Source organism: Pinus tabuliformis, chromosome 7 (assembly GCF_031772625.1).
Source record: "Pinus tabuliformis cultivar Carrire ecotype Pingquan chromosome 7, CPIR1, whole genome shotgun sequence".
Lineage (NCBI taxonomy): Eukaryota > Viridiplantae > Streptophyta > Pinopsida > Pinales > Pinaceae > Pinus > Pinus tabuliformis.
In genome coordinates this window covers 1,634,854,901-1,634,926,989 of record NC_142293.1, presented here as the reverse complement: position 1 = coordinate 1,634,926,989, position 72,089 = coordinate 1,634,854,901, and the positions used below count along the sequence as shown (strand labels likewise).

Here is a 72,089-nt window from a genome sequence, read left to right as displayed (position 1 = left end):
GGCCTATTCATCGGACTGTGATTGACGAGGGAGCTTCTACGTGTATTATGTCGATTCAATGTTGGAGATCTCTTGGTTCTCCTTCGTTGAACCAATCCCCCACCATCCTTAAGGCCTTTGATGGCCGTGGGTTCCGTCCGTTTGGTATTCTACAAGAATTGCCTATAGGGGTTGAAGGTAAAACCGTTAGTCTGGATGTGGAAGTGGTTGATGCCCCTCTAGACTACAACCTTCTTTTGGGTCGAAGTTGGTCATATGCTATGACAGCGGTCGTTTCATCGGTCTTCAGAGTAATTAAGTTTCCACATAACGGTAAGATCGTGACTATTGATCAGCTGACATACTTTTCATCCGACCCAGCCTCTTCAGAGAGTATCCAGCATGTTGGTAAAACGACAATCCCTTATAGGGACGTTGGTGTAGGTTTAGTTAAGGATTCCGGTTTACTGGGAACTTTTCCTCTCCCTCCTCTCAGCGCAGATCCTTCGTTTGCAACCATTCATATGATTACTTCAGAAAACATTATTTATGATGATCCTTGGTTCGTCCCATCTGATTCTGAGATAGACTCACTCGGTGATGTTATGCCTTTGAGTCCATATGAAATTGCTTATGAAGCTCTCATGTCTTTTACTGACTTTCATTCAACCGAAGTCGACCAAATGAATGTGGTCAGTGAAGAGTCACTTTTCACCTCACCCTTAGAACGGATAACGTTTCCCGAAGTCGTGTCATCTGACGAACAACTTCGCGAAATCCTAAGTGTAGACGATCTACCATGGGAAGATCTCCATCACAGATCTTCGTTTTTACCTAAGGATGATGCATTTGAAAATGATTTTTCATCTATCTTTACCGCTGAATATGTCAAAGACGCTCAGGATCCAACGAAACATTCTGATTCAGAGCTGAATTTAGGGAATATTTCTCGTACTATTCCCATTGATATTTCAGTGAAGCCCGGAATCGAGGAAAACATTCATATAGGTGCCGCATGTACTGAAGAAGAAATCCAAACTTACAAGGCCCTATTCCAAGAATTCCGCGACGTGTTTGCCTGGTCTTACGAGGAAATGCCGGGAATTGATCCTGCCATTGTTATTCATGAAATAAAGACCTACCCGGATGCTAAACCCGTCCGGCAACGGTTGCGTCAAATTCACCCTCGAAAAGCGGCTGCGATTAAAGCAGAAGTCGAAAAGCTGTTGAAAGCAGGTTTCATTTATCCGATCCCGTTAACGGATTGGGTATCGAATATTGTTCCGGTCAACAAGAAACAAGGAACAATAAGAATCTGTATCGACTATAGGGATATAAATCGAGCTTGTCCAAAAGACAACTATCCTACGCCTTATATCGATCAAATTATTGATGATTGTGCCGGAAGTGAAATGTTTTCCTTCATGGATGGTTTTTCGGGCTATAATCAAATCAATATTCTACCTGCCGACCAACCAAAAACGGCATTCATTTGTCCATGGGGGACATTTGCTTATTGCAAGTTACCTTTTGGGCTTAAGAATGCCGGGGCCACTTTTCAACGGGCGATGTCTTATGCATTTCATGATATCAAGCACATTGTGCAACCCTATCTCGATGATTTGCCTGCTCATTCTTTACATCGAGCTGATCACCTTGTCCACCTACGAGCAATCTTTATGAGGTGTAGGCATTATCGAATTCGGTTGAATCCCCACAAGTGTGTTTTCTGTATAGAAACAGGTCGATTGCTGGGATTTGTTGTTTCAAAAGCCGGCATTCGCGTCGATCCCTCGAAAGTCGAGGCTATCATCAAATTGCCTCCTCCTTCGAGTTTGCGCCAACTCCAAAGTTTGCAAGGGAAAGCGAACTTTTTACGCCGATTCATCCCAAACTACGCCGAGGTCACTAAAGGTTTTACACGGTTGTTGAAACAGAATGCACAATTCTTTTGGGACGAGATTGCCCAACAATCTTTTGATGCACTTAAACACGCGTTGACCCATGCACCGTTATTGCATCCTCCCAACTACAACCAAGACTACTTCTTATACCTCGCAGCTTCGCATTCCACCATTGGAATGGTGTTAGTTCAAGAAGATGAATTCGGAGCGGAGCATGTGATATATTATCTTAGTAGGACCTTGAATCCAACTGAGCTAAAATATTCGCATGTGGAGAAATTGGCCCTGGCAGCCGTTCAAGCTGTCCAGCGTTTCCGTCACTACATTCTTCTCCGCAAAACTACAGTTATTTCGGATTGCAACCCTATGATTTATATTTTGACAAAAAAACTGCTAGGGGGCAAGTACTCTAAATGGATTGTTATCCTGCAAGAGTTCGACTTGGAGTTCGAGAAGTCCAAGTCTAAGAAATCCTTAGTTTTTGCGGAATTAATGTGTGATTTCCCGAGTGCTGACACAGAGACTGTGGCAGAGGAGTCCATTGCGGACGAATCTTTGTTTCTTATCAATACTGTAGATCCGTGGTACGGGGATATAATCATTTATCTCCAAACCCAAACCTTTCGGCCTGAAGCTTCCAAAGCGGAACGTCGAAAAATTCGGTTTCAATCCCAGCCATACAAAATTATTGGAGATACACTTTATCGCCGGGGGGCAGACTTAGTTTTTCGACGTTGTTTAACTCACGAAGAGGCTGAGAGGGTTTTGAATGATTGTCACTCTGGAGCATGTGGCGGTCATATGTCTGGGTATGCCACAGCTCAGAAGGTGTTGCGCGCTGGTTATTTCTGGCCGTCTATGTTTAAAGATTGTATCATTGCAGTCAGGAAGTGCCACAACTGTCAAGTGTTTGATCGCAAGATGCGCGCTCCACCTGCTCCTCTCCACCCTATAATTGCCGTTGGTCCATTCGCCAAATGGGGTATCGACTTTATTACTTGTAACCCTCACTCGGCCGGGGGGCATGCGTATATCATCCTTGCGGTTGATTATTTTACTAAGTGGGCCGAGGCGATGCCTACATTCGACGCAAGCGGCAAAACAGCTGCATTTTTCGTATTCAATCATATCATAACTAGGTTTGGTGTCCCACAAGCAATCATTACTGACCATGGGAGCCATTTTCGAAATGTCATGATGACTGAGCTTACAAGCCAGCTTGGTTTGCGCCACGATAGCTCTACTCCTTATTATCCGCAAGCCAACGGTTTGGTTGAGTCTATCAACAAAGTTCTAGTTACCATGATCCGACGAACCATTGGTGTTCATCGGTCGAATTGCCACAACATGTTATTTTCAGCACTATGGGCATACCGAACCTCAGTGAAAAATTCAACAGGGTTCACTCCTTTCCAGCTAGTTTATGGCTTAGAAGCTGTGTTACCCATTGAATGCGAAATCCCATCACTTCAAATGGCTGTCGAATTACTTCCAGCTACTTCCGAAGAGGAGACACGTTTATTGTACTTGGCTAAATTAGATGAGACTCGACGTGACGCTACATTGGCAATCGAGACTCACGCGAAACGAATGAAAGCTCAGTATGATAGAAATGTAACCCCTCGAAGTTTTTCGGAAGGAGACCTAGTACTATTATATGATCAAGCTAACGATAAGCTAGGTGCCGGAAAATTCGTTCCCATGTGGCATGGGCCCTACATTGTAAAGCGAAAGCTAGCAAAAGGGGCTTATGAGCTAGTTGACTTTGATGGGGACTCTTTGGGTAAACCCAGAAATGGACTTTACCTAAAGAGGTATTATGCTTAAATGAGGGGAATGGAGAAATTTTTAGATAGATTAGATTTTCTTTCTAGCTAGCAAGTGTGTTAGTTTAGTCAGTGTGCTTAGCTTAGAGAGTGTGGTTTTTCGTCGTTATTCTGGCTTATCTTGGTTTTACTCTTGATATTGCAGATGTCGACGCCTCTCCAAACATATATTGGATTTGCTGATGGTGCTTGTCGTAGTACACGGAACATCTCTTCCGCAGCTTGGGTTATCTATTCGCCCTCTGACGAGTTAGTTTCTATGCATGGGGTAAGCCTCGGTCAAACAACGAACAACATTGCAGAATACAGTGCAGTGATTGAATTATTATCCGAATCTATTTCATTTGGAATTCGACGTTTGACAGTGAGGTTAGATTCTGAACTTGTTGTATTACAGCTTAATAGAGTTTATGCCATTAGGAATCCTGTGTTATTAAGGTTGTTTTTGAGAGTGCGTCTCTTGGAACGTGAATTTGATTACATTGAATATCAACATATTCCAAGGTCTTTGAATACATTAGCAGATGCAATTGCTTCTCGAATGTTGGACAGACATTTACGATAATCATGCAAGTAAATTTAAAAACATTTCATCACATATGTTAAACAAGATAAGCCGGTAATAGTGATATATATAGATAGAAGTGTGTCAAAAATATATACATCGTCTTCGATCATAGGTTGAAAACACCTTATGATCGGCAAAATGATAGTACAAAAAGTCAAAATGTCACATGTGACTACAAAAGTGACTAGTCAATCACTGGTGGTGCTCTCTGTATGACACCACTGCGCGGGCTACCTTACGCAAAAATCTCCTAAACGGTCCAGGGACCGCGACTACAAAACGCTGAAGCCTGATAGGAATATCGTCCATAGTAGTCTCAGGTATGTCTGCCGTGAGACGCTCTAGATCATGCTCCAACTCAGCTAGTACGTCTGCAGCCGCGTCCTGTGGGGCCGGTACCGGTGCAGCTGGATGTAGTCTATCAAAAGGCCGGAGGTTGGCTGGACGCTGTGGACCAACATCTGCATTTTGAAAAGTTTTACTATTAGTTTTGAGACGATATATATGAAAAATAAAAAAAAAAAATACATAATTAGAAAACTTGTGAAAATAAAAGTACCTCTGTCATCCCATTGTTCTCCCTGTGGAAGAACCATGTCCGGATCACCTCTGAAATCCATTCCGGCATACGGAAAGTCCTGTATCGAAAAAACCTGGTCCTCTAACCAGTGAAAGTAACTATCTGAGAATCGAACCACTGCCGCGCCCTCGTCAGGATGCCGGGCCATCACCGCAACCCATCGTATCAGCTTTGGCTCCCGAGGACCCAAGATATCAACAGTGAGTTGCTGAGGGATCAGCATTGGAACTCTCTCCAAGGCAAAGCTCACGACTATAGGCCCATATCCAAAAGTCTTTAGTCGTCCGTTCTTTGCCTTGGTCAGTTGGCTCTTCATATGAGCCGACACAGCTTCACACCAGTTGAAAATGGTGCTTTGGTAACAGTCAATTGCCATCCGCATTTGGGATCCGGAAGCAATGTGTAAAGCGGCCGCGCCGCAAATTCTGGTAACCGTGAACGCTATGACTTTGAGTTCCGGTAAAGTGATGTGTTTTATCTCTATGCCTTTTGAATGGTGAGCCCCACGTGTGCACCAATCCTCGCGGAGACTATCAAGGGATTGGCCACCCGGCCTAGTCCCCGCAAGACTGAGTTGCTCGCCTCTGTTCAGCAAGCCAGTGAGAAAGTATACATCCGAGGGCTCTATCTCGAGCTGGTGCCCTCCTATGTAAAAGCATTGTTCTTGAACGTTCCATCGCTCAACCAGCCATTCCAAGAATCTTACCTGGCCCCTCATGCCCGGTATGGTCCAATATTTGTATAATCCGCATGCTCTTAGGGCATCCAGAGAAGGTTGGTGATTTATTGCAGCTTCATCTTCCTCTACATGCTCTCTTTCTCTCCAGTCTAACATGATTAATGCCCTGCATATCAAAAATAGCAATTAGAAATTGATTTGGGAATTTTTGGTGGTTTTTTGAGAGAGTTGGGGTTTTGAAATGCGCACTTCTCGGAAGACGCACCCCGGCTTTGTAGCACAGGGCGCCCGGACGCATCTGGCCTGAAGGCGGGCTGCGTCTTCCGACCGTTTTCCCGTATGAGAAAAAGTCGGGGGACGCAGGTCACCCGAAGGGCACCTGCGTCCGCCGAGAGGCGCATTCCAAAACCAAAACCCCCCCAAAAAATGAAACTAAGACCTAAAAATTAATTCTAAACGGATAGAAATGCAGAGTAGGATGTGTAAAATACCTGGATGAGACGGCGTTCGATTCCGACGGTCAGATTTTCCGCAGCGACCACGGGAAGTTTCTTGTCAAAAGCTCCTTTTTCAACCTCCAAAGTCAAACGGTAAAAATGACATGGTAAAAGGTCTTTTTATAGGTTTTTTGGATGAATTAGTTCATTTTTTACCATGAAAAGTTGTTTTTCGATGTATTTTTGCCTATTTTAAACAGGTATGAGTAATGTGTCGCTTTTGTGCAGGACAAAGGGATTTCAAGGGAAATTGTAATTTTTTCACAAATAAAATATCAGAGTCATCTTTTAAGCCCTTTTCTGACTCCTAAAAAATGAAAAGATCGCCGAGCGTTTCTTTTACACTCGTTAAAACGGAATTAAAAGACGGTCCCCTTTTAGCTCTTTTCTGACCGTAAAATCAGGAAAAGATTGCCGGGTTTTTGTCGTTTCGAACTCGATAAGGAAATAAAACGACGTGTCCTTGATCGCTTTTTACTTTTCAGGTCAATGACACTATTATGAAAGTACTCCTTGGTCGCAAGATCAAGCGGTTCCCCCAGGTATTATTTTATACTTTTTCGGGCTTGAGGGACACAAATATACGAAAAAGTTCAACGTGGAGTCTCCTTTTGTTTTTTCAGACTCTCTAAAATTGAAAAACGCCGAGTTTCTCCTATACTGGGCTCGTTAAACTTTTACAGTAAAGGACCTGTTCAATTACAAACAGGAACGAACCACTCCTTCCTAGGGTTCGAATTTAAACTAGGTTGGACTCGTCCGAAGGATGAGCTTATAATCAAGCATATGTTATCCTCCTCAAGCTTGTTAAAAATAAAGAGGTACTTGCCAGAAATGGTGGGGAAAAGAGAGAAGAATGAACCTGTTTGTTACCTTTTGTCTCAAAAGAAACTTTATTACCACTCTTGAACACGACACTTTTCATTCACCTGGGTTGGGAAATCTTTTACCTCACAGTTGACCAAACCACTTTGAAAGTCTTTAACCGGGTTCCGGGGATTAACTTTGAGTTATTCGTCACCAAGCCATCTGTCGTGTCGTTATGTGTTCAAGAGGTCTGCAAGCAAAAACTTTCATCTGCAAAATACTTGTCATCCATTTGACCATCCCTGAGTCAGCCCTTACAGCAACATTTCTTCAACTTGAACAATGATTTCGTGTTGCGGGCTTGCCTGCAACGGGTCGCTTTCTATCGACATCGACACATTATCTAGAAAGATGACTTAGGAATCGACAGCACCTTGAAGTCTGCATGCATCAATGGCAGGTTTCTCGCCTTTGACGTCAGTTTACATCATTGACTTTCGATCAAAGGATTCCGTGAAGTGTTCGACATCAAAACATTTATTCACATTTCACGGGTTGTGCTTGGTACTTTGAGAACCATTGACATTACTGGTGGTTTCTCTCACGCTTGTTAACAGTTTGCATCATCGACTGGTAATCAAGTGGTTTCTAACATGTTCGACATCGAATCATTTAATCACATGGCTAGAATCGTACCAATTCGGGAAGTAGGAATGAAGACCCTGGATCTAGTTTCTACCATCCAGGCTGCGAGGAGTTTTGTATTCATTATCTATGTAGACTAATCATAAACAGATGGCTGCGTCCATACTGTGTCTACAAAAGTCTATAAAAATGATGTACTGCAAGATCATTCCTGTATCAGAATAGTTAGTCCATTAGTTAAAGTTTTGAATCTGAGTATGGGAATGCCTACCTCAGTGATGATATAATCTTATACATGTATTTTGTGTTGAAAATTGCAGGTTCCAACCAGGCCATCCACAAGACAATCCTTGAAATGATAAAGCGCTTCACCCTTCCTAGAATTACAAAACCCTAAATCTATTCCAGGCTTCGCACTTTAGGGGGCAATCTGTTACACTAAAAAATGTCACCATGACCACTTACAGTTAGTATGGCTCAAATCAACAGTCATGCTACCCTCTTAGGCAAGTCTTATGCCTCTGCTATCCATCTCAAACTCAAAGAAGAGAGAAAGTCTTGTCAAAAATATGTTTATCTCTGGGGTCGCAGGTTCTCTCTAGCCTTACCTGCGGGGACGCTGACCATGTTCACAAAAGGTGCGTCCTTGGACGCTCTGTATGTTAAGGGACAGGTGCGTCCTTCTGTAAAAGGCAAAATGCGCGAGTTTCATCTTAAAAAAGTTACTTGTGGTTACTTCTAGAACTTTCTAGAGGTCGGTTTGATGAATTGGATGCGCCTCCAGTTGGTTCATGTATCTCTATTAAGGGGGAACTTATCCCATCAATAAGGGAGCTATCCCACCCAAAGAGGGGGATTATCCCATTGATGGTGGACCTGAATAACCTCTTTACAACACTATAAATAAAGACATTGAGCCAGAGGGAGGGGAGGTTGGAACTATACATTTTCTTTGGGTAAATGCTGCAGGAATTAGGACTCCCATTTAGAACCTTGTGAGGAGAGATTGTCTTTGCTTGATTCTACTTGGAAGTGGGTGAGCTTTGTCAAAGTAGAGGAAAACCCTTGATGGACCCTGGGAGGAACTTGCACAACACCAAGGCCAGGTTGTAAGAGTTTCTTTGTTTCGTTATTAATACAAACTGGTTTATTTTTCTCAATAGCTTGTGTTAATGAGTTATTTCATGTGTTCCTTGGTCTGCATGTTAAATATATGTTTTATTATATGAAATGCAAGTGCTTGGTAATTGTTTGATTGTTTGTGGTTGCAGGAATTGACTTGAAGGAGGAGCTCATCCGGATCGGCAAGGACGGACTACAACAACCGCGTTTTGGAATAAGGTAAGCCTAAACACTTGTAGTTTTCATGTTTTAAAAGGTATATTTAGAGAAAGATCACTCCATTTTGTCTTGTTTGTCACTAGAGAGTTTAGACTCCTAGGGAGGTCAGTTGTGTCCGCACAAACGACTTTTTCCGCCACGACACCACCCAATTTTGGGGAGCTTCAGGTTTCCATGTCATCGCGTGATAGGGAATGACTGCCAAAGTATACCAAACATGGGGCTTTCCATTCCGTGACATGATGGAAACTGCCTAATTATGGGAAACTTGGGTCTTCCATGTCCCGCCATGATAGAAACCGTGACCTCGGTGCAGGGAACTCAGGTTTACATGTCACAGAATGACAGAGAACCACCCAAGTCCGTGGAACCCGAGGGCTTCTATTTCATGGAATGAGGGAAACCGCCTAATTCGAGGAACCTCTAGGTCTCTATCTCCCACCAGGGCAAAAACCGTGGCCTTGGTGTGGGGAACTTTGGTTTCCATGTCGCCACATGACTGAAATTGCCCAAATTTGTGGAACTCATGGTTTCCATGTTACGGCACAATGAAGAACCTCCCAAGTCTTTCAAACTTGGGGTTTTCATTTCATAGTGGGGTGGAAACCGTTTGCTTGGTCTGTCTCTAGAAGTTGGGGTTTCCATGCCTCGTTGTGATGGAAGCCATCCAAGTGCAGGGAAAGCTGGGTTTCCCTACTCCGCAGTGATGATAGCTACCCAAGTACGCAAAATCTAGGGTTTCCATGTCCCATAGCACCGAAAAACTCTACCGCATAGGGGGGGCCTGGGGTGTTAGGTATTCGAGTTGGGAGCACTTGATAGATTTGAAAGACTGAACCTATAATATGGGCGCACCTTGATGTGTGACGGGTGCCTACATTCTGTTACATGCAACTCGAGTGAGCATTCGGTTATATGCGAAGACTTGGCATGACATTCTCTTATGTGCGACGGTGATGGGCGCACTTATAGCAGGCACATCGTGTTGGGTAGGGTGACTACCCCTTGATATGTGCATGATGGGCGAGTCACTGGCGAAAGGTGTGCGGGCGACCTATGTTGGGTGCCCGGATTAAAGAGGTGACCATGTGAAAATGAGTTAGGATGTAGGCAGGTGTGTGACATGCGATGATGGGTGTAATCAGCTAAGTGTTTGAGCCGACCCATGGGTGCGACGATGCACATGAAGGGATGCGACGATTCATTAGAATGGGGTGTGTCGAGTTTATGTGGTAAGTCAGTTGGGCATGCATGTTGATGGAGATGACCCTTGTTATCCCTGAGAGACATGGCCCTTGGGCGAAAGGACTCGTATAAGTAAGGAGGATGGCATTCGACCAAGGTACATCAAACTCAAACTTCCACATTGCAGAACGAGTGTGAAGGAAGAGAATGACGTGGGTAAAAGGGTCGCACAGGCGGGCGGATTATAGTGGATGGGTCAGACTAGGAAGTGTGGAAAGGTAGAGCAGGTCGGATTACTGGTTGGGTAGGTAGGTTGCATTATGTGCAGGCCATGCATCCTCACTAAGGATCGCACTGACGGGCAGATTTTGGGCACCACAGAATGGAAAGTCGGGCAGACAAGTGGCATACTTGGGCGCAGGTGACACCAATCGGAGTTCAGGTGTGGAGATGTGTCGTGTAGGCCATGGGTAGTGCAACATGTACACACATGCATTAATAAGAAGAGAAGAAGAATAACCTAACAAGATAAATTGTAAAAGAGCTTCACAAATTGTTATCATTTGTTAAATTGAGGCTTCTGTGATCCATATCAGGTTTACGAGAGATTTTTCGGCGTAAATCACAAGAAATATCATTTGTTGACGCATTTCAATCCAACTAGTTGGTTCGAAATGCATCGACAAATGATATTTCTTGTGATTTAAGCTGAAAAATATCTCGTAAACCTAAATGGTTATCAAGTCTAGAAGAATCCTAATATATCCCATTTCCCCAGATTCTTCAACACGGTATCAGAGCTAAGGTGACACATCAAGGAAAGGGAATCTCAAGAACATCCACAAGGTTGGAGCATCAAGCCAAGAAGTCTCAATCAGATCAAGGACAAGAAGGTCTACCATCTATCATTCATCATGGAAGACTACAAAGCAAGAAGAAAAGCCTTGTATAAAGGCACCTAGAAGAAGAATAAATCAAAGAGGGACCTACATCAAGCTACACCATCTTCAAAAAGGAAAGACACTAAGAGTCAAGTCATCAAGCAAGTCCATTTGAAGAAAGCAACTTGAAGAACATCAAGATCTAAGGAAGGCAAGCCATCAAGTCATCAAGAAGAAAGCAAGTTCACTACATCTCAAACTCTATAAAGTAAGTATATGTCCCCTTCTGAGTATACCTCAATGTCTTTTTGCAAGGAAAGTAACAAATTGGTTGGGACCACTACATGTCTAAAAGTCCAATGATTTGGATGCCAAGAATATGAATGCTACAAAAGGAATTGTCCTAAACTTAAGAAGGACTAAGTCAACCTCTTTGCTTAAAGTCTTCTTTCAAAGTTCTGAGTAGTATATGAGGATATAAAAATAGAATAGATTGCATGGTTAAAGATATATTCTAGAATATAGGAGCATGGTGTAGATATAGCTCAAGATATTCATATAGAAGGAGCATACCTATTATAGGGCCTCATCCACAATGAAAAAATAATTGATCATGATTAAAATTCTTAGAAGGCCTCCATCATCAAAGGAAGAAAAATTTGCAAGATAAGGATCTTCAAGATCCTTTGATAGAATCTTAAAAATAAGGTTCGTACATAAGGGAATATGTCTCACTGGGAGTCCCATTTATGGGATTCAAGAAAGGATGATATCCAGGTGAGAGAAGATGAAGCAAGAAATACTACAGCGATCGAGGAGAACTATCAAATAAAGCTGAGATGGTAAAAGCGTAATCAAGATGAGGTATGCATGCGTAAAAATTTAAGTCATCTCATCATATATATTGGGTCATGGGAAAAGTTCTAGAATCATGATCAAGAATAAAGGATCTCTTTCGCCAACGATATGCTCGAAGGCATGTACTACAATGGAGTAAAGGTAAGCATGAAGAAGTGCTCTCATAAGGAGTATAAGGTGGTTGACTAATCAATCCAAGAAGAAGCAAATGAAGAAAGAGATCAAGCATGTGAAGAACATCATGGTCACAAAGAATCACTATCTGACAAGATTCCTCAGCATCTCTCGAAAGAAGGCATGGAAACTCTGACAAAGGAAGAAAAATATCAAAGGACCCTTGACACCTACGAAGGCCTTGGAGATAGTAAGGTGCATAATCGATTGAACTCTACAAATATGTCATGATGAAGAAGCCATCCAACAAAAGCACCATTTGATGTTGAAGCAATATCACGATGAAGTCATGAAGGGCCACTAAATCAAAGTATGGCAACAAGCAAGTACAACTAAGCATCCATGTGATAAGTATTATGAAGGATAGACCAGATGACAAATCAATCACTAGATAAAAAAAGGACCTGATATATATCAAGAAGGCCACTTTCCATGAAGGGAGTAATGACATGACGAACCAGGAGGGAAAGTGATCGATGTTCGGTACCCTGCCAAGAAGAAGTTCAAACAAAGACTTCATGACATCAAAGGAAAGAAGTAGATCAAGCAGCAGAATGACCCACGAAGAAGACGTTGTTGATGAATGGACATGTCCCTAGCTAAGAGAGAGTTATAACAAACTCCCAACTACAAATGAGCCTGGGCAAGTTCCTTTTCAGAGGAAACTTGGGCATGTCTTCCTCAATCAAGGGGAAGAGATAGACACAACATTCTTTTCTTCACTTGGCAAGAAAGAATGGGAGGATTGGGTAATCATCTAGCATTTGATGCTCTTTGAGGATGTTTAGGGCATCCAATACAAGAATAGGCAAGAGGACTGATATTCTTTAAGGGCTGGGAACCCAAGACAAGAATTTTCCTAGAAGGTCATACTCAGGGAACACCTGGGTGGGTATGTACCTTTAGAGACAATGACCAAGGTGTTTATGAGCCATTGGTCTCACCAACATTATGATCTGATCTCATGAGAGATAAAGATGTTAGTAAAGGCCTTGTTATGAACAATGTTGGCTACTATGATGCTATAAAATATGGATTGCCAATCTGATTTCTCTTATGTGAATTATTCAAGATTGAAAAATAGCCAAACACCTTGTAATGATCTATGAATACCTCCCTAGTTAAAAGGGGGTGTTGAAGAATGTGTAACTAGGTTCGGCCTTCATAAATGTACTTTTGATATTTGTATTTATTTAAGAAAATAAATATATATATACATATATATATATATACATATACATATATATATATATATATATATATAGATATAATATTTATCATTGAGTTTATTGCTCATTGAAATAGGCCTAGCACATGTTAAAGTGTTATAGGTGAGTCTAAGAGTCAAAAGAAAATGTTGAAGACCTTAAGGGCATGTTACACCAGGTATATTTATGTATTAGAGTCAAAGATATTCGTACCCTCGTGCCTTCATTTAGTTTGTGCACCCATTCAAACCCCAAATTTCGTTCGGGCAGGCCAGGTCGTGTCATGTCATGCCGTGTGTGGGTGCCTAGGCACATGTGGCTGTGCCAAAAATGCTAAGTCATGACCACCCGTGTGTCTTCTACACGTTCATGCATCTCATTTTCCTGACACTCCCTCGTGCCTTCATATGGGTCGTGCACCCATGCAAACCCCAAATAACATTCGGGCGGGACGAGACGTGTTGTGCTATGTGTGGGTGTCCGAGAACATGTGGTCGTGCCACAAATTCTAAGTCATCAAAGCCCATGTGTCTTCTGCACATTTGTGTGGCCCTTTGGCCCGAAGCTTCCTCGTGCATTTTTTTGGGTCATGCACCCATGGAAACCCCAAATTTTGTTCGGGCGGGTCAGGTCGTGTCATGTGTGGGTGCATGTGCAAACGCATTCGAGCGAGTTGGGTTGGCTCGCCGAGGGTGGTTCGGGTCATGTTGTGTTGTGTGTGGGTGCTCAGGAACACATGGTTGTGCCAAAAATGCTAAGACATGACCACCCGTGTGTCTTCTACATGTTCATGAAACCCATTTGGCTGATGCTCCCTCATGCCATCATTCGGGTCATGCACCAATGGAAACCCCAATTTTCTTTTAGGTGGGTTAGGTTGTGTCATGTGCGGGTGCCCGTGAAAATGCTTTCGAGCGAGTCAAGTCATGTGGGTGCTCAGGCACATGTGGCCGTGCCATGTGTGGGTGCTCAGGCACACATGGCTGTGCCATGTGTGGGTGCTCAAGCACACGTGGCCGTGCCAAAAATGCTAAGTCATGACCGCCCGTGTGTTTTTTGCACATTCGTGCGACCTGTTTTCCCAATGCTCCCTTATTCCTTCATTTGGGTCGTGCACCCATGGAAACCCCAAATTTTGTTTGGGCGGTTCAGGTCATATCATGTGTGGATTCCTATGCAAATGCATTCGAGTGGGTTGGGTCGGCTCGCCCAGGGTCGGTTGGGTTGTGTTGTGCCATGTGTGGATGCTCGAGCACATGTGGCCATGCCAAAAATGCTAAGTTGTGACTACCTCTGTGCCTTTTACACTTTCATGCAACCCATTTTGCTGATGCTCCATGGAAACCGCATATTTCGTTCGGGTCATGCTCCCATGGAAACCCCAAATTTCATTCAAGTGGGTCAGGTCGGGTCATGTCGTGTGTGGGTGCTCGTGCAAACGCATTCGAGCTGGTCGGGTTGGGTTGTGTTTTGTGAGGGCGCCTAGGGCACATGTGCCCGTGTAAAAAATGCTAAGTTGTGACTAGGGGTGGGCCTTGTGCATGTTCATGCGGCCCGTTTTCCCGACTCTCCCTTGTGCCTTCATTTTGGTTGTGTGTGGGGACCCATATAAACTCATTTGGATGGGTCATTTCAGGGCGCTCGTGTAAACCAGTTCGGGCGGGTCGTTTGAGGGCGCCCGTGTAAACTCGTTCGAGCATGTCATTTGAGGGGGCCTGTTTAAACTCGTTCGGGTGGGTCATTTGAGGGCACCCATGTAAAATCATTCGAGAGGGTCATTTGCAATGTAAAATCATCCGGTCGGGTCATTTGAGGGTCTTTTCCCATGTAAACTCGTTCGGGCGGGTCATTTTCCATGTAAACTCGTTCGAGAGGGTCGTTTGGGGGTGCCTGTGTAAACTGCTTTGGGCGGGTCATTTGCCATGTAAACTTGTTCACGTAGGTCTTTTGCCATGTAAACTTGTTCAGGCGGGTCATTTGAGGGCACCCATGTAAACTCGTTTGGGTGAGTCATTTGAGGGCGCCCACGTAAACTCGTTCAGGTGGGTCATTTGAGGGCGTTCGTGTAAACTTCTTCGAGTAGGTCATTTGAGGGCATTCGTGTAAAATTATTTAGGCAGGTCATTTGAGGGCATTCATGTAAACTCATTTTGGCAGGTCATTTGAGGGAATTCGTGTAAACTCGTTCGGGCAAGTTGTTTGAGTGCGATCGTGTAAACTCATTCGGGCAGGCCATTTGAGGGTGCTCGTGTAAACTCGTTCGGGCAAGTTGTTTGAAGGCGTTCTTGTAAACACGTCCGGGCAGATCATTTGCCATGTAAACTCATTCGGGCAGGTCATTTGAGGGCCTCTATGTAAACTCGTTTAGGTGGGTCGTTTGAGGGCATTAGTGTAAACTCGTTCGGGCAAGTCATTTGAGCGCACCCGTGTAAACTCGTTCGATCGGGTCATTCAATGTGAGGGCGTGCCCAAGCACATGAGCCCATATCAAAAATGTTAAGTTGTGACCCTAGGTAGGCTTTGTGCATGTTCATGCAACTCGTTTTCCCAGCTCTCCTTTATGCCTTAGTTTCAATCGTGTGTGGGCGCCCATGCAAACTCATTCGGGCGGGTCATTTGAGAGCATCTGTGTAAACTTTTTTAGGCAGGTCGTTTGAGGGTGCCCGTGTAAACTCGTAGGGGCAGGTCATTTGAGGGCACCCATGTAAACTCGTTTTGGTGGGTCGTTTGGCATGTAAACTCGTTCAAGCAAGTCATTTGAGGGTGAACGTTTAAACTCGTTCGAGTGGGTCATTTGAGGTTGTTCGTGTAAACTTGTTCGGGTGGGTCGTTTGAAGGCATTCATGTAAACTCATTCGGGCGAGTCGTTTGAGGGAGTCCATGTAAACTCATTTGGTCAGGTCATTCAGTGTGAGGGTGCCCATGTAAACTCATTTGGTCGGGTTGTTCAATGTGAAGGCACGCCCAGGCACATGAGCTCATATAAAAAATGCTAAGTTTTGACCTAGGGTGGGCTTTGTGCACGTTCATGCAGCTCCTTTGCCCAACTCTACCTTGTGCCTTCATTTTGGTCATGTGTGGGAACCCATGTAAACTCGTTCGGGTGGTTCATTTGAGGGCATCCCTGTAAACTCGTTCGGGCGGGTCATTCGAGGGCACCCGTGTAAACTCATTTGGGTGAGTCATTTGAGGGCATCCATGTAAACTCATTTAGGCGGGTCATTTGCCTTGTAAACTCATTTGGGCGGGTCATTTCAAGGTGCCCATGTAAACTCATTTGGTCAGGTTGTTCAGTGTGGGGGCGTGCCTGGGCACAAGAGCCCATATCAAAAATGCTAAGTTGCAACCCAGGGTGGGCTTTGTGCACGTTCGTAAAACTCATTTTCCTGGCTCTCCCTTGTGCCTTCATTTCGGTCATGTGTGGGTGCCCATGTAAACTCATTCGGGCGGGTCATTTGAGGGCGTCCATGTAAACTTGTTTGGGCGGGTCATTTAGGGGCACCCGTGTAAACTCGTATGGGTGGGTTGTTTGATGGTGCCTGTGTAAACTCATTCGGGCGGGTCGTTTGCCATGTAAACTCATTCGGGCAGGTCATTTGAGGGCATCCATGTAAAATCGTTCGAGTGGGTTATTCGAGGGTGCCCGTGTAAAATCATTCGGGAAGGTCGTTTGAGGGAATTCGTGTAAACTAGTTCAGGTGGGTCATTTGCCATGTAAACCCGTTCGGGCAGGTCATTGGAGGGCACCCGTGTAAACTCGTTTGGTCAGGTAGTTCAGTGTGAGGGCATGCCTGGGCAATATATCCCATATCAAAAATGTTAAGTTGTGACCCGTGGTGGCCTTTGTGCACATTAGTGCAGCTCGTTTGTCCGACTCTCCCTTGTGCCTTCATTTCGTTCATGTGTGGGCACCCATGTAAACTTGTTCAAGCGGGTCGTTTGAGGGTGCCCATGTAAACTCGTTCAGGCAGGTCATTTGAGGGCGTTCGTGTAAACTTGTTCCGGTGGGTCGTTTTCCATGTAAACTCGTTCGAGCGGGTCGTTTGAGGGCACCTATGTAAACTCATTCGGTCAGTTTGTTTAGCATGAGGGCGCACCTAGGCAACGAGCCCATATCAAAAATGCTAAGTTGTGACTCGGGGTGGGCTTTATGCATGTTCGTGTAGCTTGTTTGCCTGAATGTACCTTGTGCCTTCATTTCAGTCGTGTGTGGGCACCCATGTAAATTCGTTCAGTCAGGTCGTTTGAGGGTGCTCGTGTAAACTCGTTTGGGTGGGTCATTTTCCTGACTCTCCTTTGTGCCTTCGTTTCAGTCGTGTGTGGGCGTCCATGTAAACTTGTTCAGGCGGGATGGATCATGTCATGTGTGGATGCCTATCTAAACTCATTCGATAAGGTCATGTCGTGTTGTGTGAGGATGCCCATGTAAATTTGTTCAGTCATGTCAGGTCTAGTTGTGTCATGTGAGGGCGCCCGGGTAAACTCGTTCGAGAGGGTTGTTTGCAATGTAAACTAATTCGGGCGAGTCGTCTGAGGGTGATAGTGTAAACTCATTTGGGTGGGTCATTCAATGTGAGGGCACGCCCAGGCACACAAGCCCGTATAAAAAATGTTAAGTTGTGACCCGGGTTGGGTTGTGTGCACGTTCGTGCATCTCATTTGCCCGTCTCTCCCTTGTGCCTTCGTTTCGGTCATGTGCGGGCCCATGTAAACTCATTCGGGTGGGTCATTTGAGGGCAAATATGTATACTCATTTGGGCAGGTTTTTTGAGGGCGGTCATGTAAACTCCTTCGGTCAGGTCATTTAGTGTGAGGGCGTGCCCAGGCACACTAGCTCGTATCAAATGCTAAGTTGTGACTCGGGGTGGTCCATGTGCACATTCGCGTGGCTCATCCACCTGAATCTCCCTTGTGCCTTCATTTCGGTTGTGTGTGGGTGCCCATGCAAACTCATTTCAGTTGTGTGTGGGCACCCATGTAAACTCATTCGGTTGGGTTGGGTAGGGTCATGTGAGGGCGCCCATGTAAACTCGTTCCGACGCAGTTTGTTTTTTGTGTGAAAAGTGGGCTGGTAATTGAGATGTTTGTTTGGTTCTACCTGAAGGATGGCCTTGGGTCATTTGTAGGGTGGTCAACTTTCATCTACTCTCCAACCCTACTCGGTAGCACACAAGCGGTAATGTCGGCCATGCTCGTCTTGGTCCCTCAGTCGGCTTTTCGTGTGAAAGGTGGGTTGGTAATTTAGTTGTTTTTTTGGGTTTTACTGAAGAATGGTCTTGGGTCATTTGTAGGCTGGCCAATTTTCATCTTCTCTCCATCCCCACTCGGTAGCGCATGAGTGTTAATGTTGGCCATGCTCGTCTCGGGAGGCATATGTGAACAATTCTCCTTCTTCTCTCCAAGTTCTTGGAGTTGTATGGGTTGTTGTCATGTGGCTCCCAGCCTCATCCCGATCCCTCGTGCCCATCCAAATGATACAAGTGATAGGTTTTCTTTTCGTGTGAAAGGTGGGTTGGTAATTTAGTTGTTTTTTTGGGTTTTACTGAAGAATGGTCTTGGGTCATTTGTAGGCTGGCCAATTTTCATCTTCTCTCCCCACTCAGTAGCGCATGAGTGGTAATGTTGGCCATGCTCATCCCGGGAGGCATATGTGAACAATTCTCCTTCTTCTCTCCAAGTTCTTGGAGTTGTATGGGTTGTTGTCATGTGGCTCCCAGGATCATCCCGATCCCTCGTGCCCATCCAAATGATACAAGTGATAGGTTTTCTTTTCGTGTGAAAGGTGGGTTGGTAATTGAGTTGTTTTTTTTGGTTTTCCTGTTGAATGGCCTTGGGTCATTTGTAGGGTGTCTGATTTTCATCTTCTCTCCATCCCCACTCGATAGCATATGAGCAGTAATGTTGGCCATGCTTGTCCCGGGAGGCATATGTGAACAATTCCCCTTCTACTCTCTAAGTTCTGGAGTTGTATGGGTAGTTGTGGTGTGGCTCCCTAGTTTTTCCTAGTCCCTCGTGCCCATCCAAATGATACAAGTGATAGGTTTTCTTTTCGTGTGAAAGGTGAGTTGGTAATTGAGTTGTTTTTTCAGGTTTGCTTGAAGAATGGCCTTGGATCATTTGTAGGGTGGCCAATTTTCATCCTCTCTCCATCCCCACTTGGTAGCACATGAGTGGTAATGTTGGCCATGCTCATCCCAGGAGGCATATGTGAACAATTCCCCTTCTGCTCTCTAAGTTCTTGGAGTTGTATGGGTAGTTGTGGTGTGGCTCCCTGGCTTGTCCCGGTCCCTTATGCCCATCCAAATGATACAATTGATAGTTTCACTTTCTGTGTGAAAGGTGGGTTGGTAATTGAGTTGTTTATTTAGGTTTGCCTAAAGAATAGCCTTGGGTCATTTGTAGGGTGTCCAATTTTCATCTTCTCTCCATCCCCACTCAGTAGCACATGAGCGGTAATGTTGGCCATGCTCGTCCCAGGAGGCATATGCGAACAATTCCCATTGTGCTCTCTAAGTTCTTGGGATTGTGTGGGTTATTGTGGTGTGGCTCCTTAGCTCATCCTAGTCCCTCATGCCCATCCAAATGATACAAGTGATAGCTTTTCTTTTCATGTGAATGGTGGGTTGGTAATTGAGTTGTTTTTTCAGGTTTACCTGAACGATGGCCTTGGGTCATTTGTAGGGTGGCTGATTTTCATCTTCTTTCCATCCCCACTCAGTAGCACATGAGCGGTAATGTTGGCCATGCTCATCCCAGGAGGCATATGTGAACAATTCCCCTTATTCTTTCCAAGTTCTTGGAGTTGTATGGGTTGTTGTGGTGTGGCTCCCTGGCTCATCCTGGTCCCTCGTGCCCATCCAAATGATACAAGTCATGGGATTTTCTTCATGTGAAAGGTGGATTGGTAATTGAGTTGTTTTTATGAGTTTTCCTGAATGATGGCCTTGGATCATTTGTAGGGTTGTTGATTTTCATCTTCTCTCCTCCCTATTCAGTAGCACATGAGCGGTAATGTTGGCCATGCTCATCCCGGGAGGCATATGTGAACAATTCCCCTTCTGCTCTCCAAGTTCTTGGAGTTGTATGGGTTGTTGTGGTGTGGCTCCCCAGCTTGTCCTGGTCCCTCGTGCCCATCCAAATGATACAAATCATAGGTTTGCTTTCTGTGTGAAAGGTGGGTTGGTAATTGAGTTTTTTTGTAGGTTTGACTGAACGACGACCTTGGGTCATTTGTAGGGTGGCCGAATTTCATCTTCTCTCCATCCCCACTCGGTATCACATGAGTGGTAATGTTTTCCATGATCATCCCTGTCCCTTGCGCCCATTCGAATGATAAAAATTTTAAGTTTTCTTGCGCTCCTTTGTGCCTTCATTGTTGTGGTCGCAGATGGAAACCCAAAAACTCTATCGTGCCTATGTCACTATCGTGCCTCTCGATTGTTGCAAATAGAAAATTTTGATTGGCCCGGGTAGCTATGTGTGGCTCCATTGAAATTGGCTCCTCATTATATTGTTCACCTCTTCCCTATTTGGTGGGGAGGGTTTTGCTTTTCGTATGAAAGGTGGGTTGGTAATTGAGTTGGTTTTTCAGGTTTGCCTAAAGAATGGCCTTGGGTCATTTGTAGGGTGGCTGATTTTCATCTTCTCTCTGTACCCACTCAGCAGCACATGAGAGGTAATGTTGGCCATGCCTATCCCAAGAGGCATATGTGAACAATTTCCCTTCTGCTCTAAGTTCTTGGAGTTGTATGGGTTGTTGTGATGTGGCTCCCTGTGAAGGCTAGCCTCTTCATTGTTCGGTTGTTTATGGTGCATGTTTCTTGTGCTTGTAATCTTTCTATGTTGGCATTGTTAGTTGAGATGCATACATTTAAAGAGGAACATGGAAGGGTTTTGGTTGTAAACCACCTACCCCCCCCCTCTTGCTTTCTTTTTCCATCGGGCGATGTGAGGAGCTATTCTCCTTATTGTAAAATTAAGGGTTGGCATTCCTTTCAAAGTGCACATCGTCCATGGTTGCATTGGCTTTGAGATTTTGATAGAAGAGGTGGCCCATATATTTGATCAATTGGTCAACTTTTTCCTTTCATCTCGCGTGCGTGATAGGCTTTTGCGGATGGAAATGTTAAGTCACAATGTTTATGGGGAGGAGGCTTTCTACATCGATGGTGGGGGCTATCAGGAAGAAGGGTTTTGAGGTGGAATGCTTTGACCTCCCTCCTCTACGTGGAGGTGGACATAGGTGAAAAATATTCATTTTCAAGTTGGTAAAGTTGTGGGCAATCTCCTAGGTTTCATGTATGCAGGGTGCGTGGGGTGCGGAGCTACCCGATCCCTCCTCATTTTTGGATATGTTCTTGTATTGTGTAGTGATCCTCTTGATTTGCATTTATTTTCTTCCTTTGCCTTTGCATCATGGTTTCTGCAGGCGGTTAAGTGATCGAGTTCCACCGTTGTTGTTGTTCGAGTGGACTCCTAGGTGGCCTCAGTGCGAGGCGACGAGTGTCGGGGTTCATTTCTAAGAGAGGTTGTGGGCTCGATTGGTCTTGTTTTATTTCCTTCCTTTTCCTTTGCATTGCGGCTACCATAGGTGATCATGTGATTGAGTTCCATCGTTGCTACTGTCTAGGTGGACTCTATGCGGGGAGGGGAGGGTTGGGGGGCATTTCTAAGGGAGGTTGTGGGCTTGGTTTGTCTTGCATTATTTCTTTCCTTTTCCTTTACGTCGAGGCTAAGATAGGCGATCATCCGATCGAGGTCCAACCTTGCTACTGTTGAGGTGGAATTCCAGGTGGCATCGGTGTGGGGCGAGGAGGTTTGTATGGCCTCTCTAAGATAGGATTTGCATTCAGTCATCCTCTTTTTATTTCCTTCCTTCTCCTTTGCATCGAGGCTGCCACAGGCGATCGGGAGATCGAGGTCCATTGTTGTTGTTGTTCGAGTGGATTCCTAGGTGGCCTCGGTGCAGGACGGGGAGGGTTGGGGCTCATTTATAATATAGAGGTTGCATGGTTGGTCATTCTCCATTTATTTCCTTTGCATCAAGGCTGCTGAAAGAAATTGGGAGATTGAGGTCTATCGTTTCTACTGTCTAGGTGGACTCCTAGGTGGCCTCGGTGTGGGGCGTGGAAGATTTTGGAGGCATTTCTAAGGGAGTGGGTGAGTGATCGCTTGTTTTCTTATTAGTTGGGACATGGTTTCAAACTCTAAAGTGGCCTTGGTGCGTTGTGACTCGGCAGGTCTACCCAATTTTTCACCATGTCCTTCGCATGTTGTGTGTGCTTCCTTATTGGGATGCAAGAGGTGCAAGGCATAAAAATTTTACATGATATTTTGATATCTCTTTGACTTGATGGGTGTTCAGGTTGGCTCTTGATAAGAAAGCACTTGGAATGCTCTTTGAAGTGGGAGGGTGTTACCTGGTTGATCCTTCCAGTAGTCATATGCTTGTCTCAAAGATTAAGCCATGCATGTCTAAGTATGAACTAATTCAGACTGTGAAACTGCGGATGGCTCATTAAATCAGTTATCGTTGTTTTGATGGTACCATACTACTCGAATAACCGTAGTAATTCTAGAGCTAATACGTGCATCAAGTCCCGACTCTTTGGAAGGGATGCATTTTTTAGATAAAATGTTGGCGTGGCTTGCCCGCTTCCCCAATGAATCATGATAATTCGAGGGATCGCATAGCCCTTGTGCTGGCGATGCTTCATTCAAATTTCTGCCCAATCAAATTTAAATGGTAGGATAGAGACCTACCATGGTGGTGATGGGTGATGGAGAATTAGGGTTCAGTTCTAGAGAAGGAGCCTAAGAAATGGCTAACACACCCAAGGAAGGCAGCAGGCGCACAAATTAGCCAATCCTGACATGGGGAGGTAGTGACAATAAATAACAATACTGGGCTCATCAAGTCTGGTAATTGGAATGAGTACAATCTAAATCCCTTAATGAGGATCCATTGTAGGGTGAGTTTGGTGCCAACAGTCGTGGTAATTCTAGCTCCAATAGCATATATTTAAGTTGTTGCATTTAAAAAGCTCATAGTTGGATCTTGGGTTGTAAAGGTCAGTCCACCTACTCGATGTGCACCTGCCCTTATGTCCCTTTTGTCGATGGCGTGATCCTGGCCTTAATTGGATGGGTCATGGGTCCAGCGCTGTTACTTTGAAAAAATTAGAGTGCTCAAAGCAAGCTTATGCTCATAATACATTAGCATGGAATAACGTGATAGGAGTCTGGTCCTATTGTGTTGGCCTTCGGGACCAGAGTAATGATTAATAGGGAATATCATGGGCATTCGTATTTCATTGTTAGAGGTGAAATTCTTGGATTTATGAAAGAAGGACCACTGCAAAATCATTTGCCAAGGATTTTTTCATTAATCAAGAACAAAAGTTTGGGGCTCGAAGACGATCAGATACCATCCTACCCTCAATCATAAACGATGCCAACTAGGGATTGGCGAATGTTGCTCTAAGGACTCTGCCAGCACCTTCTAAGAAATTAGAGTGTTTGGGTTCCGGGGGGAGTATGGTAGCAAGGCTGAAACGTAAAGGAATTGACGGAAGGACACCACCAAGAGTGGAGCTTGCGGCTTAATTTGACTCAACAGGGGAAAACTTAGCATGCCTAGGCATAGTAAAGATTGATAGAATGAGAGCTCTTTCTTGATTCTATGGATGGTGGTGCATGGTCATTCTTAGTTGGTGGAGCGATTTGTCTGGTTAATTTCGATAACGAACGAGACCTCAGCTTGCTAACTAGCTACGCGGAGGTTCCCCTTTGCGGCTAGCTTCTTAGAGGGACTATGGTCATTTAGGCCATGGAAGTTTGAGGAAATAAAAGGTCTGTGATGCCTTTAAATGTTCTGGGCCACACACTTGCTACACTAATGCATCCAACAAGTTTTGCTTCCTGGTTCAAGAGGATAGGAAAATATTTTAAAATTGCATCGTGATGGGGATAGAACATTTCAATTATTGGTCTTCAACGAGGAATTCCTAGTAAGCGCATGTCATCAACTTCTGTTGACTATATCTGTAACCTTTTTACACAATGCCCATCAATCCTACCAATTGAATGATCCGGTGAAGTGTTTGGATTGCGTCGAGGATGGTGGTTCATCGCCGTCGACGTCGTGAGAAGTTCAGTGAACCTTATCATTTAGAGGAAGGAGAAGTCATAACAAGGTTACCATAGGTGAACCTACGATAGGATCATTGATACGAGGGGTTTTCTTTTTTGGTTCGGGTTGGGTGGGTTTTGATTTTAATGTGGGCCTCTATGGTGTGACTCTAGGGGAGCGGGTTTGGTGTTTGGTGTGAACATTGTTGGTTGCTTGTCTTGAGGTCATGCTTGTTTTTTCGTGTGTGCTTGCAAGCCATGCTTTTTCTTGTCCCACCCATCCTTTGTTTTTCTTTCCCCCAATGTGTTTTTGTAGGGGGTTCGGAAGCTTATTTCTTGGGAGCCCTTCTGACGATCTGTTTGGTGGGGCATGGTTGCTGCAATTGAGGTGCTTGGGCAATACGATGGATAAATTTAGACTCGTTCGTAGCGGCGGTGCTCAGTATTTTGTTCATTGGAAGGCATGGGCCAAGGGTGTAGGCCTCCATAGTTGGTTCTCTCGAAAAGGCGACGATGGTTTATGTATTGCTTCGATGAGATTTTTTGCTGGTGGTTGGGTCTAGTAGTGTCAGTCTTTCCAGCCTTCCTCCAGTGATCAAATATGCTCTTACAAAGTGGTCTCAGAGTGTCCAGGTCAAATTTTGTCATTTCAAGAGTTTTCAAGCAAAATTTGGTCACTAGGCATTAGATCTAGGGTTTGCTTTAACTCCTTCTAAAGTTGTCCAAATGTCAGTCCATGTCACCATTCAACTGAGTTTATCATCATTCATAGGTTTTTCATTATCATGTCAGTGTCTAATGAGTCATTTTACACCTTGTTCATACTTCAGTTGCGCCTAGGCAAGGTCATTTCCCTCTCCTAGGGTTTGAAAGCTAATTTCTCTTGGACAGTCAAATCATCGGAAAAACTTGTATCCAGATGTTCATACACCTTCCGCTATCCTTCATATACCTTATCAAACACTTCCCATCACTGAGATTCCCCAAATTCCTCATTTTTTCACAAACCCTAGTTTCTTGCTACAACTTGGCAATTTTCTAGGTTGGGTCTGTGTTTTGCCCTTTTGGACCCCTTCCCTTTACTCAATCTCCACGATTCCACTTTCCCTTGCTTCCTAACATCCCTCCCTACTTCCAAAAATTTCCCCAAGAATTTAGAAGCCTCTTATCCCCTTCATTTCGCTTCATTTCGACAAAATCCCTTGTTCCACACATCGGGATAAGTGTCACTCAAAAGCCATTTCAGAGCAATCAAAGATGAATTTTGGAAAACCGAGAGAGGTTTTTGTCCATAACATGCCAAAGAAGAAAAACCTCCTTCACGTTTTGCACAAGTGTCATGGTTTTAGAGAAATGTCGAAATTGCAATCGCCAGATCCAAGGAGGTTGGCCAAGGCACTAAAACGACGTAAAAGGCCCGATCCACTCCAAATTTTGGCCAAAGCCTCTTTGACTGAGCATGGTACTTTATTGGGGACTCCCAGCCCAAATTTCAAGAAATTTGGATAAAATTTTGTCAATTGTGAATTTTTTGTGCCAAACACAAGTTTTCCTCCCCAATGGCGCGCGACCCTTTTGTTTGGCAACTCCATTTTGGAAAAAATCAGCATTTCTGGATTTTTCATGGGAAGTTACACGTGCTCAGCCATTACCAAGAAATTTCACCAAGTTTTGGGCCTCCAGAAAGTCAAAAAACAAGCAAAAAATGACTTTCTGCCACATTTTTGACACACAGGAAGCAGTCTTGGGAGATTGCAAGTTTGGAGGGGCAAATGACAACCAAATTCAGAAATTCCACTTGGGTTGGAAAGTCGACATCCAGACCTTCCCAACAAGCCCACGTTTGCCTCATTTGGACACCTGGAAGTGCCTCCAAAGGCGCGCGACCCATTCAGGAATTGCGCACGACCCATCAGGCAGTTTGCACAGGAATTCAACCTACAGCTCAACAAAACGCAGTTTTGACTGGATTTGACTTTTTGGAGTTGATTTTCATCCTCCTTGTTGTAAATGATGTAATTTTATGATGTTTAGACATTTATTTATCTCTTCTAGAAGATTCATTCATAAGATAGGTAAATTTTATTGAATGAATTGGTTTCCTAGCTTATAGAGGCAAGTTGTTTTGACTGCCTAGGTTTTAGTGCTCAGTTTAGAATTGGTTGAAACAGCTCCTAGAAGGATGAGCTCGACCCCTAGAGGCAAGGAAAGGTGTTAGCTTTCCTATATTATGTATTTTATTAGTCATTTTCAGAAGTTGGAGAGGTTGGACTCTTGAGGGAGAAGCTACTATTGTATTATTCATTGTATCTCTGCAGTTTTGGCAAAGGAAGAAAGACCAGGGTTTTGCAGTCCTTTTTGGGATTCTTGTGGTTACATGTATTGATGGTGTGTTTCTATTTTTACTTTTAAATTTGTTATGTGATTCATCTTCTTACTTTTCCTTCTGCAAATTAGGCAAATGAAGTGTTAAAGTAGAATTCATGACTGCCATGCTCTGCTTTTAAATTTGCTTAATATTTATGTTTTCATCTGTCTAAAGAGAACTCTTGAAGGTTTCTTGCTCTCTTTAGCTCCTCACCGGTCATTCTTATCCATTCACTTAATTTAAAGGCATCAGTACAGTCTCTTACCTTGCCCCAAAGAACCCCCTACAAAAACTGTGTCCAATCCCCGCCACCCAGAATTGCCTTTCCCCAACTTTCCACCAAAACCCTAAAAATCCCAAATCAAACCTTTTTATCAGTTTACTAGACTAAAATCAATGTTTCCTCATTGGCTATCTCGCCCGTTGAAGATATTTACCGAGATAGACCGGAGAGAGCCCTCTCCTGCCCCGTAGGGCTAGCTACGAGGCTAAGTGGTTTGATGTTGCCTTGGAGTTTACCTTTTTTAGCCTGAGGTGAAATTTCAAGCGCTAACATATTGGCAATCATACTGGGGAGAACAAATTATTTGTTTTTGGATTGATGTGTTTGTTTCCTAAGTCTTAGACGTAGCCTGAAGTTATGCCAAGTAGCCTTCGAAACACTTTTGCTTTGCATAAGCTGAAGTAGATAAACGCTGCTTCAGTCCATCTCCGTGAGCTTGTGAATACAACACTTCATTTTCATTTTACCCCAGTACATGTATCAAGTTCAGATCTGATTGTTGATAGTGGACAACGATCAGCCACTTGAAAGGCTGAAATCATTCACTTGGCGACTCTAAATCAGTTTCGAAATCAGATCCAAAGACTTCACTGGAGGATGATCCCGACTAGCAAAAACATGAAAGGACAACATGGACAGATCAGGTATTCAAGTTGGAATTTCATCCAAGACATTTTTTTCTTTGTCATAAATTATTTCTTCTCCTTTCCCAAGAATGTCGAGAAGTCTTTGCAAAGTATACTGTATTTGAGAAGAGATCCTCGGCCTGCAATTGATTCTTTCCCTTTGAAGATTGTGAATACCAAAGATTTGCATGCCTTTGAGCTTGATCAGGATCCTTTTTCCGAATTTTGTGATGACCATCTTCAAATTGATGAACCTCAAGAGACCAAGACTAATTCTATACCTGTTGTACATACCCCTACACCTTGTAAAATTCCATATCGGTATAAACCTCTTATTTTACCTTCTGTTCTCCATGCTTTCCCCAAAAACTATGATTTATACTTGCCAAGGTTTGATGGTGAATGTAAGAATGTCAATGCTGAGCAACATGTGCAGAATTTTGAAAATTTTCTTGATCTTTTTGAAGTTGATGAAGAAGATGTCAGTATTAGGCTTTTTGCTCTTTCTTTGAAAGCCAAAGTGAAGAGTTGGTTCAAAGCCCTGCCTGATGCAAGCATCTCAGATTTCCAGCAGTTTGTCAAAGTTTTTCTCGACAGGTGGATGATCGGACAAAACCTTTTCTTGATTGTAGAAGAGTATAACCAGCTGAAAAGATTGCCAGGGGAGACAGTACAACAGTTTTCAGCCAGATTTAACCAAGTTTATTATTCAATGCCAGTTGATATAAGACCTTCTCCTAGATCTGCTCTCTTGCACTATCCGGGTGCCTTTGATCTGGAGATGGAGTTTCAGCTGAGAGAAAGGAATATTGCAACACTTCATGAGATGCAGAACTGTGCGGTAAATGTAGAGGCTCATCTGCTGATCCGAAGGGCAAGGATGAAGGAAGAAGAGATGAAAAACATAGATCCAGCCGAATCAACATCTCTAGAGGTGAAGCTTGATAATTTAGTAAGTGCAGTGGAAAAGATGATGGACAAGATCAACACAAGGAATGATTATGATGCTCATGGCTCGCTGATTGAAGAAGAACAAGTTGCTGATCCAAAACATTTTGTTTCTTATCCTAGTTGTCATAGATCTGATAATGATTGTTTTGTAGATCACCTTGGCGAAGAAAGAACTGTTGATATGACCTGTATGATTGATGATATGTTTTATACCGATGACTTACCTCAGTTTGATCAGTATGATGATGATTATGTTCTCCAAACAGAAGCTAATCTTGCAGACAAATCAGCAGCTAGTTTGTGGGAGGAAGAAGTTCATTTTCAGCAGTTTGAAAACAATGTTCATCCATCACATATCAGCTATGACATTGACGAGGAAAGTGAAGCAAATTTTGAAGTAAGTGAAGGATCTTTTCCTTTTTGTTTTGATTCATGTCAGTTCATTAGAGACAACTTCCATGAAATTAGAAATCAGCCGTCAACAAGTCTTGATCTAGACCATCTTGAAGGCAATAAAAACCTTGTTCCAGTATTCTCATATTCAGATTTGCAGCCCCCAAATGCCATTGGTTGTCAAGTTGTAGATGAAGGCATGGAAGCTGACATATTTGATCAAATGATACAAGAAGGTTCCCTACCATTCTGTTTTGAATCATTTCAGTATTTGAAGGGAAATTTGCATAGTCCATCTTCAGTGAAGAATGAGCAGCATGTAGGCAATCATGTAATCACAATGGAACCAATAGAAATGGGATTGCAGCAGTATTTTCAAGTTTTTCATGATCCAATAGCTGATGTTTTGGATGAGGTTTGCAGTCAAAGTCTTTCTCCATTTACTACATGTGAACTTGAAACATGTGCTGATATGAATTTGATCCGGCAGCCGGTTTCTTTCTCATTTTTAGCAGAGGTCTCGTCACAAGGCTCAGATCAAAGTTTACATTCATGGTATGAGGAGAAGAAAAGTAATCCATTGGATGAGCTAAGTTCCAGTGTGCTTGAATTTCAAGATCCTTATGCAGTGTTTTTGGAGGTGGATATAGAATTCATATCATTCTACGGATCTGTTTCTAAGTTGTCATGGGAGTTGCCTTTCAGTAGTTCTCTCTTGTGGGTCATAAGTGAGCACTTGCGGAGAATTCGAACAACAGATGGGATACTTACTTGGTTGCATTGGTTGTTTCATTTCACTTGATCAGGTGATGAATGAAACTGTTAGAGTAGGTTGTGATGAATAAGCTCCACTTTGAGCATCATTTTCAGTTTGTCGGTTGTTATTAAGTATTGAGTTAGTTTTTAGTTGAGTGAGAGTCAATTTGTGTTGTCAAGTCATCATTTTTCAGTCATGCATTTTAGTTTGAGTTTTTGACTCCATTGCCCAATGATTGAAAGGCACTGGTCTGCTCTCCCAGAGGTCTGCAGTTCTTGGCACCTCCAAGGAGCTACCATCCCCATTGGAGCCAATGTTAGTGTCAGTCTTTCCAGTCTTCCTCCAGTGATCAAATATGCTCTTACAAAGTGGTCTCAGAGTGTCCAGGTCAAATTTTGTCATTTCAAGAGTTTTCAAGCAAAATTTCGTCACTAGGCATTAGATCTAGGGTTTGCTTTAACTCCTAAAGTTGTCCAAATGTCAGTCCATGTCACCATCAGCTGATTTTATCATCATTCATAGGGTTTTCATTATCATTTCAGTGTCTAATGAGTCATTTTACACCTTGTTCATACTTCAGTTGCGCCTAGGCAAGGTCATTTCCCTCTCCTAGGGTTTTGAAAGATAATTTCTCTTGGACGGTCAAATCATCGGCAAAAATTGTATCCAGATGTTCATACACCTTCCCCTATCCTTCATATACCTTATCAAACACTTTCCATCACTGAGATTCCCCAAATTCCTCATTTTTTCACAAACCCTAGTTTCTTGGTACAACCTGGAAATTTTCTAGGTTGGGTCTGTGTTTTGCCCTTTTGGACCCCTTCCCTTTACTCAATCTCCACGATTCCACTTTCCCTTGCTTCCTAACATCCCTCCCTACTTCCAAAAATTTCCCCAACAATTTAGAAGCCTCTTATCCCCTTCATTTCGCTTCATTTCGACAAAATCCCTTGTTCCACACATCGGGATAAGTGTCACTCAAAAGCCGTTTCAGAGCAATAAAAGATGAATTTTGGAAAACCGAGAGAGGTTTTTGTCCATAACATTCCAAAGAAGAAAAACCTCCTTCACTTTTTGCACAAGTGTCATGGTTTTATAGAAATGTCGAAATTGCAATCGCTAGATCCAAGGAGGTTGGCCAAGGCACTAAAACGACGGAAAAGGCCCGATCCACTCCAAATTTTTTCCAAAGCCTCTTTTAATGAGCATGGTACTTTATTGGGGACTCCCAACCCAAATTTCAAGAAATTTGGAGAAAATTTTGTCAATTGTGAATTTTTTGTGCCAAACACAGGTTTTCCTCCCCAATGGGTCACACGCCGCGCGTGACCCTTTCATTTGGAAACTCCATTTTGGAAAAACTCAGCATTTCTGGATTTTTCATGGAAATTTACACGTGCTCAGCCATTGCCAAGAAATTTCACCAAGTTTTGGGCCTCCAGAAAGTCAAAAAACAAGCAAAAAATGACTTTCTGCCACATTTTTGACACACAGGAAGCAGTCTTGGGAGATTTCAATTTTTGAGGGGCAAATGACAACCAAATTCAGAAATTCCACTTGGGTTGGAAAGTAGACATCCAGAAATTTCCACCAAGCCCACGTTTGCCTCATTTGGACACCTGGAAGTGCCTCAAAAGTGCCTCCAAAGGCGCGCAACCCATTAGGCAGTTTGCACAGGAATTCAACCTACAGCTCAGCAAAACGCAGTTTTGACTGGATTTGACTTTTTGGAGTTGATTTTCATCCTCCTTGTTGTAAATGATGTAATTTTATGATGTTTAGACATTTATTTATCTCTTCTAGAAGATTCATTCATAAGATAGGTAAATTTTAATGAATGAATTGGTTTCCTAGCTTATAGAGGCAAGTTGTTTTGACTGCCTAGATTTTAGTGCTCAGTTTAGAATTGGTTGAAACAGCTCCTAGAAGGATGAGCTCGACCCCTAGAGGCAAGGAAAGGTGTTAGCTTGCCTATATTATGTATTTTCTTAGTCATTTTCAGAAGTTGGAGAGGTTGGACTCTTGAGGGAGAAGCTACTATTGTATTATTCATTATATCTCTGCAGTTTTGGCAAAGGAAGAAAGACCAGGGTTTTGCAGTCCTTTTTGGGATTCCCGTGGTTACATGTATTGATGGTGTGTTTCTCTTTTTACTTGTAAATTTTTTATGCGATTCATATTCTTACTTTTCCTTCTGCAAATTAGGCAAATGAAGTGTTAAAGTAGAATTCATGACTGCCATGCTCTGCTTTTAAATTTGCTTAATATTTATGTTTTCATCTGTCTAAAGAGAACTCTTGAAGGTTTCTTGCTCTCTTTAGCTCCTCACCGGTCATTCTTATCCATTCACTTAATTTAAAGGCATCAGTACAGTCTCCTACCTTTCCCCAAAGAACCCCCTGCAAAAACTGTGTCCAATCCTCGCCACCCAGAATTGCCTTTCCCCAACTTTCCACCAAAACCCTAAAAATCCCAAATCAAACCTTTTATCAGTTTACTAGCCTAAAATCAGTGTTTCCTCATTGGCTATCTCGCCCATTGAAGATATTTACCGAGATAGACCGGAGAGAGCCCTCTCCTGCCCCGTAGGGCTAGCTACGAGGCTAAGTGGTTTGATGTTGCCTTGGAGTTTACCTTTTTCAGCCTAAGGTGAAATTTCAAGTGCTAACAGGGTCAAGGGAGTGGTTGAACGCACGCTTGTTAACTCAAACCTTCTATGAGGCTAATTTTTAGGTGGCGTTAGTATGGGATGGATGAAAAGCATTTCAACCCATTTGGCTGGCCACCCTAGTCCTCTCGACCATTCCTCGATATGCCCTCATGTAAGGGTTGGGTGTCTAGGTAATGAAAAAATCCTCCCTCGGACTGAGCTCCATCAAGATCACAATTTTCCCCACCAATGGGCATAAGGGTGGCATTCTTATCTCGTGCCTTGGCCATCAAGGGAATTCCTCTTCCTCTTGTGAGCCACTCCCCTTCTGAGGAAAGAAGTAGTGGGTTGTGTCTTTGTTCCTCCCTTTGGATTGTGGGTTTTTTGTGGGACTTGGTCATTTCTTGGTTTCGTGTTGTGAACTTTGTGGACATCCCTCTCTTTAGTGGCCTTGCACCATCGATGTATTTGTGGACCATGGCTTTCTCCAGCATTGAGTGTTGGCTCGTGACAACTCCTCTTTGGAGTTTTATTCTTGAACCTCGTTGACTTCGCTAGAAAGGTTATTGGGTGTTTTGTACATGGAGGGGTGCAATAGCATGGTGGGTTTGTTATTAGTCTATTTTTTGTTTGAAGCCTTGTTCCGGGTTGGGGGGTTTTCTACCTCTCAATGACGTGCTCTAGACACTGGTCTCATCACGGACCTCGTCTTTTCTAGTGGTCAAGTTTAGGTTGTGATTTATTTGCTTGGTTGTTTGATTGTTGTTTATTATATTGTAAGCTAGAAAGGGTGTTGTGACGTAATGTATGTGGGAGGGTGTGAAGGGGTGGGATGCTTTTTTATTTTGTGCCTTGTTTTCTTTACTTTTTGTTAGGCAACATCTCCTCAACATGTTGTTGAGCTTCTTTATTTTCTTGGGATTTTTGTTTCTTTGGTGTTGTTTTCTTCCCTTCTTCCTTTTTCCCCTAGCTTTACAGAGAAAAGGTGGGATTATTGTGGATTGGTGTTCAAGAGGGATGTTGGCCTGTTGGGGCCTGACCCAGGTTCAGAAGTGATTTAGCCAAACAAATCCCACAACTACTAGCCCTTTCGGAAACAGTCTGTGGTGTGCAGACTGAGGTCTCACCCGAGGTAGTATGGGAGGGTGCTAGAACCAGGTTTTCACACCCTAGGGATGTCTTGATGAAGTCTAGGAAGTTCGTGAATCAAACCTGCATGCTTGTGCTACTCTGCGTAGCCATATACCCTTTGCAACTTGTGAAACTGCTTCCACGCAGCTCTGTAAAGAGCACGAAGAGGTGGTGTCTAGATCCTTTATCCTTACTATGCTATTATTATAGATATTACTTAATTGTGTGAGCCCAATCATTAATCATTCAACATTCATAATAAGTACGCGCAATCATAAAACTGTAAACAGATGCATAAATATAATAGAAGCATAGACACAAAATAATCTAGAATCAACTTATCTTTTTTTAATTCTCTATTGAAGTACAATCCCAACTCCACCCTATGCACTCAGCTGCAGGGGTTCGTGCATACAATTGTGGACTCTACCAGCCTCTACACACTCAGCTGCAGAGCCTCTTCCTACTACTACAACCCAAGACTCAGACTTATAGAATTAGAGCTAATTCGTCATCAAAAACCCATATGACTTCAAATAAAATAACTTTACAGTAAGAGCCTCTATCTATGGTAGGATAACATACCATACATTAAATTACATTATTTTAGGGCAGACAACCTAGACTCTCGTGCTCTGCGCTCGCATTTTGCAGGGTATTTACATTACACTTGACCAAAATTCGAGCTTCAAGCCCTAAAAACATGCTATGGGGGGGCCCGCTGCCCAACAGGCCCCCAACACAATCATCGCGACTCGTCCTGAGTCACTCTGCTGGTGTGTCGATCTTTACGTGAAGTCCATCCAACTATGCCTATGTGGTGTGAAGGTTCGCAATGCACCATGCTGTCGTTGTGTGGATCTACTCCATTTCTGCTTCTGAATCATCTACATCTGACTGGATTTTCTACTTTGATGTCGGCTTCTAGTACCTATGTTTATAGTCCCGCACCTCTGGTCGGCTTCTCGGGTCGTGAAGACTGTGCTTTGGTTAGTTAGTTAGATATTTGACCCACCCGTGTAGGGCTTCGGGCGATTACCATTTATTCTTCCTGGGAAGGGTTCTCCATTAAGTTTGACTAACTAGACTACGCCTTCGTCTGTGACTTCTTTTACCACATATGGTCCTAACCAATGCATTCTAAATTTTCTAGGAACATTTTCAAACTTGTTGTCATATAGCAACACTAAATCATTTACCTTGAATGTGCACAACTTGATATGGTGATCGTGCCAGGCTTTCTCGCATTATTTCTATGCTTTCTAATGGAATCCTACCAGAAATTGTTCTTCCTTGAGTTCTTCCAACTGCGCAAGTCTTTCTTCCAAGGCTTCGCAGTCCAACATGCCTATAATTGCCGCTATTTGCAAACTGGGTACGATGTATTCCATTGGCATGACTACTTCCATGCCATAGACTAACCTAAAAGGTGTTTTGCCCGTCAATTTTTTTCATGTGGTTATGTATGCCCATAATACAGTAGGTATGCGCAGGTCCCAATCGTTAAATTGTGCGTTACATACTTTGGTCAAGGCAGTCTCTAGAATTTTGTTGAATGCTTCTACTATCCCATTAGCTTGCGAATGGTATGGTGTACTTTGCTGATGATACACTTGGAATTCCCTGGTGAGTGCACTGATGGTTTCATTCAGGAAGTGCGTCCCATGGTCACTCATTAGAATTTTCGGGCAACCAAACTGTGTCAACATGTTGCCGAACAAAAATTTCACAGCCATAGCGGTCGTGCAATCCTTAACCAGCCGTGCTTCCACCTATCGAGTCAGGTATTCTATCGCGGTGATGATGTAGCACGCACCCATCTTCCCCTGTGGTTTTATTAGTCCCACAAAGTCGATTGTCCATTATTTGAATGGCCGCAACATCATCTGTGGATTGAGTGGCATCTCATCCTTTCGTGATGGTTTCCTAGTCCTTTGACATATGTTGCAGGCCCGATGGTATGATTTCAAATCTTGATGTAGGGTTGGACACCATAGCCCAATGTGAAGAATATTTTATGCCATCACACATCTTGCATAGTGTCATCCTGCAGCGCCCCCATGTGCTTCTGCTAGGATCTATCCTCGTTCAAATTTAGGTACATATCTTCACAATATCTCATCATTTCCCATTTTGTAGAGGTGCCCCACAATGATAGAAAAGTCCGCCATGTGCACCACCAATTCCTTCTTCTTCTGGACTGAATATTCCTTTGGCGTAGTCCCTGTGGTTAAAAAATGGATTATATCTTTGAAGTGACCATCAGCGACGCGCATTGGAAAGAGTTGTGCATCAAGTAGTCCTTCTTCCAAATTTGTTGGCTCCTCACCTGTCTCAATTTGTGATAAGTGATCTTATCCTGCATTTAGGCATCCTAGCTTTACGATTACCTCAAAGTCATATTCTTGAAACAATAACAACCATCTACATATGTGCCCCCCCAACACAGGCTTGTTCACAAGGTATTTCAACGTGGAATGATTGATATACATCTTGAAGTGTTCGCCAAGTAAATAGTGTCAGTATTTTTGGAGCGCGTATACCATTGCCAACCCTTCACGCTCAATAGTAGAATAATTATTTTTGGCTTTGGACAACCACCAACTCGTGAACGTGATCGGGTGATCCACACCTTCTGCACGTTCCTGCATAAGTACCGCTCCAAGCGCAATACATGGTGCATCAACATGTACATGAAATTATACGTCCCATTTTGGGAAGACCAAGATTGTAGCGGATGCCATCTTCTCCTTGAGAACATCCAAACTTTTCTTACAATCATCATTCCAACAATATGTAGCATCCTTTTTCAATATTTTTTCCATTGGCGTTGTTATTTGTGCATAGCTCTTGATAAAATTTCTATAGTAACCAATGTGCCCCAATGTAGCGTGTAGTTGTTTGACACTTCATGACACTTTTATTTTTAGAATAAAAACAATCTTCATAGGGTCCACCATCAGGCATTTTTTGCAGACCACATGGCCGAGCAAGTTCCCAAATGGGACAAGGAATGTGCACTTTTTAAGGTTCAGTAGAGTCTGGTGTCGTCGACAAGTATCCAACATCAAACATAAGCTCGCTATATGGTGTTTAACTAACCAAAACATAGTCCAACCATCCATATAGAAATCCAATAACTTGTTGATGTATTCCTTGAATGCGACCACCACTATGCGTGAAAATATTGCTGGCGCGTTCTTCAGTCCAAAGGGCATAATGGTGTATTGAAAACAGCCCCATCCAGTTGCGAAGGTTGTCTTGCTCCTATCTTCTAGCGCGATCTTGATCTGATGGTACCCTGAGAAGCCGTCCGTGAATGAGTAAGCTTACTAACTGCCAATGTTATCCAATACTTCATTTGTAAATGGTATCAGGAATGGATCATGAACACAGGCATTGTTAAGCTTCCTAAGGTCCATGCATATTCTAATTTCACCCTTCTATTTTTTCTCCTGTAGTACCATAGGACTCACCCAGTCAGATTCTTCCACTGGTTCAATAATTTTGGCTGTAAGCATTTTGTCTAATTCTTCATGGACCTTTTCTTTATACTTTGGATTCAAACAATAAGGTTGTTGTATAACTAGCTTCACGTCCAGTTTTAGAGTGATCTTCATCATCCCTAAGTCACCAATGATCCCCTTTAAGTCCATGATTTTGGTCGGGAACAAATATTGATATTGGCAGAGTAACTCGGTGACCTTATCTACCATAGCATTGTACCAAGAGTCCCCAAGCATCACTTACTTCAGCACTGCGTCTATACCAATGTTTACCTGCTTTTTTTTTAGCAGCGCAGTGATGTCGGGATCCTCAATTGATGGTCCTCGAACATTGCAACACCCTTCAGTTTCTGGGATATTAATATTTCAGGGGTTGTCATCATCCTCCTCTACTTGTATGTTATAACATTATATGGAACTACTTAATTGGGTTGCCCATGGTTGAATTACTTGTCATGGTTCAAGTGGTATTTTGAAGATGGTGGCTTTGATGGCTTGCAGCACATCGTTAACAGTATCCAACCATCAATCTTCAAATGTGAATGTTAACAAGAATCCCTCACGCAAGACATCCCATTCCCCCATACCATGCCAAAGTTCCATCTCAGTATACCAATTCATGGGTATGATACCCACGGTATGGTAGAATAAGTGTACCCATTCAGGCTGAGGTTCTTCTCCATAGGCCTTGGTCCATTTCACAAGGTGCGTGCATGGGTCATATCATCCATCGTATTTATCTGCTATCTGTAGTTGTGGTTTCCCAAATCATAGGCGCATCATCCTCCTACATTCGCGCCAGTTTTCAAAATTTCCTTGATGTGTTCCCCACTAGCACACAGGTGTCACCCGCAGCGCCCACTTCAACGCATTGAACCGCTATTTTTCTGGTACTGCACTTTCAAACTTGCTCAAGAATTCATCCGCCACTGTCAATCCATCATATGATGGTAGATCTCGGGCCTGGGTTGTTACGCAATGCAATGATCTAGTCATCATGTTGCAATTTAGCGTTATCTCTTTGTTCAACCGATTGTGCCAGCGTTCGTCTTCTTCGTCTGAATCCATGGTGCAGGAACTTGCATCTCCCATGAGATCCTTCCATCTATAGTCAGATTTACCCAATCCTGATCTCATGCAGTTATCTTGTAGATACAATCCAGCTCATCGTCGCGCACAGTTTCAGTGTAGCACTCTCCTTTGGATGGATCTAGTGGAACTAATATACGTAGGGAATTTTTCTTGAATATCATATTCCACTTCTTTAGGTTGATGACTCCATTCATATCAATGGCCCAGTCTATTCCTAGCAACGTGGGATAAGGATTTTTGTCATCAACAATCTATATTACTTCAAAGTCCTTCTGCATGCTCGCGCCTTTGATATCAACTGTTACCCCTTGTAACCTACCCATGGGAAAAATCTTCTGTTGGTTTGCCATCCGTAATTTAATAAGGGACCATTGTAACGTGGTCCTATCCATATGTTCCCATGTTTGCTTTGGTAATACATTTGTGTCTGAACCTAGGTCTAGGATTACCTGATCCATTTCATACTCACCAATCTGCATCGTCAATCTCATTTCCCTCCCAGTTTGCAATGCATGCTTTCCTAGTTTTTGGACTACGCGTGGTTCCCCTCACCCTGTAGACCTAGTTATCAACTCCTGTAATCCCTTAACTACCTTATTATCGTGCAACAATTTCATGCATGTCTCCAGAAAGGTAGTAAGCATAGAAGGATCCATTCTTGGCTCTGTTTGATCCTTACTACCTGAAGTGGAGGCTTCCGCGAAGCTCTTCTTAGCTTCCATGAACGTTTCCTTTGCGCGTTCTAAGTCAAACTTAGGTTCCTTTGTAGGAGCCTTGTGAACCCATGTATCTTCCTTGGGTTTCTTCCCCTTATCTTCCCCTGTGGTTGCACCGCTTCTGAGCACTATGTTCACATTTGGGTCTTTTTCACGTGGTTCAAACCTCATCATTTGAATATTTTGAGTCGAAGTAGGCTGGAGTATCCATTTCTCACGCTTCTGTGCGATCAACGTAGGACAATCTACTTCTTCATGATCGAACTAAGCATAGTATGAACATGATATTCTCATTGGGTTGGTACAATCGCAGGCATGGTTCATTGGTCCTCCATAATTGTAACAAATTAACTAGCCACGACCCCTTCCTAGCCCCATTCCTCCTCATCCTCAACCTCGCCCCTGAAATCCAGTGTGCGCCATCCCCGCAGCTGGGTCGAGGGCTCACGTTTCTGTCTGCATCCTATAGGCTAGGGTATGATCCATCATCAACTCATAGCCAAGGAAAATTTTAACGATGGAAAATTTTCTTGAAGTTTAAAACATTGGCGAATCTCACTATTCCCTAATATGCAAATTATAAATGTTTATTGATATATTTGTAAAATTATTCAAATTTATAATTATTTTATATATAGTCTCTATATAATGTTGGCGATTTTTAAGGTAAAATAATTTTATATTCTAAAATTTGGGTGAATCATCTTTTATAAAATTGGAAATTGGCGAATCTTTTTTGTGGAAAAATCATGGAAAATTAGCCCACTGGGCGAACATTAGCCCCTAAAATTTTCCATGCTCATAGCTACAACAATTACGCTCATCGTGGCCTACTGACCTGCAGAAATTACAAAACAATTGCTAGGGAGTCTGTGTATACTTTTGCAACAAATGAAAATTATCCATCGTGTGCTTTCCTCCTATCTAATAGATCACGCACCATAGCATGGGTGTTGCACTCGGACCTGCCTGTGCCTCTCGTCTCAACAGTATTGGCCCACCTCCTGCCAAGTAGTTCACGAATACTGGACATTGATCCTTGCCATGGCCTTGGCCCTTGCATTTTATGCACCACACTTCCTCGCACACCTCTGGCCGTGGTGCCCTATCCTGCTTCAAGCTTTGCATTTCCAGGCAGATATTTTGTAGTTACGGGTGGATCTTTTGAACTCCCAGCCCCGGATCTTGTATTGGTGTCTCATGCAACCTCATTGCCATTTCCAATGCTTCGGCCTAGATAGACAGTTTCTGTTGTGATAGCACCGCCCTCAGGTGTGGTGTTAGAGATGCCATGAACCATGCACAATGCTACACCTCTATGAGTGTCATATTAACCTCGTGGATCGTACTCTTCAACTGCTGATCCAGATCCCAGGGGGCCTCGCCTAGAAGCATCGTGATCTCTTTAAATTCAATGATTGATTTTGTCTCTGATTTCGGTCGGCTAAACTCTATGTTCAACGCATTTTGGATATTTGCTATTCCTACATTTGTGTGATCATTAGAGTGCTTGATATACCATTTCAACACGCAATCTTGCAGCGTGCTCACTAATGTAGCCTTCTTAATGTTGTCTTCTGTGACCCCTTGCGCTTCCTACACTTCTCTTACCATGAACTAGAACTGGCCTGGATCCTCATTCCATACTCCTCTGAATATGGGTAGCTTGATCGTGCTCACCATGCTGAACTGCGGGTTTGGTGGAGGTGGAGTGGGTGATGATGGAGGTGAAGGAGGTGAAGTGGGTGATGGCATAAGTGGAGGTGGTAACTGCGGAATGCGTTGCCTTATCAAACTGACCGCACTTCTCAGAGAGACTCGAGTGAGCTCTTCTTCGCTGTCTTGTGAAGGTGAAATTAAGGAACTGTTTCCTAGTTCCCCACTACCTTTGTAGTTCTTTCCACTCTGCATCGTTCCAAACATTAATGTATTCACATAACCCGCTTTTCACATAACAACATCTTAATCCAGGTATTCAAAGATTTAATGTACTTACCTCATGGTCCCTTGAGAAAACATCTTTTGCTTCGTTGTAGCTCACGGGTGTGTCTATCGTAAATTCAGTGATAAACCCCCCTATTATCTGGTCGAGCCAACGGTCCATAGCTTGCACAATCTTATCTTCTAATGTCTCTAGTCTGTACACTAATTCCAGAGTCCACACTATCGGTTGGTTGAGCTTACACCTTTCCTGGCTGTCGGTTAACCTCGTGATCCACTCATACAGTTCAGAAGGAAAGGATGCGAAGAAGATCTCATGGATTTTTATATACACATAGCGATCCAGCCACCTTTTCTTGGATACTATAGAGTTTTGTTTTCCTGCGTCACAAACTCATGAATTTTGTTGTCCAACCACTATTTAATTTCCTTCTTCATTGGGTTTCAATGGCACGACATTAGACATCCCTTAGGAAGATATCGGTCCTGGCAATGGAACCATTTGTTGGCTTGTTGGGGCCTGACCCAGGTTCAGAAGTGATTTAGCCAAACAAATCCCAAAACTAATGACCCTTTCGGCAATAGTATGCAGTGCGTGGACTGAGTTATCACCCAATGTAGTATGGGAGGGTGCTAGAACCAGGTTTCTGCACCCTAGGGATGTCTTGATGAAGTCTAGGAAGTTTGTGAACCGAACCTGCATGCTTGCACTGCTCCGCATAGTCATCTTCCCTTCACAACTTGTGCAACTACTTCCACGCAGCTCTGTAAAGAGCACGAAGAGGTGTTGTCCAGATCCTTTATCCTTATTGTGTTATTTTTATAGATCTTACTTAATTGTGTGGGCCCAATATTCTTATTAATCATTCAACATTCATAACAAGTACACGCAATCATAAAACTGTAAAGAGATGCATAAATATAATAGAAGCATAGACACAGAATATTCCAGAATCAACTTATCTTTTATTAATTCTCTATCCAAGTACAATCCCAATTCCGTCCTGTGCACTCAGCTGCAAGGGTCTGTGCACATAGCTGCGGACTCTACCGACCTTTGCTCACTCAGCTACAGAGCCTCTTCCTACTACTACAACCCAAGACTCAGACTTACAGACTCAGAGCTAATTCGTCATCCAAAACCCATATGACTTCAAAAAACTCACTTTACACTTAGAGCCTCTCTCTATTTATACAATCCCATGGTCCGCAGACCATGGGTAAGCCAACATACCATACATTAAATTACATTATTTTAAGGACCCTAGACTCTCGCGCTCCGTGCCCACATTTCATGGGGTATTTACGTTACACTTGACCAAAATTCGGGCATCAAGCCCGAAAAACATGCTAAGGGGGGATCCACTGCCCAACAAAGGACAAAAAGCAGTGTGAGTTCCTGGGGTGGTGTTATGAAACCAGCTCACAAAAAGATAGAAAAGATAGATCGATGCCTTAGAATTTAGCCTCTTCGAGGGGGAAACCTCATTTACATTACATAAATGAGAAATTCTTGGTGATACAAATGACAAAACCTCCTTCCTATATATAGGATTCTAAGGAGTCAAAATATAACCTAGCTGACCTAACAATAATAATATAAAGCCACAAAAATAACAATAGAGGGATTCTATGGGGCACAGTAATGACAATATGGGGGCAATAGGGGCACAACAATATTAATAATGGATACAACTACAATATTAATGGGGTAATCACTAGTATTATAGGGACACAACATGCCCCTCTCCTTCAAAAAAGTGTTGTCCTCAACGCTTCAATAGTTCTGGATGCTTCTGTACAAAATCCTCATGCTCCCATGTGGAATCTTCAACGGATAAGTTCTTCCACTTGATAAGATACTCCGAAATTGATCGATTTCGTAACTATTGAGTTCTTGTTTCTGTGACTGCTTCTGGTTACAATATAATTTTTCCTTCCTCGTCAAGTTTTGGCAATATTGTTTGAACTGGGAGCTTGTCACCTATAACCTTCTTTAAACATGAAACATGGAAAACTAGGTGCAATCGAGAAGCTGCAGGAAGCTCCAATTTGCATGCAATAGTACCAATATTTTGCAACACCTTGTACGGACCATAATAATTTGGTGATAATTTTTTATCCTTCTTAGCTTGCTTGAGGGACATTTGCTTATATGGTTGTAGCCGTAGGAATACCTAATCACCTACATCAAAACTTCTTTCGCTGCGATGTTGATCTGCCTGTTGTTTCATTCTATTCTGTGCCAACACAAGGTTATCCTTTAAGAGTTGGAGGACATGTTGTTGATGTTTGATGTGTTGTTCCACTGCTTGAACCTTAGAATTTTCTCTTAAATATGATGTGATGGATGGTGGCTGATATCCATAAAGTGCCATAAATGGGGTCATTTTTGTTGTTGTATGGAAGGAAGTGTTATACCACCATTCAGCCAGAGGCAACCATTTGACCCATTGTGTCTGTTTATCATATACAAAGCAACAAAGATATCCTTCCAAACATTTGTTTACTATCTTATTTTTCCCATCAGATTGAGGATGATAAGATGAGCTATGAGCTAACTAAGTACCAAGACAAGAAAATAATTCTGTCCAAAAATTTCCAGTGAAAATGAGATCTCTGTCACTTACAATAATCTTTGGGTTTCCATGCAGCTTTTGAATTGTTTCCATAAATGCAGTAGAAACTATACTGGCTTTAAATGGATGTGATAATGCACAAAAGTGTGCATACTTGGTAAGTCTGTCAACTATCACCATGATGACACTCTTTCCCTTAGACTTGGGTAAACTTGTGATAAAATCCATTGAAACCTCCTCCCAACATTGGCTTGGAATGGATAAAGGTTGTAATAGACCCGATGTCTTAATTGTTTCAACTTTATTTTGTTGGCAAACCAAACATTCTGCCACAAACTTTTGAATATATTATTTAAGGCCCTCCCAAAAAAATTCCTTCTTAACCCTGTGGTAAGTTTTTAAAAATCTTGAGTGCCCTCCTAAGGGAGAAGTGTGCAATTCCATAAGAATATTTTGTTTTAGCTGGGAATTCTTACAGAGGTATAAGAGATCTTTGTACCATAATGAATCGTTTTTCCAACTAAATGTATCAGACTTACTGGAGTCTTGTTGTAACTTTCGAATAAGTGCCCACACTTATTCGTCATTCTTCCATTCCTCCCTTGCTTCGTTTATCCAATCTAGTTGGAAAATAGAAATAGCGCACAACAATGCTTCCACATCCTCATCCTTTCTTGAGAGTGCATCTGCCACCACATTTTTCTTCCCTTTTTTGTAGATGATTTCAAAGTCATAACCAACATCTTTGTGACCCACTTCTGTTGCTCTTCAAAGGATAATCTTTGTTCTAAAAAGTATTTAAGGCTATCATGATCCATTTTTACCTTGAAGTGTCTTCCCATTAGGTAGGGTCGCCATTTCTTAAGTGCATGGAGAATTGCCAACATTTCCTTCTCATAAATAGCTTTGTGTAAAAACTTTCCCTTGATTGAACGACTTTCGAAAGAGATGGGTATTTCATCTTGCATTAAAATAGCACCAATTCCATTTCCTGAAGCATCACATTCCGCAATAAAGGTTTTTGTGAAGTCTGGTGTAACTAAGACCGGTGCTTGGCACATTGCCTCTTTAAGATGCTCTAAGGCCTTTGTTGCTTCTAGAGTCCATGAAAATACATCTTTCTTCAATAATGTTGTTAGAGGTGCTGCTATTCTCCCATAATTATTAACAAACTTGCGATAATACCCTGTCAACCTGAGAAATCCTCGCAGATGCTTTATGGATGTGGGGATTTTCCATTCCTTAATGGCTTTAATTTTTCTAGGGTCTACCTTAACTCCTTCATGAGATACAATATGACCCAGATATTCCACCTCTTGTACTCCAAATAAACATTTGGATCTTTTTGCATATAATTGTTTCTCCTCCAATAATTGTAGCACCCTGTCAACATGTTCAACATGATCCTTCCAAGACTTGCTATAGATTAGTATATCATCAAAAAATACTAACACAAATTTTATAAGGAATGGTTTGAAAATGGAATTCATCAAACCTTGAAATGTTGAAGGTGCATTGGTAAGGCCAAAAGGCATGACCAAAAATTCATAATGACCCTCATGAGTTCTAAATGTTGTTTTCAGAATGTCTTCAGTCTTCATTCTTATTTGATGATATCCTGAACGAAGATCCAACTTGGTGAAGTAAATTGATCCATGCAATTCATCCAGTAATTCATTAATGACTGGAATGGGAAACTTATCTTTGATAGTGAGCCTGTTGAGCTCCCTATAATCCAGACACATGCACCATGATCCATCCTTCTTGTGCACCAATACTACTGGAGTACAGAAAGAACTTTGACTCGGTTGAATTATACCAGCCTCAAGCATTTCTACAACCATACATTCAATTTCACTCTTTTGGGCATAGGGATATTTGTACGGCCTGATGTTTGGAGGAACACTTCCTGGAATCAGATGAATAGCATGATCATGATCATGAATAGGTGGGAGACCTTTGGGAGTCTCAAATACCTTCAAATGATTGTCTAAAACTTTTTGGAGATCTAGAGAAATAGATGATTCCAATGTGGAAACATCTAGCGAACATAATTGTGCAATTACACCTCTTTGTTCCTTTTTTAGAAGATTTGTCATACTGTTAGAGCTGATTATCTTTCTCGGTTTCCCTGCAATACCCCTTAATTCAAATTCCTTTCCTTCCATAGAAAATTTCATGAAAAGTTCTTGAAAATTAAAAGCTATTGTACCCAAGGATTGTAGCCATTGGACTCCTAGTACAACATCAACACCTCCCATTGGAATGGAAAGCATTGGGCTAGTCAATACATATTCTCCCATGGATAGCGTGATATTATGGCACTTTCCAGAGCAATTTATTGTTCCTCCATTGTAACCATCACTTGACACTCTGGTGCTGGATATAAGAATCAATTCAATTCTTTTGCTACCTTACAATGTATAAAATTGTGGGTATTTCCTGAATCAATCAACACTATTACCTTTTTCTTCTTGATTTGTCCTTCTATCTTGATGGTTTGAGGAGTGGTAATTCCTGCCAATGCATTACAAGATATGGTTGGATTCATTTCTTCTTTATCTAGGCTTTTTTCCTGGAGTATATCCTCTTCTTTTGACCTTTCTTGCTCCTTTTCTTTTTCCTCTTCACAATCTATGTAGAATAATTTCTTCTTAGCACACTTATGACCTTTAGTGTATTTGCTATCACAACTATAACAAAGACCTTTTGGTCTTTTTTCTTCCAATTGTTGTGGTGTCAACCTTATAGGTTGTGGAAGACTAGGGGCAACAACAATTCCATCTTTATAGTTGTGAGTGGTATGCTTCCTGGTTGCCATAATTTTGCTTTCCATTTTTCTTGCTAACCTGAATGCCTTCTCTAATGAATCAGGTTCCCAAAGGCGAACATCATGTTGGATATTATCCTTTAAAGTCCCTATGAACACATCAATCCTATGCTCCTCTGAAATATTTTTTACCCTTACGTTCAATTTTTGGAACTCCTCAATGTGCTCCATTATTGAACCCTTTTGTTTGAGACTTATCAATTGGCTAAAAAAAGTGTTTCTTTTTGTATCCTCATAATGTGCCATCAATTCTTCCGTAAAAATTTCCAAAGTGATAATTTGTTTACGAGAGAAAAGTCATTGATACCATACAAACTGATTTGGTTCCAAATATAAAGTTACAATACGTACCTTTTGTGTGTTTTGCACAATATTGAGATCGAAAAATTGCTCCATCTGTAATATCCATGTTGTGGGATCCTTGCCATCAAACTTCCTCATATCGATTTTTGTAATATGGTGGGTCTTCGATCCAACATTAGAGTCTATGGAATCATGATTAACATTTCTTTTGTTCTCATCATGAGTTTCCTTTACTACCCTTTCACCATTAGTGACCATTTCATGTAGAAACTTATTCATATTTATCTTCAATTCTTCCATCTTATCATCCATGCCATCAATTTTAGCGTCCATGCCATTCATCTTAGCTTCCATGCCATCCATCTTAGCTTCTACGCCTTTCTTTAAACAATCCATCTTAGCTTCTACACCTTTCATTAAACCATCCATCTTAGCTTCTACATCTTTCCTTAAACCATCCATCTTAGATTCTGTTGCTTTTTGTGCAAGTGACACTTGTTGCACTTGGTCTCGTAATTTTGATATATCATGTTGCATTTCTTCCTCTTCTTCATAAGTCATGTTGGGCTTCAAAATTGTCCTTATTCTCACTCCATTATTCACCAATACCTTCACATTTTACCTTCATGTCACCTCCATTCCACCTCCACATCATTACATTTACCACATTATTGGGATATAACTATGCTTTTCCAAAGTTTATTAATTCTTAACATTTTAAAGTGGATTTATGGTTAAACTTTAGAAAATAATATGCTTATACTTATACCTAACAATTAGAATGAGTTTGTTGACATGTGTAGGTACAAAGGAAGCTTCCAGGGCATCTTTATGTGGCCTTGAATGATCAAATTCGAATTTGATAAGATAAGCCTCATGGAAAAGATCATGATCTCATGGAGAAGATCAAGGAAAAAAGGGGGTTATGTGTCTAGATGGTTGAGAAATGTATGGAACTAAAGAGAGATTATTGGATCATCATTATGAGTTTGTTATCTCATCCCATTGTATAAATAGGAGTACCTCCTCCATTCCAAAGGGGAGGACTCTTGGAGCATGTATCCAACTTATGATGGAATAGAATAAAGCTTCATTTTACATAAATTTCCATTATATAGTTTTAGATATAAGTTGTCTTAATGTAGTAAATGGAATAATTTTTCACTTTGTTCTTAAGAGAATTGAGCTCACTCTAAAAGGATGAAAGAAACATTTTATTTCATATTAGATCTTATTTCATTTAATTGCTTAAATGTTTGAGGATTTGTTTGTGATTGATGAATGAGTTTTAAATTAAAACCTTATCAGCATATGAGGGGACAACCAAGGGTCTAAGTTAGGCTCTCTCTCTCCATTTTATTTGCATGATAATTGAAATTCATTCTTTTGCTTTTATGTTTCAAGTCATTTCATTTCTTATGATCATGAATGAATCTTAGTTTATTTTTGATTAGTATATGAGGGGACAATCAAGGGACTAAGTTAGTCTTTCTCTCTATTTGAATCTGAACAACAATTAAAGTTCATTCTCTTGTCTTTATTTCAAGTTTCTGGTTTTATGTAATCAATGATTTCTTTTCAATCTATAGTATTGTAGGGAAGGACAACCAGGACCTCCTCAATTAGGAGCCTCTTCCCTTGCATATTATATTGAATCATAAATCATTTAGTTAGACATAGAGTTAGTTGCCTACTCCTGCATATATTTTGATGGCATCATCACAAGCTTACGAGTATCCCTGGTTGATAATTTAATGAAAGCAATTTAAGCAATTAAATTGCCCAACAAGTCATGCTAGAGCTTTCAGGTTTCTTACTAGGTGTTTGCATTTTCTTTCCTCGAGGCATCAATTACCGATTCAAACTAATTTTTCAAACCAAGCTTATGCAAAAATTTAAAAAAAACTACACACCTCTTTTCAATTTGTAGAAGCTTGATATTGAATCTGATGTATCTCTACAATTTCGGATCATCTAGCTCTGAAATTGCGACCTGTAGTAGCCCTCTGTGTCCTCTTTCCAATACCACCAGTCTGGTCCAAGTTGGATTCTCCAAGGAAGAGTTATGCACAATCTCCCAAGATGACCTGATTATAGACTAGTTCAATAGAGCGAACTTGTACGACGTGCCACGAGTCACTGTTTCGACCTTTAGATCTAAAAAAGATACAAAAGAAGCTACAGTCCATCCTCTTTCTGTACCTTCTTACAAAATTTCAATCCAATGCTCAAAGAGAAAGTTATGACGATTTTCCCCAGGTCACCTGTTTGGAATGTAATTCAAGAGTCTTCAAAAAGACCAAATTCCTCAGATCATATCTCCGCAAATATAGCGTGAAAAGCTCTGAAATTTAGACCTGAGATTCAGCGTGATTTCTTCTCAAATGGGTTTTTTTTTTAACTTCTAAAACGTCACAGAAAAAAGTTATAGCGAAAATTCCACGATGACATTTTTGGAGCAGCGAAACCCTAGAATCCAAAGCTCTGATACCAAATGTTATGAAACCAGCTCACAAAAAGATAGAAAAGAGAGATCCACGCCTTAGAATTCAGCCTCTTCGAGGGGGAAACCTCCTTTACATTACATAAATGAGCAATTCTTGGATGATACAAATGACAAAATCTCCTTTCTATATATACGAGTCTAAGGAGTCACAATATAACCCAACCTACCTAACAATAATAATATAAAGCCACAAAAATATCAATAGAGGGATTCTATGGGGCACAGTAATAACAATATGGGGGCAATAGGGGCACAAAAATATTAATAAGGGATACAACTACAATAGTAATGGGGTAATCACTAGTATTATAGGGACCTAACAGGTGGCCACCCTAGTCCTTCTCGATTGCCATCCCCTGCAGTTCCCCCCTTTCTGCAAAGGCACAGGGTTTGGGAAGCTTGTTCTCTATTTGAGCCTCCCCTTGTGAGCTAGTAGCCACGTTTGATGTTGGGTAGCAGAGGTCCTGCATAATAGTTTTGGGTTCAATAGCCTAGAAATTACGATAAAAATATTGTAAACCTCCAAAATATGCAGAGTGCGAAATGTAAAAGATCGAGTCAAAGGGTTGTCCGCCCAAAAAAAATATAAAATAATAGGAAGTAAGTCGTTCTGCGGACCATAGATAGGTATAAATAGAGCATGGCTCTATGAGGGAAAGGAATTTATTTCTGGGTATGGTTTTGGGATCTGACATGTAATGGGTTTTCAAGAAAAGCATTCTGAAAGAGTCTATAAGTCCGAGTCGAGGGTTTGGGTAGTGGATAGAGGCTGTGCAGCTGTGTGCGCAGAGGCCTAGAAGAGTCTACAGCTATATGCGCAGACACTTGCAGCTGAGTGTGTAGGGTGGATCTAGATGTACTAGTGATAAGTGGAAATAAAGATAAGTTCCTTCTGAGAATCCTGTGTCAAATCTGAATTATCGTGAATCTAACATTTTGTATGAATAATAAGACTGTTTTGATCTATGCACATATGATTGCTATTGAATACTTGTGAATCTGGGCTTAATCTTAATATGTGAACTGAATAAATTTGATAAATGTTTGCTTAAAGACCATTCTAAAGTAGATCTAAGTTGCAATACTTCATCCCATAGATTAGATTTGTAGACTGCACGCTACTAGACAGTAAGAGGTATTCACGATCTGCGTGAACACAACACAACACAAAGCTGCAAAATGAGGTGTGAAACCTCCAAACCACATCTAGACATCCCAATGGTGCAAAAACCTAGTTCCAGCACCCTCCCCTGCTACCTCGAGTGAGACCTCAGTCCGCGCTTCGTGGGCTATTGCTGAAAGGGCCAGTAGCTGCTGGATTTGCTTGGCTTAATAATTCTTCCAAACCTGGGTCAGGCCCATATAAGCCAAAAAATGGTTCCGTTTTAGGGACCAGGATCTGCTTAAGGGGTGTCTAGTGTGAAATGCAAGGACTCTATATAGAAGAATGTTGAAGGGTTGAAGGAATCAGGAACGGTAGTAGATCAAGGGTAACTATGGTGAGCGCGATTCAGTTACCAGTATTCAAAGGATCAGGAGGCGAAGATCCGGAACAATTCTGGTTTGTGCTAAGATCAGTATGGAATGCATAGCAAATTGTGGATGATAATATCAGAAAGGCTACCTTAGTCAGTGCGCTGTAGGACCAAGCACTGACATGGTACATAAAGTACTCAAGCAAGCACCCAACGTGGGGACAACAGAAATCTAGACCGAATTGAAGAAGGAATTTAGTCGGCCAAAGTCAGAAACACAATCGATTATAGGGTTCAAAGAGATCACGATGATGACTAGAGAAACCCTGTGATATTTGGACCAAAGACTAAAGAGTACTATTCGCGAGGCTAACATGACATTGACAGAAGCACAACATTGTGCTTGGTTTATGGCATCCTTAACACCACATCTAAGGGCGGCTCTATCACAACAAAAGATCTCAACCTAGGCCAAAGTGCTAGAGACAACGATGAGGTTACATGAAACTTCTGTTGCAAGACCCAGGGTTGGGAGTTCAGCAATCCAAGCGTAGATCCAAGATTTTTGTTGGGAAATAATGAAGCTAAAACAAGAACAAATATCGCGAGTAGAAGTTTAAGAGAAAGTATGGTGTATAAAGTGTAGAAGCCAGGGACACCGGTAAAGATCACTGCCCAGTCTTTGTAAATTTGGTGGCAACAAGGGGACCAACACTATTGCAACCAGAGGCAAAGACAGATCGAGCACCACAGCCCCACTCTGGTGCACAATCTATCAGGTGGGAGGACAACACAATAATGATAACTGTCCTCTATTACCAAAATACAACCAGACCCCCCAGTAGTTATTTTGTAACTTTTGCAAATCGGTGGGCCACAAGGAAAGAGGCTCTCGTAGCTACCAAATGTTAATGGACTAGTCACCTACTTATAGAATGAAAACTAAGGTGTGAGGTCAAGATCTAGCTGCGGTGGTCGCGCGCAGTGGGTTCCAGGGCCACGGACAAGGACGAGGTAGAATGGGGCCAAGAAGGGGTCGCGAGCAGCTAATCTGCTACAATTGCGGAGGACCAGGACATTGCGTGTGCGAGTGTATCAACCCAACTAGAATCTCGTGCAGTTATTGTGAGCAATTCAATCGTGAGCTGATAGATTGTCTACACTGATAGCACAGATTCGTGAGAAAAAGGTAGCGCAACCAACAAAGGCCCAAAATGTGCATATGATGAGGTTTGAACCCCGTAAGGAAGACCCCAAGGTCAACATGGTGCTGAGGAGTGACACAGTGCCAAGAGCATATGGAAGGAACTTAGGAGGCAGTAAGGAGACATATATGGAAGCTCAGTAGAGCTTCGCGGAGGTCTCTACCTCAGGTAGTAGGGATCAACCTGAATCAGACAAGGACCCCTCAATGATAACTACCTTTTTAGAGACATGTATAAAGTTGCTTCACGACAACAGGGTGGTTAAAGGCTTACAGGAAGTGATAAATAGATTCGTAGGATGGAGTGAACCTCGCATCATTCAGAATTTGGGAAGATATGCATCACAGATCGAAAGGGAAATGCAGTTAACAGCGCATATCGGCGATTATGAGATGGAGCAGGTCATTTTGGATCTGGGCTCAGATGCCAACGTACTACCGAAACAAACGTGGGAGCGCATGGGTAAGCCTACACTACAATGGTCCCCTATCCAATTACGAATGGAAAATCAGCAGAAGGTGCTACCCATGGGAAGGCTGTAGGGAGTGACAATAGACCTTGACAGCGCAAGTACCCAATGGAATTTGAAGTTATTGATCTCATGGATGAAATTACGACCTATCTTGCGTTGTTAGGAATAGATTGGGCCATCAACATGAATGGGGTTATTAATCTAAAGAAGTGGACCATGATATTTGAAACAAAGTCACTCCACGTAGTCATTCCACTAGATTCGGCTGAAGGACCACACTACATTGAACCTGTGCATGACTGAGAACACAACGACGATGGAGATTGTAGCTACAAAATGTCTGCTCAAGAGCGAGGATGGGTTAAGACAATGAAGGATAGAAGAATATCACGGGGTAATGGAGAATCCTACACTTCTGATTCAGAGTAGGAAGACGCCCAGTGGCACAACAGGTTGAATAGAGTAACCATACTACATTGCAACATGGTGACTAAATCGTTGTACTGCATAAGGGCCCAGGATCGCAAATTACTAAAGTATGATGGGTTTACAATAATAGATGGATTCATGACAAAATTTGAAATCGAAGTACTAGAGCACCAACGGTTTGATGTGATGAGATGGGCGCTGCACACAACGCCTGCGTGATGGTGGGGCACACATGAAGGGACATTCGAAGATTGGTGTGCTTACAGGCACATGATGAAGATAAATTTGAGAAGCTAGAACTACGCATAATGGAGAAATACGATGGACGCGATGATCCGCACATGCACCTTACCAAATGGATCAAAGCCTATAGAGAGGAACTTCAGCCATAATGGGTGCACTTATTTTATCACACCGTTGACGTTATTCCCAGAAACTGGTATATGGAAGCGCAGCTTCGACATGACACAGGCAAGTGGGATATCTTATGCGCATGGTTTTTGTCAAAATTCCTTTTTGAAAATCAATGGATGGATCCCGTGGATGAAGAATTACAGTTGGTAAAGGCCACCATATTCAAGACACTGCTAGATCCAGAGGAAACTGTGTAGCCCGCCTGGTTGCGAGAGCTAAGCTAGGCCCTCGAATTCTATAATGTCTAGATAGAAGATGATGAGGATGATCTGCGAAATGTCAATATTCCAGAATCAAAGGGGAGCCGGGAGGTGTGCGGACCCGAAGTCGAAGATCCAGATATCACGACGCCATTGAAAATGAAACAAGTGAATATTGGAACTGAAGAAGATTCAAAGTATGCAACGCTTGGGGATTATTGGGACGATGCCACAGTGGAGAAGGTCGTCAACTTACTGCGGGAATATCGAGATTTTTTTCCCAACGAAGATCACCGAGCTAAAAGGGATCCTAGGAGACTTAGGAATGATGAAGATAACATTGAATCCAGATGCGAAACTGGTGAAGTAGCGGCCCTACTGATTGAATCCAAAATATAAAGCAAAGGTTCGCAAAGAATTGGAAAAGATTTTGGCAGCATGAATCATTGAACCAGTCGAGGAGTCTGACTGGGTAAGTTCGATGGTTGTGCAGGAGAAGAAACAGAAGGGCAAGATTCATGTCTGCGTGGATATTAGGAAGCTCAATGATTCCTGCGTCAACGATGCATTTCCAACACCGTTTACAAATGAGGTGCTAGAAAATGTGGGAGGGCAGGAAGCCTACTCCTTCACAGATGGGTTCTCAGGATACCACCTAATCAAGATCGCACCAGACAATAGGAATAAGAAAATGTTCACCACTAAATGGCGTTGCTTTCAGTAGACAATGATGCCCTTCGGACTAAAGAATGCACCGACAATATTTTCAAAAATAGTAGTCGCAACATTCAAAGAATTTATCCACAAGTTCTTAGAAGTCTACCTTGATGACTGGACCGTGTTTGGATTGGTTAAGAAGCACGTAGCGAGCTTACGATTGATGTTGGATACTTTTCGCTGATATCAGATTGCGTTAAACTTGAAGAAGTGTACTTTCCTTGTCCCATTCGAGAACCTGATGGGCCATGTGGTCTGTAATCAAGGCCTGATGGTGGATTCGAAAAAGATCGCTGTCATACTCAATCTGCAAGTGCCACGAAGTGTCAAGCAATTATGTGCCACACTAGGACACACGGCCTACTATCGAAAGTTCATCAAAAGCTACACTTAGATCACAACTTTGATGGAATAGTTGCTGAAGAAGGATGCTACTTATTGCTGGAATGAGGAATGTAACAAAATTCTGGAGATGCTTAAGGAAAAGATGGCATCAGACTCTATATTAATCTTTCCGAAATGGGACGTCGAATTTCATGTGCATGTCAACGTGTCATGTATCGCATTAGGGGCAGTACTTACTCAACCAAGAGTGGAGGGAATTGACCACTCGATTACATTCACAAGTCACCAATAGTAAAAAGCTAAGAAGAATTAATCCACTACTGAGCACAATGGATTAGCTATGGTATTCATGCTTCAAAAATTCCACCACTATCTACTTGGAGGTCACTTTAAGATGTATACCGATCACTTGGTGTTAAAATACCTAGTGAATAAGTCTGTGTTGAGGGGGCGTATCTGTATATGGTTGTTGTTATTCCAGGAGTATGACTTTGAGGTCGTCGTCAAACTAGGACATCTAAATGTAGGCCCAAATCACCTGTCTCGAATTAAGACTGGCGAAGAACCCACAAATCTAGAGGACAGACTTCCGGATGCTCAACTGTATGCAGTGCATGTAATGGATGGTCACTTTGAAGATATAATCCATTTCTTAACTACAGGAACTGTTCCACAGGGATACTTCGTTCAACAGAAGAAGGAATTGGTGATACGCACAACAGACTTCACCGTGATTGCAAGACACCTCCACAAAATGGACAATGATGAGATATTGCATCAATATGTCTCAGAGTTCGAGTGAGGAAAGATCTTGGCTAAAGCACATGGGGGGGTTGCTGGCAGACATGATGCGGGTCACGCCATAGCTTTGAAGATCCTTTGCGTAGGATTATGATGGCCTGCTTTGCATCAGGATTCGAAAGCACACTGTCAAGCCTGCGACGTATGTCAATAGACAGGGAAACCATCGTAGAGAGATGAAATACTATTCCAGCCACAGATGATGCTACATCCCTTCGAGAAGTGGGAAATCAACTTCGTAGGACCTATCAAGCCATGAGGGAAAAAGGGCACGTGTTATATAATCACCACGACAGACTATTTGACCCGATGGGCCGAGGCACAGCTAGTTAAGGATTGCACTGCTACAACAGCTGCGAAGTTTTTGTTCGAGAACGTCCTAACAAGGTTTGGATGTCCTAAAATTCTCATGAGTGATCGGGGAATGCATTTTCTGAATGAAACAATCAACGCAGTCACTGAGGAATTCTAGATATATCACCAGCAGAGTATGCCATACCACCTGCAAGTGAATGGGCCTGTTGAGGCATTCAACAAAATCTTGGAGACCACGTTGACCAAGGTCTGTAATGCATGAAAAAATGATTGGGACTTGCACATCTCTGTTGTGCTATGGGCATACCAAACCACGTGCAAGAAGTTGATGGGCCAGACACCTTTTCGGTTAGTCTATGGCAAGGAGGCCTTCATGCCTATGGAATATATTATGCCTAGTCTGCGGATAGCGGCAATCACTGATATGGAAGACCACAGGGCTTTGGAGGAAAGGCTCGCATAGCTCAAAGAACTGGAGGAGGAATGGTTTTTGGCTGAATTCCATCAACAAGTATAGAAACAACACGAAAAAGTGTGGCATGATCATCATATCAAGGTGCGCACTTTCAAGGAGAATGATCTAGTATTGCTATACGACAGTAAATTCGAGAAATTCCCTGACAAACTCCAAATGCATTGGTTGGGACTCTATGTCATAAAAGAAGTTACTGACGGGGGCACAGTTCAACTTGCCAAACTCAATGGGGACCCCTTCCCAGGCTGAGTGAATGGCAGTCGCTTAAAGCTCTATATGGGTGGGTTGGTCATCTGACTAACCATTCAAAGGATAGTCTCACAACTCCAGCCAGTTGGAAGAGAGTGAAAAATAGTAAAGTGGTCTGGGAAAAAGAGGCACAAAGGCTAGGATATGCGTCGATCTAGCCCATTATCATGATCGCAGTCGCGTGGTCAGTAGTACGTTGTTGCATTACTCTGAGCAGAGGTGAACGTTCATGTCACTATTCACAACAAGATGTATACATTATAGTGAAAGGGAGTTAGTGACAGGCAATTAAGAGAAGGAGTACGAGCTAGATATGGCATGAGCTGCCACAGAATTTCCATGGGGATGCTAGAATAGGTGGGAATCAGGAATTTTAAATTCAAATCACTTATAAATCATTGAGGGGCATCCACCGGGTGAACTACACTTCTGCAAAATGTATGGTAAGTATTGCTATGGAGCTATTTATTATCTCTGCATAAGGAGTAAGCCCGAGGGTGGTGATATGGTCGATGGAGTAGCAGGACTATCTAAGGAGAATGGTGTTGATAGCTGTGGGCGTTCTGCAGCCTGTAGCCTCAACAGTAGGAGATATACTAGAAAAAGGGAGGCACGAAGCAGAAGTAGTCTAGATGTTGTCACCCCGCCTGTGGATAGGTCGGCGAACTACAACAATTCAGTGAAAGAATGGAAAAATGGAGACCATGGGTGGAAACAAAGTTACGAAGGAATCTCTGATAGACCTTAAGGAATGGGATCTCACAGAAAACAATAATGGTCTTGCAAAATTGCGACACAAGCTGCAACAGAAAGGGCGAAGAGCAGATACGAAGGTTGAGAGTGGCTGCGCTAGTACAAATAGGTCCCATACACGGCTTCCTCACTTGAGCTAAAATCCTATGAGGGGGTGTTTGGTGTTAACCGAGTAGAGCAGAATGAGCATCATCAATCACAAGAAGTGGTAAAAACACTAAAGTAGTAGCTGGACAAAGCGTCATAGGAGACAACAAAGAAGTAGTAGGACAATGAGCATCACTCAGAAGGAGGTGAACCACGAAGCCATGGCAACGCGTCTCGCTGCACTAAAGAGTGACTCGGGACAATTCACGATGATTATGTTGGGGGACTGTTGGTAGCGAAGGTCCCGCATAACAATTTTGGGTCTGATAGCCTAGAAATTAGGATAAACATATTGTAAACCTCTGAAGTATGCAGAGTGTGAAATGTAAAAGACCGAGTCAAAGGGTTGTCCACCCAAAAAATAATATAAAATAATAGGAAGTAAGTCAGTCCACAGACCATAGATAGGTATAAATATATCGTCGCTCTATGAGGGAAAGGCAATTCTTTTTGGGTATGGTTTTGGGATCTAACATGTAATGGATTTTGGAGAAAATCATTCTGAAAGAATTTGTAAGTCCTAGTCGAGGGTTTGGGTAGTGGATAGAGGCTCTACCACTGTGTCTGTAGAGGTCTGGAAGAGTCTGCAGCTCTGTGCGCAAACCCCTGTAGCTTAGTGCGCAGGGCAGATCTAGATGTGCTGGTGATAAGTGAAAATAAAGATAAGTTCCTTCTGACAATCTTGTGTCAAATTTGAATTATCATGAATCTAGCATTTTGTATGAATAATAAGATGGTTTTGATCTATGCGCATATGATTTCTATTGAATACTTGTGAATATGGGTTTAATCTTAATACGCGAACTGAATAAATCTGATAAATGTTTGCTTAAAGACCATTCTAAAGTAAATTTGAGTTGCAATACTTCATCCCATAGATTAGATTTGTAGACTGCGCGCTACTAGATAATAAGAGGTATTCGGGATCTGCGTGAGCACAATGCAGCACGAAGCTATAGAATGAGGTTTGAAACCTCCAAACAACGTCTAGACATCTCAAGGGTGTGGAAACCTGGTTCCAGCACCCTCCCTTGCTACCTTGGGTGAGACCTCAATCTGCGCTTCGCCGGCTGTTGCCAAAAGGGCTGGTAGCTATTGGATTTTCTTGGATAAATAATTCTTCTGAACCTAGGTCAGGCCCATATAAGCCAACATTTGATATCTCTTTCTTTCATGTTGTCTTCTTCCCTTCTTCCTTTTGACCCCTAGCTTTACGGAGAAAAGGTGGGATTGTTGTGTATTGGTGTTCGGGAAGGAATAAAAGTAGTGCGAGTTCCCGAGGTGGCCACCCTAGTCCTTCTTGATTGTCATTCCCTACAGTTGCCCCCAATTTTGTGAAGGCACGGGGTTAGGGAACTTTTCCTCTATTTGATCTTCCCCTTGTGAGTCGGTAGACATGTTTGATATCTATCTTTCTTTCATGTTGTTTTCTTCCCTTCTTCCTTTTGGCCCCTAGCTTTTATGGAGAAAAAGTGGGATTGTTGTGGATTGGTGTTCGGGAAGGACGAAACATAGTGCGAGCTCTCGGGGTGGCCACCCTAGTCCTTCTCAATCGTCATCCCTTGTAGTTCCCCCATTTTTGCGAAGGCACGGGGTTGGGGAAGCTTGTTCTCTATTTGAGCCTCCCCTTGTGATCTAGTAGCCACGATTGATATCCCTTTCTTTCATGTTGTTTTCTTCCCTTCTTCCTTTGGGGGGGTGCATCGTGAACCGACCTTAAGCTTTTACGAAGGGTTCAAGTGTGAGCACACCTATTGGGACCCAAAAGATGGTGAACTATGCGTAAGTAGGGTGAAGCCATAGGAAACTCTAGTGGAGGCTCGTAGCAATACTGACATGAAAATCATTCATCTGACTTGGTTATAGGGGTGAAAGACTAATTGAACCATCTAGTAGCTGGTTTCCTATGAAGTTTCTCTCAGGATAGCTGGAGCTCACGCGCAAGTTTTATCGGGTAAAGAAAATGATTACAGGCATCGGGGGCGTAACGCCCTCAACCTATTCTCAAAATTTAAATAGGTAAGAGGGTGTGGCTGCTCCATTGAGTCGTGCCATGGAATCGAGAACTCCAAGTATGCCATTTTTTGTAATTAGAACTGGCAATGCAAGATGAACTGAAAGTCAAGTTACGGTGCTGAATTGCGCACTAACCTAGATCTAACAAAGGGTGTTGGTTGATTAAGACAATATGACGATGGTCATGGAAGTCAAAATCCACTAAGGAGTGTGTAACAACTCACTTACAGAATCAACTAGCCCCAAAAATGGATGGCACTAAAGTGTGCAACCTATACTCGACTGTCAGAGCAATTTCTTTGCTCCACTGAGTAGGAGGACGTGGGGATCATTGAGAAACATCGGGTGTGAGATTGAGTGGATTGGCCCCTAGTGCAGATCTTGGCGGTAGTAGCAAATATTCAAATGAGAACTTTGAAGACTAAAGTTGGGAAAGGTTCCATGTGAATAGCACTTGGACATGGGTTAGTGGATCCTTAGAGATGGGGAAGCCTTGTATCAAGGGTGCACTTTGCACGAGCATAAAAAGGGAATCCTGTTAATATTCTTGAATCGGGACATTATGGTGGGTGGCAATGTTAGGAAATCCAGAGACGTCGTCAGGGACCCCGGGAAGAGTTATCTTTTATTTTTAACAGCTTTCCCACCCTGGAATCGGTTCACCCAGAGTCAGGGTCCAACAACTGGAAGAGCACCACATGTCTTGCGATGTCCAATGCACCCTCAGTGGCCCTTGCAAATATGGAGGACCGAGTACCGTTCGTGCCCGATCATACTCATAACTACATCAGGTCTCCAAGGTGAACAACCTCTGGTCAATAGAACAATGCAGGTAAGTGAAGTCTACAAAACGGATCCATAACTTCAGGAAAAGGATTAGCTCTGAGGGCTAGGCCTAGGGGTTTGCACCCTAAACTCGTGGGCTGTCGACAGTCTACCCAAGCTGCTCTCATGGTGAGGGTGGGCAGTCACATGCCAATTGGGCTACAGGTGTAGAATGGCCCCTACCGGGGGCTTTTCCCTAGTTGGCGAATAGTCGACTCAGAACTGGTACGGACAATCTGACTATTTAATTAAAACAAAGCATTGCAATGGTCCCTATGGATGCTGACATAATGTGATTCCTGCCCAGTGCTCTGAATGTCAAAGTGAAGAAATTCAACCAAGCACGGGTAAATGGTGGGAGTAACTATGAATCTCTTAAGGTAGCCAAATGCCTCATCATCTAATTAGTGATGCACATGAATGGATTAACAAGATTCCCACTGTACCTATCTACTATCTAGCGAAACCACAACCAAGGAAACGAGCTTGGAAGAATCAGCGGGGAAAGAAGACCCTGTTGAGCATGACTCTAGTCTGACTTTGTAAAATGACTTGAGAGGTGTAGAATAAGTGGGAGCCGTTTTAATGCACAAGTGAAATACCACTACTTTTAACTTTATTTTACTTATTTCTTGGGGTAGAGACAGGGAATTTCCCTTGTTTTTGGCCCTAAGGCACGTTTCGGCAGTTCGATCTGGGTGGAAGACATTGTTAGGTGGGGAGTTTGGCTGGGGCAACACATCTGTTAAAAGATAATGTAGGTGTCCTAAGATGAAATCAACGAGAACAGAAATCTCGTGCGGAACAAAAGGGTAAAAGCTCATTTGATTTTGATTTTCAGAACGAATACAAACTGTGAAGGCGTGGCCTATCGATCCTTTAGATTTTTAGAATTTGAAGCTAGAGGTGTCAGAAAAGTTACAACAGGGATAACTGGCTTGTGGCAGCCAAGTGTTTATAACCATGTTGCTTTTTGATCCTTCGATGTTGGATCTTCCTATCATTATGAAGAAGAATTCACCAAGCATTGGATTGTTCACCCACTAATAGGGAACGTGAGCTGAGTTTAGACCATCGTGAGACAAGTTAGTTTTACCCTACTAATGGACCACACCGGAATAGTAATTCAACTTAGTACGAGAGGAACTGTTGATTCACATAAATGATCATCACACTTGGTTGAAAAGCTAGTGTCGCGAAGCTACCATGTGTCGAATTATGACTGAACACCTCTAAGTTGGAATCCATGCTAGAAGCGGTGCATGTGACTCTTTGATTATATCTCGACCCACAGTAGGAGCGTCACTTTTTCACCCCCAGGGACCTGTGTCATTTGTAAATCGCGACCATGAAGCGTCTCGGTCGGGGTAGCTTTGAAGTTCAATTCCAAACAGTCGTTGAGAAGAATCCTTTTCAGACGACTTAAATATGCGATGGGGTATTGTAAGTGGAAAAATTACCTTGCTACCATGATCCATTGAGATTCAGCCCTTGGTCGCCTCGATTTAGAGCTTAACTCTTGTCACACATTATTGAAACAGATCTAGACAACTCTCCCGCTCTTGTGCCTTTGCCTCTTCCTCCAAACGACAATTCTTTATTGCTCACCATCTCAAAAATGATGTGCTTGGGGGTGGGAAATTTGGGGTTTCCACGTCGCAACGAAAAAGGCGTCGAAGCTCGGTAAAATTTGGGTTTCCATGTCATGACCTAGTGCCCTAAATTTGGGGTTTCCATGTCCCACCCTGGTGCCGAAGCTCAGGAAAATTGGGGTTTCCATGTCGCGCCCCGATGCCCAAAATTTGGGGTTTCCACGTCGCAATGGAAAAGGTACTAAAGCCTGGGAAAATTGGGGTTTCCATGTCATGCGTAGGCACCCAAAATTTGGGGTTTCTGCGTCTCACCCCAGCACCAAAGCCTGGTAAAATTGGAGTTTCCATGTCATGCCCCAACGACCAAAATTTGGGGTTTCAATGTCGTGCACCAACACCCAAAATTTAGGTTTCCACGTCTCAATGGAAAAGTCACTGAAGCCTGGAAAAATTGGGGTTTCGTTGTCACACCCCAACACCCAAAACTTGGGGTTTCCATGTCCCACCCCAACGCCTAAAATTTGGGGTTTCCATGTCGTGCACCGCTGCCCAATATTTGGGTTTCCACATCTTGCCCTGACGCCTAAAATTTGGGGTTTCCATGTTGCGCCCTGGTGTTAAAAATTTGGGGTTTCCATGTTGTGCCCCAGAGCCCAAAATTTGGGGTTTCCACATCCCGCCCCAACATCCAAACCTGGGGAAACTTGGGGATTCCATGTCGCACCCCGATGCCCAAGCCTGGGAAACTTGGGGTTTCCATGTCCCACCCTTGATGGAACCACGGGTTTCTTTATTTTACGAAACGATGGAAACACAGAGTTTTCAACAAAGCCCCAACACATGGAACTTGGGGTTTCCATGATGATGGAAATGAGCTCGCAAGTCTGGGGAACTTGGGGTGTTTCGAAACCACTGCCCAAGTCTGGGGAACTTGTGGTGTTTCAAAACTTTTTCCCAAGTCTGGGGAACTTGTGGTTTCCATGTCACAGTGCAACCGGGATACTGACTGAAACCACCCAAGTTTGGGAAACCTGGGGTTTCCATTTCTGGCCCTGACATGGGGAACTTGGGGGTTTCCATGTCGTGGTATGCCTTGAATCACCCGAGAGGCTGTGGAACTTTGGATTTCCATGTCGTGGAGCGATGAAAAACTACCAAAGTCCAAAGCTCTCGGGGTGTCCGTTTCTCGGCATGATGGAAATTGTTACCCAAGTTAGTGGACACATGGAGTTTCCATTTCACATGAAGACAAAAATTGCTACCCAAGTCTGGGAAACACGGGGTTCCCATGGCCGTGGCTAAAACTGCTGCCCAAGTTTGGGGAGCTTCAGGTTTCCATGTCATCGCACGACAACGTACGATCGCCCAAGTCTGGGGAGCTTCAAGTTTCCATGTCATCGCACGACAGGGAATGACCACCCAAGTATGGGGAGATTTCGGTTTCCATGTCATCGCGTGACAAGGAACAACCACCCAAGTCTAGGGAACTTTGGGTTTCCATGTCATCGCATGACAGGGAACGACTCCCCAGGTCTACTGAACACGAGGCTTTCCATTCTGTGGCATGATGGAAACTGCCCAATTATGGGAAACTCGGGTCTTCCATGTCCCGCCACGACAGAAACCACAACCTCGGTGTAGGGAACTCGGGTTTCCATGCCATGGAATGACAAAGATTTGCCCATGTCCGCGGAACCCAGGGGCTTCTATTTCATGGCATGAGGGAAACCGCCTAATTCTGGGAACCTCTGGGTCTCCATCTCCTGCTCGGGAAATAACCGTGGCTCTGGTGCAGGGAACTTGGGTTTCCATGTCGCAACATGATCAAAATCACCCAAGTTTTTGAAACTCATGGTTTCCATGTTGTGGCACGATGAAGAACCGTCCAAGTCTTGTGAACTCGGGGTTCCATTTCAAGGTGGGGTGGAAATTGCTTGTCTGGTCTATCTCTAGAAGTTGGGTTTTCCATGCCTCATTGTGATGGAAGCCATCCAAGCGCGGGGAAAGTTGGGTTCCCCTACCTCACCATGACGATAGCTGCCCAAGTGCACGAAATCTAGGGTTTCCATGTCCCATTGCGCTGGAAAACTCTACCATGTAGGAGGGGCCTAGGGTGTTAGGTATTCAAGTCAGGAGCACCTGAGAGAGTCAAAAAACTAAACCCATAGTATGGGCATGCCTTGATGTGTGACGGGTGCCCGCATTCTGTTATATGCAACTCGGGCAAGCATTCGTTTATATGCGAAGACTTGGCGGACGCATCATGTTGAGTAGGGTACCCGCCCCTTGATGCTTGCACGATGGGTGAGTCAACGGCGGAAGGTGTGCAGGTGACCCGTTTTTGGTGCATAGATGAAAAAAGTGACCATGTGTGAACGAGTTAGGATGCGGGGAAGTGTGTGACATGCGGTGACAGGTGTAATCGGCTAAGTTTTGGAGCCGACTCATGGGTGCGGTGATGCACATGAAGGGACACAATGTTTCATTGGAATGGGGTGTGTCGAGGTTATGTGGTAGGTCAGCCGAGCATGCATGTTGATGGCGCCGACCCTTGTTATCCCCGAGAGGCACAACCCTTGGGCGAAAGGACCTGTATAAGTAACGAGGATGGCATTCGACCAAGTGACATCGAAGTTAGACTTCCACATCACAGAACAAGTGTGAAGGAAGAGAAGGATGTGGGTAAAAGGGTTGTATCAGCAAGAAGATTACAACATACGTGTCAGACTTGGTAGTGCGGACAGGCAAAGTGGGTCGGGTTACAGGCCAGGCAGGCAGGCCGCACTATGTGCGGGCCATGCGCCCTCACTAAGTTCTACACCAACGGGCAGAGTTTGGCCGCTACGGAATGGAAATTTGGGCAAACAGGTGGCATACTTGGGCATGAGTGACACCGGTCAGAGTTCAGGTGTGATGTCGTGTCGTGCAGGCCGTGGGTAGTGTAGCATGACCACACAACACGAAGGGATGAAATAATAATTGAAGAAGATAAATTGATGATAATTTATTTTCGCTGCATTGTTAAGAAAACATTGGAAAATTGACTAAGTGTTGAAGTAGGTGCAGACTGTGTACTCAAGTACTGGTAAAAGGAAAAACTACGGCAGTGCCACACCTGCTTATGTGTGGTTGAAATACTACCACTAGGATAGGAGCGTGACATGGGGTCTCCCAGTCTCTCTTTGACAAAAGTCACCAATTGCGGGGAACCCGGGGTTTCCATGTCCCGCCTTGTCAAAAGCCTCCCAATTACGGGAAATTTGGGGTTTCCATGTCTCGTCGCAATGGAAATCACCCAAGTGTAGTAAACTTGGTGTTTCTGTATCCCTCCCATGACAGAAGTCATGGCCCAAGCACACAGACATTGAGTCTGCAACCTCACGTCAAGAAAAAATCTCAATTGGTCAAGAGAATGAGGGTTTCTTCATTGGTAAAGGATCTCACTAAGGATCAAAGGTTGGAGTCTCTTCTAGAGTTAGTCTACTAAGGTCTATCAAAATTCAAAAGAAGGATGAAGTGCTGAGGAACAAAGTGCCAAAGAGACAAAGTGCAGAGAGGAGGAAGGACTTGAATTGTGCTTGGAGGATATTCTTGTCAAGGCTCTAGGGTTTGGCATTGATCAATGAGAAGCTTCAATAAGAGAAATTTACGAAAGGGTTTTCCTCTCTGAGAGAGAGAGGATTTTCCCTGGCAGAGAGCCAAAATCTTATGTTCTTGTTCTTATGTTTTTGGAACTAGTTTGATGAAGTAAACACACATGCATTAATAAGAATAGAAGAAGATTACGCTAAAAAGATAAATTTTAAAAGAAATTCACTAATTGTTATCAAGTCTATACGAATCTGTTGAAGCCCCGAAAGTCGGGTCGAAAAAAAAGGGGATACCCACCCGGTCCATGTTGGCATTATGGCTAAAGTGTTGTCCTTGATGGCAACCCATTCAGGTGATAGATCACAGTACTTCAAGTCAGCAGCGGAGATTGATGATCAGCTATCAAATATTGAAGAAAATAAGGGGTACGCAGGTACACCTTACATAAGGTGCGTACACGCAGGCCAGTGTTACATAAAGTGCGTACATGCCCGCAGTTATCCCGTTCAGGAGGTGCGTACCCCCAGTGCACACATTTCAAGGCAAAGAAATTCACATGTGGGGTTTTCTTATGTTTTACTCTTGGTATTTAGCCGACGGTATTAGGTTATTATGGTGTCGGCTCGTGGTATTGATCCATGTTTTAAGGAAGAGCTTTCCTATATAAAGCAAAGGAGATCATTTGGCTTGAGCATGTTTTGGGTTGAATATCTTACGAGGGCTAGATCTGGTCTAGATCTAAATAAGGCGAATCTATTGATGGACTGAGATCTCTTCGGCGCATGTTCAGATCTATAGATCTGACTATCTGGGTTATTTCTGAAGTCTTGAAATCATCTATGCCCAAAGGTATGCAGGTACAGTGAAAGAAAAGTGCATACGTACGCAGGAGCGAAGCGTTTCAGGTGCGTCGGTACGCAGGCACAGAAGGGTTGCAGGTGCGGAGGTACGCAGGCACAGAAGGGTTGCAGGTGCGGAGGTACGCAGGCACAGAAGGGTTGCAGGTGCGGAGGTACACAGGCACAGAAGGGTTGAAGGTGCGGAGGTACGCAGGCACAGAAGGGTTGAAGGTGCAGAGGTACGCAGGCACAGAAGGGCTGCAGGTGCGTACATATGCAGGCACATAAGGGTTGCAGGTGCGTACATACGCAGGCACAGAAGGGTTGCAGGTGCGGAGGTCCGCAGGAAGTTAAATGGACTCAGAGCGAGGTACACACGCTAGCAGTTGAGCAGGGTGCGTACATAAGTAGGCTCGCAGTTGAGAAGGGTGCGTACTGTAAGCAGGCAAGCAATTGAGCAGGGTGAGTACAGTAAGCAGGCCAGCAGTTGAGCAGGGTGCTTACATAAGCAGGCGAGCAGTTGAGCAGGGTGCTTACTTCTCTTAAGATCTTTGTTTATCATTGTTGTGTTCTGGGTTTGGTCCTATTATTGTTGATCTAGTTACTACAGTTGATTGGGTGATTCTCTTATACTTGATGATCATTTGATGCTTATGGATCTAGTTTGAAAATTTATGAAAAGTGGTCCTTGTAAGAAAATAAGTAGGGGGTTGTAGCTCCCTTCCAGGAGAGACTGGAAAACGAGAGAGAGAGTTGTAGCTCTCTGCAGGTTGCAGCCTGCGTACTGGTAAAGGACTGCACCAGTACAAAACCATTGTAAAAGGAGTTTCTAATTTGAAAGAAGATAGAGACATATTGCAGCAGGTGGTTTTCACCCACATTGGGTTTCCACCTTACATCTTGTGTTCTTTGGTGTGACTATCTGTTTTCTTTTGTTCATGCTCATTATTTTATGGTACTGACATGCAAAAATAATTCAAAGAACAAATAAAGAAGATTTATTAAAAGAATTAGATAATACTGATTCACCCCCCCTCTCAGTATTATTTTCAACAATTGGTATCAGAGCAGGTCCTTCAGAGAAGCTTGATCGCTTGAAGGTAGATCGTTCATCATGAGCAACTACGAGAGAGAAGCATCAATCAGGCCACCGGTTTTTGATGGGACAAACTTCAATTATTGGAAGGTAAGAGTTACTGCCTATCTTCAATATCTTGGTACAGAAGTTTGGGACATTGTGGAGACAGGCTACGCTTTTCCTTCAGCTACTCCTACAGATGCAGCCGAGAAAAAGAAGTATGAAACAAATGCGAAAGCAGTCAGTACTCTATTAGGATGTATATCTCAATCAGAATTCATGAAGGTAATGCACTATAAATCCGCAAAAGAGATATGGGACAAAATTGTCACGAGCTATGAAGGAGATGAATAGGTAAAGCGTGCTAAACTTCAAACTCTCAGAATTCAGTATGAGACTCTCAAAATGTATAATGATGAAAGTGTGGCTAACTATTTTCTTCGGGTAGATGAGGTTGTTAACTGTATGAAAAATTTGGGTGAAGAAATAAAAGAGGCTATTGTAGTTGAAAAGGTTCTAAGATCATTGTTCCCCAAGTTTGAATCTAAAGTATCTGCAATAGAAGAAAAGGAAAATCTACGAATTCTTACTATGTCTCAGCTACATGGAATTCTAACTGCTTATGAAATGAGAAAGGGAGGTCCATCAGACAGAAGAGAAGCTGCTTTCAAGGCATCAGGCAAAGGAGATTATTATGAAGCGAGCCACGTCCCAGAAGAAGAGGAAGAAGAATCAAATTTTGTCAGAAATCTTCAAAGGGGTTCTAGAAGGTTCAGAGGTAAGTTACCTTTTAAATGCTTTGCTTGTGGAAGAGTAGGTCATTATGCTGCAAAATGTCCTTATAAGGATAAAGGAAAGGAACCTGCTAGATGGAACAAGAAACAGAATGCAAATAAGAAAAGCTACTACACTCATGAAGATAGTGATGGTCTATCAAACAGTGATGAAGATGAACAAGGTAATGAATATAAGTTGTTAATGGCATTTGAAGATGATGATTATATGGATGCTATAAATGTGGATAACCTTTATGATGAAATTACTAGACTCAAGAGATGTATAGAAGAAAAGAACATGATCATTGATACTCTACAATTTCAAATTGATGAAAAGGAAAAACATCTTGAAAAATTAGAAGGTGAAATTGTTGGTCTTAGAAAAGAGATTGAGAAAACAAAAGCTATTAATCTCAAGTTTGTCAAAGGATCTGAAACTTTGGATGAGATTATCAATGTGCAGCGGTCTCCACTAAACAAGACAGGTCTGGGCTATAATGGAGAAACTTCTCAAGCATCCACCTCAAAAAGTTATCTTGATGCAACAAGAAGAAATGAGCAAAAGCACAATGAAGATCATCAAGTAAAGCAGGGACGAATTACAAACAGAAACTATCAGGGGCAATCCATCTTAAGGGTGAACAAAAGCTACAACCAGCCACAGGTAAAATCTTCTCAATTTGGTTCAAGAATAGATGACAATAGAAATTACAATCAATTGGCTGGTAGATTCGATAACCGCAGAAGTTTCTTCAATGGACAATGCTTTTCTTGCCATAAATTTGGTCACAAAGCAGCTCAATGTGTTGCATATAAAACGATCATGACTAGGGAAGCTCAAAAACAAAGAAGTATGACGGGGATTACAAAAAGGACCTATAACAACTTTTCGGTTCTTGAAAATGAAGTTGAATGTTCTATTTGCAATAACTTTGGTCATGAAGACTCTGAATGCAGGAGCAGGTTTCAGCAGAAAAAGGAACAAGCCTCAAGCACCAAAACATGGAGAATAAAGGAACCTCAAACAGAAAGATGTGGGATAGCATTTTATGCAGAAGGACAGGAAAATCTATGGTACATTGACAGTGGATGTTCGAAGCATATGACAGGTGATAAAGAAAAACTTGAGTCTTATTCTACTCTAGAAAAGGGAAAGAAAGTCTCTTTTGGAAATGATACTCCTGCAACTATAAAAGGAAAAGGCATTGCTCAGTTAAAAGAAAAGGTCAAGGCTGGAAATGTTTTGTATGTTGATGGATTGAAGCATAATCTTCTAAGTGTCAGCCAGATGTGTGATCAAAGAACCGAGGTTATATTCAGATCAAATGGATGTCTTGTTCGTGATCTTGATACAGGTAAAACAGTGATCAAAGGCAAAAGAACTCCAAATAATCTGTACATATTTGAATAAGGACAACAACAATGCTATCTGAGCAAGGATGATGAGCACTGGTTATGGCATCGGAGGTTGGGACATCTAAGCTTTTCACAAATAAGGAAAGCATGCAAATATCAGGCAGTTCGCGATCTTCCAGATATCAAAATTCCTGACAACACCATATGAAAATCATGTTAGTTTGGAAAACAAACCAGAACTAACTTTCCAGAGAAAGAAGGATCAGCTATCATGCCTCTTGAGCTAGTACATACAGATACATGCGGTCCTTTCAGGAAAAGAACACCTCGAGGAGAAGAATACTTGATATTATTCATTGACGATTTCTCCAAGTTTGTCTGGTTAGGACTTATGAAGCACAAAGATGAAGCATTCGAAAAATTCAAATCCTTCAAAGCCTTGGTTGAAAATGAATCAGGTCACAAAATTAAGTGCCTCAGATCCAACAGAGGTGGGGAATTTACTTCAAATGAATTTTTCGATTTCTGTGAAGAACATGGGATAAGAAGAGAATTCTCTACAACAAGAACTCCTCAGCAAAATGGAGTTGTGGAAAGAATGAATAGAACAGTCCAACAAATGGCTCGTGCTATGCTTGATGAGTCAGGAACTCCCGCAACTTTCTGGGGTGAAGCTGCACATGCTGCAGTTTTTATTCTCAACAAAACAAATGTCTGGGTGAACAGCACTCAAACTCCTCATGAGCTCTGGAGTGGTAGGACTCCTTCAGTAAAGCACTTCAAAATCTTTGGGAGCAAATGCTATATCAAGAATACTGATTAGCAGCTTGGCAAACTTGAACCTAGAGCAGATGAAGGCATTCTTCTTGGTTACTCTCCACATAGCAAAGCATACAAATGCTACAATAAAAGACTTGGCAGAATTGTTGACAGCGTTGATGTAGTGGTTGATGAGAAGGGATACATTCCTAGGCAAGTACATCATGAAGACATCGAAGAAGATGAAGGCTACCCCCAACGACAGAATGATGAAGAAGAAGAACCTCAAGAAGAACCAGAGGAGCAAACAAGAATAGAAGAAAAGACTCCATCCAAATATGTTCAGAAGAATCATCCAGAATCTCAGATTATGGGGCAGAAATAAGCAGGTGTACAAACAAGAAGAACAGTTGCAGAAGCTTCAAGCTATTTGGCATTGCTCTCCTCTACTGAACCAAAAAATGTGAAAGAGGCATGCGAAGATGAATGTTGGGTGAAAGCAATGGATGAAGAACTTGAGCAGATCGAAAAGAACAACACTTGGGAGCTGGTTCCTAGACCAAAAGATAAGAATGTTATCGGAACAAAATGGGTCTTCAAAAATAAATTGAATGAAAATGGAGAAGTAATTAGAAACAAAGCCAGACTTGTTTGTAAAGGGTATGCGCAGCAAGAAGGAATAGACTTTGAAGAAACCTTTGCTCCTGTTGCAAGACTTGAGGCCATCTGAATGTTCCTTGCTCTCTCAAGTTTTCAAAACTTCAAAGTATTTCAAATGGACGTGAAATCAGCCTTTCTGAATGGAGACTTGGAAGAAGAAGTGTACATTGAACAGCCAGATGGGTTCATTCTTGGAAATGATCCAAATCTTGTATGCAGATTGAAGAAGGCTCTCTATGGTCTCAAACAAGCTCCAAGGGCTTGGTACTATCGTTTGGACAAATATCTTCATCAACAAGGCTTTTCAAAAGGATCAGCAGATAGCAATCTTTATATAAAAGTTGAAAATGACAAATTGCTAATACTTGTTGTGTATGTAGATGACATTATTTTTGGGAGCAATGAAGAAGCTATGAGTCAAAGTTTTGCCTTGGTCATGCAGAAAGAATTTGAAATGTTTTTGCTAGGAGAACTGACATATTTCCTTGGTTTGCAAATCCAACAAAAAGAAGGAGGTATCTTTTTATCTCAAACCAAGTATCTCAAACAGATTTTGAAGAAATATGGTATGGAAGATGCAAAACCAGTATGTACACCCATGGTCACAGGATGTAGCCTCAGTGCAAATGATGAATCTGCAGTAGTACATCAACCAACCTACAGATCTATGATTGGAAGTTTACTTTATTTGACAGGTACCCGACCAGACATCATGCATGCAGTTGGAATAGTTGGAAGATTTCAGGCAAATCCGAAGGAGACTCATCTTCAGGCAGTGAAGAGAATTTTCAAATATTTTCAAGGGACTCAAAATTATGGCTTATGGTATCCTAGAGATACAGATCTTACACTTCATGCTTATACAGATGCAGATTGGGCCGGAAGCGTGGATGATAGGAAAAGCACAAGTGGTGGTGCGTTCTTTATGGGTTCCAGACTGGTATCTTGGTTCAGCAAGAAACAGAGTTCGATTGCCTTGTCTACAGCTGAAGCGAAATATGTTGCTGTTGCATCTTGTTGCACCCAACTCCTTTGGATGTTGCAGACCTTGCAGGATTTTCAAATCACTTGTACACCACCAATCCCCATCTTATGTGATAACACAAGTGCAATCAGCATCTCAAAGAATCCTGTTATGCATTCAAGAACCAAGCACATACCAATCAAGTATCATTTTCTCCGGGAACAAGTGCTTCAACAGAAGGTCAAGTTGGAGTATGTTCCTTCTAAGGAACAAGTTGCTGATATTCTCACCAAACCATTGCCCAGGGAGACTTTTGAATACCTCAGGCAAAAGCTGGGGGTTGTTGATGCATCATCTTGTTGCTGAACCTCTTCTGATTGATGGTACAGGTTCAGGGGGAGCATCTAATGCATTGTTGGCATTATGGAGGATGTGCAAAAGGAGATCTTGGAAGTAGCTGCAATATGTCTCTATCTCTTTCATGGTGGATTATGGTTCTTCGTTGCAGATCTGGTTCATATTCAGGGGGAGCATGTTCTTAGGGGGAGCATAACCCTTTGCCCTTGATGTCAAAGGGGGAGAATGAAGCTGAAGTCTTGAGGTTGCCATCAAGTCCAAAGGGGGAGATTGTTGGCATTATGGCTAAAGTGTTGTCCTTGATGGCAACCCATTCAGGTGATAGATCACAGTACTTCAAGTCAGCAGCAGAGATTGATGATCAGCTATCAAATATTAAAGA

General features: G+C 42.6%; 3 pseudogenes; all 3 read left to right on the top strand.

Moving 5' to 3' along the window:
• The first annotated feature begins 22,548 nt into the window (after positions 1-22,548).
• On the top strand, positions 22,549-24,360 carry LOC149254528 (18S ribosomal RNA; annotated as a pseudogene).
• Positions 24,361-58,488: 34,128 nt separating this feature from the next.
• LOC149254527 (25S ribosomal RNA) lies at positions 58,489-59,727 on the top strand (annotated as a pseudogene).
• Positions 59,728-61,242, top strand: LOC149254526 (25S ribosomal RNA; annotated as a pseudogene).
• Positions 61,243-72,089: the final 10,847 nt, after the last annotated feature.